This window comes from Salmo salar, chromosome 28 (genome assembly GCF_965601325.2).
Source record: "Salmo salar chromosome 28, fSalSal1, whole genome shotgun sequence".
NCBI lineage: Eukaryota > Metazoa > Chordata > Actinopteri > Salmoniformes > Salmonidae > Salmo > Salmo salar.
This window is the reverse complement of record NC_138318.1, coordinates 30,307,034-30,378,921: the sequence shown is the minus strand read 5'-3', so window position 1 is coordinate 30,378,921 and position 71,888 is coordinate 30,307,034. Positions and strand designations below refer to the sequence as shown.

At 40.9% G+C, this 71,888-nt stretch overlaps 3 protein-coding genes across 5 annotated transcripts; 2 read left to right on the top strand and 1 right to left on the bottom strand.

Annotated features, from left to right (window-relative positions):
- Positions 1-25,933: 25,933 nt before the first annotated feature.
- On the top strand, positions 25,934-32,426 carry LOC106589816 (uncharacterized). Of its 3 annotated transcripts, XM_014180190.3 has the most exons (11): positions 25,934-26,022; positions 26,661-26,718; positions 27,298-27,365; positions 27,487-27,578; positions 28,496-28,614; positions 29,100-29,184; positions 29,439-29,550; positions 29,667-29,798; positions 29,925-30,011; positions 30,107-31,195; positions 32,261-32,426. In XM_014180190.3, exons 3-11 carry the CDS (start codon positions 27,323-27,325, stop codon positions 32,272-32,274), a joined length of 1,773 nt encoding a protein of 590 aa, XP_014035665.1. In that variant the 5' UTR covers positions 25,934-26,022; positions 26,661-26,718; positions 27,298-27,322; the 3' UTR covers positions 32,275-32,426. The 3 variants fall into 3 exon arrangements, with proteins under 3 accessions (XP_014035665.1, XP_014035663.1, XP_014035661.1); XM_014180188.3 differs by lacking the exon at positions 32,261-32,426 and having other exon boundaries at positions 29,670-29,798; positions 30,107-31,550; XM_014180186.3 differs by lacking the exon at positions 32,261-32,426 and having other exon boundaries at positions 30,107-31,550.
- A 4,476-nt stretch (positions 32,427-36,902) lies between these two features.
- Positions 36,903-52,930, bottom strand: LOC106589817 (angiopoietin-2). The gene is made up of 9 exons (XM_014180191.3): positions 52,359-52,930; positions 47,804-47,959; positions 44,091-44,212; positions 43,512-43,744; positions 43,126-43,253; positions 40,966-41,067; positions 40,668-40,834; positions 39,071-39,201; positions 36,903-38,363 (listed from the first exon to the last, which is right to left on the bottom strand). The coding sequence occupies exons 1-9, from the start codon at positions 52,635-52,637 to the stop codon at positions 38,203-38,205; spliced, it is 1,479 nt and encodes a 492-aa protein (XP_014035666.1). The 5' UTR covers positions 52,638-52,930; the 3' UTR covers positions 36,903-38,202.
- Positions 52,931-60,742: 7,812 nt separating this feature from the next.
- Positions 60,743-69,981, top strand: LOC106589814 (1-acyl-sn-glycerol-3-phosphate acyltransferase epsilon). The gene is made up of 8 exons (XM_014180182.3): positions 60,743-61,449; positions 62,519-62,588; positions 62,753-62,868; positions 63,198-63,287; positions 63,978-64,068; positions 66,163-66,324; positions 68,509-68,632; positions 69,141-69,981. Exons 1-8 carry the CDS (start codon positions 61,231-61,233, stop codon positions 69,364-69,366), a joined length of 1,098 nt encoding a protein of 365 aa, XP_014035657.2. The 5' UTR covers positions 60,743-61,230; the 3' UTR covers positions 69,367-69,981.
- The last annotated feature ends 1,907 nt before the right edge of the window (positions 69,982-71,888 follow it).

Sequence of the window (71,888 nt, the reverse complement as noted above, 5' to 3'; positions counted from 1 at the left end):
TGGCATCACCCGCTGTCTTCCTCCCCCCTGAACACATTGGAACGGTCACATCTGCAGCTGATAAAATTACAGATGTTACTGCCTCAGCGCACTCATCCACAGATCCCCTCTGTTTATACCTTTTGTCCCGCCCGCTCACACAGGTACTTGAACATCTTCCAGTTAGCTTTCTCAAAGCACCACCTCATGTTATTGCCTCTATTCTGCATACACGCACTCATATTGACCTTACTATCGAACCGGAAAATGATCACTCCCTACTGTGGTTTCTCTCATCACTTCCCAGTCATACCTCCCTGCCACCACCGCAGATACCAAAGTCTAAGCATGACTCTGTACCCCTCGCCACATTGATTCTCGTCCCCCAACCCATCATTAACACACACTAATCCCGTAATCCATACATTCTTCAGCTATACTCTCATTGTTATATTTTATGTTATCTTTTGTTATATTTACGCGTACAACATAATAATTGGCTTAACATATTAATTTATGGTTAGATCACAAACGCCTTCATAATCAATGGCCTATGCAGAGAATTAAGTCAAAACCACAAATCCAAATCCCAATCTCAGTGGTGTAAAGTACTTAAGTAAAAAATACTTTTAAGTACAACTTATGTAGGTTTTTTTGGTATCTGTACATTACTTTACTATTTATATTTTTGACAACTTAAAAGTAAATAATGTACTTTTTACTCCATATATTTTCCCTGACACCCAAAAGTACTGGTTACATTTTGAATGCTTAGCAGGACAGGAAAATAGTCTAATTCACGCATGTATCAAGAGAACATCCCTGGTAATCCCTACTGCCTCTGATCTGACAGACTCACTAAACATAAATGTTTTGTTTGTAAATTATGTCTGAGTGTTGAACTGTGCCCCTGGCTATCCGTAAATTTAAAAAACAAGAAAATCGTGTCGTTTGTTTTGCTTAATATCAATAAAACGCTACGGCTGCAACATGTTATACTATTTTTGGTCCAGACAGCATCAGATACATAAACTACACATACTGAGACAGAGAGGCGCTGTTCCCTCGCTCGAATGATTTCTCCAGAGTGATTTACCTACTTGCAATTTGACAGAAAATTAAGAAAACACAGAAAGAGACGAAAGATAAATTATGTAATATTTTTTATTGGTCAAATATTTGGGGAACCTAGGCATCCATGAATACATTGCAATGATTCCAGTGTCTTGGAAACACGATGACATTTCAAAAGGAGGCACATAATTCGTAGGAAACCTTCCGTCACCATTATGCTGTTGGCAGATTGACTTCAGATGCAGTATAACCACAGATTTGTATAACTAAACCAATACATACCACATCATGTCGTAGCAAATGGGAACAAACGAGCCATAGTGGGCAGAACAAGCAAGGATGTCGGCAGAGCCAAGAACGAGCTAGCGAAATCCTATTGGTGCGTTCCAGCGACATTTGCATATTTCCGTTGGGGAACGCCTACTCCGAACTGAGCGTGTTCAATGTTTAGAAAGTTTGGCATGGGTAAAGTCTACAAAACGTTTTAGTCCACGCTGTTCGTAACAGATTGTAATTTTGGGAACAGAAAACTGTATTGAGATCAAATGTTAAATCTTTTGGTAAATTATCAGAATGTTGGCCAAAATACATCTCGTTCATCCAGTGAACTATTTGTCTTATTGTTCTATCAGTGGTATAACTTCAGCTAACTAGCTAAGATTGAATGGACAGTACAACATTTGAGCTAGCTAATGTTAGCATTGCTAGCTATTTCTGACTAACTTTGGTAGCTAATAGCAACATTGCCCTCTCTTTAAAGTACATTTGACAACATAATGATGGCAAAGTTGCTTCATACTAATCATTTGCCTACTTAAGCACTCATTGTTTTTCCGAGCAAGCTGTAGTTTAATTTAGATAAAACTCATTTTGCCTGTTCAGAATGATTGGGCATTGGTCATCAGTCGGGCACCAATATGGCTGCGGGCGGCGTCTGTAGAAAGTTCATAACAATGGCAACGATACAACCGAGTGAAAGCAGTGCAACCCATGAATAAGACGAGTCAACAACATTATTTGGGTATGAGTTAACAACATTTTGATATGCGTGACGTGAGATGCATATTTCTGACCAACCAGGGTTACCAGGTCAAGCGAAAACGACTCACGCAATGACCATTCAAAACCCGCCCAAAAGGCCTGAAAACTAGCCCTATTTTTTGTTGCCATATTTATACAATAAACCATTTGTTTCATAACGTTTTCGAGCCAATTAAGAAGGAATATCATAGTAACGACGTTAGAAGCAAAATTCGGGTTTCCTCAAAATAATAATTATTGCAAGCTATGGCATAACGGAATTTGAATATGTAGCAAGACAAGATAATTTTCCCTTACTAAACTCGCCAGATAAATTTCCATCAATAGATGTCAATTTAACTCGTTTGACTGCTATGATTAAGCAACAAGGCACAAGGGGGTATTATATATGGCCAATATACCACGGCTAAGGGCTGTTCTTAAGCATGACGTAACGCAGAGTGCCTGGATACAGCCGTTAGCCGTTGTATATTGGCCATATACCACAAACCCCCGGGGTGCCTTATTGCTATTATAAACTCCTTGCCAATGTAATTATAACAGTAAAAAGTTATGTTTTGTCATACCTGTGGTATTTTTATTTATTTATTTTTTATTTTACCTTTGTTTAATCAGGAAGGCAAGTTGAGAACAAGTTCTCATTTACAACTGCGACCTGGCCAAGATAAAGCAAAGCAGTTTGACACATACAACAACACAGTGTTACACATGGGGTAAAACAAACATACAGTCAATAATACAGCACAAAATCAAGTCTATATACAATGGGACCAAATGAGGTGAGATAAGGGAGGTAAAAGCAATAAAAAGGCCACGGTGGCGAAGTAAATACAATATAGCAATTAAAAAACACTGGAATTGTAGATTCCAGAAATACTGGGGTGCAAGGGAGCAAAATAAATAAATACAGTAGGGGATGAGGTAATTGTTTGGGCTATATAGATGGGCTATGTACAGGTGCAGTGATCTGTGAGCTGCTCTGACAGCTGGTGCTTAAAGCTGGTGAGGGAGATAAGTGTTTCCAGTTTCAGAGATTTTTGTAGTTCGTTCCAGTCATTGGCAGCAGAGAACTGGAAGGAGATGCGGCCAAAGGAGGAATTGGCCCTGGGGGTGACCAGTGAAATACACCTGCTGGAGCGCGTGCTACGGGTGGGTGCTGCTATGGTGACCAGCGAGCTGAGATAAGGCGGGACTTTACCAAGCAGGGTCTTGTAGATGACCTGGAACCAGTGGGTTTGGCGACGAGTATGAAGCGAGGGCCAGCCAACGAGAGCGTACAGGTCGCAGTGGTGAGTAGTATATGGGGCTTTGGTGACAAAACGGATGGCACTGTGATAGACTGCATCCAATTTGTTGAGTAGGGTGTTGGAGGCTATTTTGGAAATGACATCACCGAAGTCGAGGATCGGTAGGATGGTCAGTTTTACGAGGGTATGTTTGGTAGGATGAGTGAAGGATGCTTTGTTGTGAAATAGGAAGCCAATTCTAGATTTAACTTTGGATTGGAGATGTTTGATGTGAGTCTGGAAGGAGAGTTTACAGTCTAACCAGACACCTAGGTATTTGTAGTTGTCCACATATTCTAAGTCAGAACCGTCCAGAGGAGTGATGCTGGGCAGGCGGGCAGGTGTAGGCAGCGATCGGTTGAAGAGCATGCATTTAGTTTTACTTGTATTTTGGAGCAGTTGGAGGCTACGGAAGGAGAGTTGTATGGCATTGAAGCTCGTCTGAAGGGTAGTTAACACAGTGTCCAAAGAAGGGCCAGAAGTACACAGAATGGTGTCGTCTGCATAGAGGTGGATCAGAGACTCACCAGCAGCAAGAGCGACATCATTGATATATACAGAGAAAATAGTTGGCCCAAGAAAGGAACCCTGTGGCACACCCATAGAGACTGCCAGAGGCCCAGACAACAGGCCCTCCGATTTGACACACTGAACTCTATCGGAAAAGTAGTTGGTGAACCATGCGAGGCAATCATTTGAGAAACCGAGGCTGTTGAGTCTGCTGATGAGGATGTGGAGTCGAAAGCCTTGGCCAGGTCAATGAATACGGCTGCACAGTATTGTTTCTTATCGATGGCGGTTAAGATATCGTTTAGGACCTTGAGCATGGCTGAGGTGCACCCATGACCATCTCTGAAACCAGATTGCATAGTGGAGAAGGTACGGTGGGATTCGAAATGGTCGGTAATTTGTTTGTTGACTTGGCTTTCGAAGACCTTAGAAAGGCAGGGTAGGATAGATATAGGTCTGTACAAGTTTGGGTCAAGAGTGTCCCTCCCTTTGAAGAGGGGGATGACCGCAGCTGCTTTCCAATCTTTGGGAATCTCAGACGACACGAAAGAGAAGTTGAACAGGCTAGTAATAGGGGTTGCAACAATTTCGGCAGTTCATTTTAGAAAGAGAGGGTCCAGATTGTCTAGCGCGGCTGATTTGTAGGGGTCCAGATTTTTCAGCTCTTTCAGAACATCAGCTGGCTGGATTTGGGAAAAGGAGAAATGGGGAAGGCTTGGGCAAGTTGCTGTGGGGGATACAGTGCTGTTGACCGGTGTAGGGGTAGCCAGGTGGAAAGCATGGCCAGCCGTAGAAAAATGCTTATTGAAATTCTCAATTATAGTGGATTTATCGGATATATTCAGACAGCTAGCCGGGCCATGGGTAGCAAGCTAGCAGAAGACGGAGGTCTGTTTTTAGCCACCTCGTGCGTTTCAGTCGGTAGATTAGTGGGGTTCCATGTGGTAGAGGGGACCAATCCAATTGGCAAAATAGTTATAGTTATAGTGCTTTTATTCTCCATGGACTTTACAGTGTCCCAGAACTTTTTTGAGTTTGTGTTGCAGGAAGCAAATCTCTGCTTGAAAAAGCTAGCCTTGGCTTTTCTAACTGCCTGTGTATATTGGTTTCTAACTTCCCTGAAAAGTTGCATATCACGGGGGCTGTTCGATGCTAATGCAGAACGCCACAGGATGTTTTTGTACTGGTTAAGGGCAGTCAGGTCTGGAGAGAACCAAGGGCTATATCTGTTCCTGGTTCTAAATTTCTTGAATGGGGCATGCTTATTTAAGATGGTGAGGAAGGCATTTCTAAAGAATAACCAGGCATCCTCTACTGACGGGATGAGGTCAATATCCTTCCAGGATACCCGGGCAAGGTCGATTAGAAAGGCCTGCTCGCTGAAGTGTTTCAGGGAGCGTTTGACAGTGATGAGTGGAGGTCGTTTGACCGCTGACCCATTACGGATACAGGCAATGAGGCAGTGATCGCTGAGATCTTGGTTGAAAACAGCAGAGGTGTATTTAGGGGGCAAGTTGGTTAGGATGATATCTATGAGAGTGCCCGTGTTTACGGCTTTGGGGTGGTACCTGGTAGGTTCATTGATCATTTGTGTGAAATTGAGGGCATCAAGCTTAGATTGTAGGATGGCCGTGGTGTTAAGCATTCCCAGTTTAGGTCACCAAGCAGCATGATCTCTGAAAATAGATGGGGAGCAATCAGTTCACATATGGTGTCCACAGCACAGCTGGGGCAGAGGGTGGTCTATAGCAAGCGGCAACGGTGAGAGACTTGTTTTTAGAGAGGTGGATTTATAAAGGTGGAAGTTCATATTGTTTGGGTACAGACCTGGATAGTAGGACAGAACTCTGCAGGTTATCTCTGCAGTAGATTGCAACACCGCCCCCTTTGGCCATTCTATCTTGTCTGAAAATGTTGTAGTTAGGGATGGAGATTTCAGAGTTTTTGGTGGTCTTCCTAAGCCATGATTCAGATACGGCTAGGACATCCGGGTTGGCAGAGTGTGCTAAAGCAGTGAATAAAACAAACTTAGGGAGGAGGCTTCTAATGTTAACATGCATGAAACCAAGGCTTTTAGGGTTACAGAAGTCAACAAAAGAGAGCGCCTGGGGAGTAGGAGTGGAGCAAGGCACTGCAGGGCCTGGATTAACCTCTACATCGCCAGAGGAACAGAGGAGGAGGAGGATAAGGGTACAGCTAAAAGCTATGAGAATTGGTCGTCTAGGACGTCCGGAACAGAGAGTAAAAGGAGCAGGTTTCTGGAGGCGATAAAATAGATTCAAGGTATAATGTACAGACAGAGGTATGGTAGGATGTAAATACAGTGGAGGTAAACCTAGGCATTGAGTGATGATGAGAGAGTTATTGTCTCTAGAAACATCATTGAAACCAGAAGATGTCATAGCATGTGTGGGTGGTGGAACTGAAGGGTTGGATAAGGTATGTCGAGCAGGACTAGAGGCTCTACAGTGAAATAAGCCAATAAACACTAACCAGAACAGCAATGGACAAGGCATATTGACATTAATGCGAGGCATGCTTAGCCGAGTGATCATAAGGGTCCAGTGAGTAGTGAGGTTGGTTGGGGTCACGGCGATTCAGACAGCTAGCCGGCCATGGGTAGCAAGCTAGCAGAAGACGGAGGTCTGTTTTTAGCCACCTTGTGCGTTTCAGTCGGTAGATTAGTGGGGTTCCGTGTTATAGTGGCCCAGGAAAATTGTCCGATAGGCCTATTCAGCTAGCAGCCGATATGCTCAAGACAGCTAATGGGCGTTCAGGTTACGTTGCGACAGAGGGGCCAGTTAAATAACTCCCTCGGGCAGATAACGTTGGTAGTCCAGTCGTGAAGGCCCGGTGGGGCTCCGCATTGGCAGTAAAACGGGTCCGGCTAGGTGATTGTAGCCCAGGAGGGGCTGATGGAACTCTTCAGCTGGCTAGCTCCGGGGTAATTGGTGTTTGCTCCGGGACCGACGTTAGCCAATAGTCACTCGGATAGCAGCTAGCTAGCTGCAAGATCCAGGTGAAAATGTCCAGAGCTTGCGGTAGGAATCAGGGGATATAGAGAGAAAATAGGTCCGGTATGCTCTTGTCTGAGTCGTGTTGTACAAAACTGCCGATTAGCTTTCCGAGCTAAAGGATAGCTGATGACCGCTAACCGTGGTTAGCTGAATACTAACGTTAGTTAGTGAACTGGCTAACTTCTGGCTAGCTTCTGTTGTGGATTTCAGATTTGAGGTGAATAATACTTTTAAAAGAAACAGATTCGCACCACATTTGGTGAGGCGGGTAGCAGGAGAGTGTTTTGAAGTTGAGTTTTTAGAAGAAAAAAAATGTATGAAAAGATATGCGAAGAAAAATATATACACAGGACACGACGAGGACAAAGGACGTCTGACTGCTACGCCATCTTGGTATATGGTCTGATATATATGGCTTTCAGCCAATCAGAATTCAGGGCTCGAACCAGGTTTATAATTGTAAATAAATCCCCTTTGTGCATAACTATAGATAAATCTGACAGGAGAGTTTGAGTGATGAAAGTTGGACAGAGGATCTCTAAATCTCTGAGCAAGAAACACTTGGATGTACATAAAAAAAAAAAACGTTAGGCAATTGTGCTGTTTTTTTTATTTGACCAGGTAAGTCAGTTAAGAACAAATTCTTATTTTCAATGACAGCCTAGGAACAGTGGGTTAACTGCCTTGTTCAGGGGCTCTGAGATTCGATCTTGCAACCTTTCAGTTACAAGTCCAGCGCTCTAACCACTAGGCTACCTGTTGCCCCCTGTTATTATGTGCCAGATGTTAAGACTACAAACCGTTATAAATGGCCCATTTGTAAAATTGATTTTGCATTTCAATAGACATAGGCTACAGACTAAAATCTGTGTTTATGATTGTAATTACATTTTGCCATAGTTTGCGTAAATAAAAGCAGGTAGCCTATAGCCCCTGATAGGCCTACATCTCACTCTTAGTTCAAACGAATAGACTAATTTATTCAACATGAATAGCGAGGCGATTTCGTAATAAGAAAGGCTTGTGTTTCCCAGTAGCCTGCTGGAATAGGCTACTGAGGATGGGGTCATAATTTCAATCACTGAATTAAATATTAATAATATGTATATGAACTGAATATGCTTGTCAACAACAGCCAGTGTTTATTTTTTATAATTTGTTTTACCTGTAGCCTAATCTGACTACTGTTACTGTCAATCTAATGCGTTCATAATAACACAAGGCGACAACAACAATAAACTGAAGTTATAGGCTATTTATTCAATTGGTTTGCCGGCTCCTATAGGCTACACAAGTGGCACAAATTGATTTGCAATGACTCCAGTGATATCGTTATTTCAACATATGTATTGTATCAAATGGTAGCGTACAATGGCATAGACATTAATAGGCTACTTGACGGCCAACAGAGGCAAATGTATAATTCTCCACATTTAGCCTAACGTCAGCTTCATTGAGGACTTTTCCCCATAGAAAGAACCATGCTAGGTTCCATAACTTCAACTTCAATTTCAAATTTCCACTAGGGCAGCCCCTGAGACTCAAGAACTGAGCATGCATAAAGCACTTGGCTTGATAACCATTTTCTTTAAGCAGTCAACATTAGAATGCAGTTTAAACCACCTCCTAGCGGATTTGTGTAATGCGCTCTAGTGCGCCCAAAGTCTTTTTCCAGTGCTTTGTCTGCACTATTTCTTGATGTGCATCAGTTCTAGCGCATTAATGTGTTACGGAAAAAGGTTTGGAAAGCAGCAGGTCACAGTGAAATATATTGTCACAACCTGGTCTCTCTCCGCTATATATTTTGAAGAGAAATGGCATCCACCATGGCATTCTTCTTTAAAATATATTTCCCTGTGACCTGCTGCTGACTGTCAGGTAGTGAGGCACGCTGTTGCTAAGTGAGTGATTGGTGGGAGGGTGTGTGTTGAGAGCACTACAGTTATAAGCTAAGTCACAGTGAATGTACACTAGATAGCAGTAAATTGCAGTGTGCCGCTTAGACCGTCCATTGTGAGTCGCTTGTGGGCGTGCTGGCAACATATGGCAGCATGTTCGATTGTGCGTCAAGAATTCAGCATAGCAAGTTTGTATGAAGTTCTGGTTATTAAATGGGTACATAGTTCAATAGGAATATCCTCTAAAACGCTCTGGTGACAAACAAACTTTGCTGCCCTGTTTCCAATTGTCCACATGCCTGGGAGAAAGTAAAGTAAATAAACTCAGCAAAAAAAGAAACATCCTCTCAACTGTCAACTGCGTTTATTTTCAGCAAACTTAGCATGTGTAAATATTTGTATGAACATAAGATTCAACAACCGAGACATAAACTGAACAAGTTCCACAGACATGTGACTAACAGAAATTGAATAATGTGTCCCTGAACAAAGGGGTGGGGGTCAAAAGTAACAGTCAGTATCTGGTGTGGCCACCAGCTGCATTAAGTCCCAAGATGGTAGCATGTCAAGTCCCAAGATGGTAGCATGTCAAGTCGTTTGTCTGTGACTAGTACATTTTAACCTACTAATAACCTATTTATTTATGGCTGAGTAACTTCCTTGTTGTGTAGTGCAAATTATTTTATTTTTGCTGCTGTAAAGATCACGGGTCTTCCTCAACTTGGCACTTCAACTCTGCACTGACGTTTACCAAAGTAACCCGATCTCTGGCTGGCCTGAGTTCCTTCTTCATCCACGGAGTGTCTCGTCCAAGCCGCTCCTTTTTGCTCTTCGTCTGGCTGTCAGTGGCAGCTCAATAATCCCCAACCCGCTCTCTCAATCGACCTCAACACCCAATCTACTCACACGTGCAAATACTCACATTCAGATTTACATATACGCTGTCCCTCTCTCCCCTTACCTTCATTGGGCTCTATTTACATTTGTCAGAGAAAATGACAATTTTCGTGGTATTGCTTTGTGCACTGACTTTAACGAGATCTGGAGAAAACGAGCATTGTCGCTGGGTGAGTACATCTGACAATGTGCTCTCCCGTCCATTGGACATTTTGTTTGCAGGAACTCGCTCCTTTTCACTCGTTCCACTCGTCCAAGTGCCGATGTATTTGTGGCATGATGTGAACATTACGAATTTGTGTCACTACCAAAGTCTAATGGTTTTAAATGACTGTTTTGTATTGTCTGGAAACTCACTTGTAGACTTCGCTTGCTGTAGGTCTCTTAAAAAAGAGAAGCCGTGCAAAGTTATTAAACAGAGGTGCCTAGTTATTCTTCTATTGTTGATATCAGGTAACGTGCAGCCTAACCCTGGCCCTGATATGCAATGTCTCCAAACCCCCTCTGATTTTAAATCAAGATCTGGTCTTGGTATTTTTCATTTAAATGTACGCAGCCTGTTGTCAAAAATGGATGGGGTTAGGATTTGGGCTAAATCAACTGATGCTGATATAATTGTGTTTTCTGAAACCTGGCTCAGCAAGTCTGTTCTTGATACGGATATTTGTATAACTGGTTACAATGTTTATCGCACTGATCGGGTTAAGAAAGGTGGGGGTGTGGCTATATATGTAAAAACGAAATTCCCTGTAAGTGTGGCAAAGTCTGAAACTATTTGTAAACAGTTGGAATTTCTTGCTTTGAATATTGAGGTTTCTAAGGGTCTTTCTATAACTGTGATTGGCTGTTACAGACCCCCCTCTGCTCTCGGTGATGCATTTTCTTCTTTGACGCACCTCATGTCTAAACTTCTTTACAGTGAAATGATTTTGATTGGTGATCTTAACTGGTGTTGGTTAATGCCGGTGTCTGATGATTTAAAAATGTTTTGTAATTCTATGAATCTTACCCAGTTGATTAACTCACCCACTCGCCCTAATCTAAAATGCCCTGATAAATCTACCCTGATTGATTTGATATTGACAAATGTTCCACATAAATATTCTGCGGTTGGTGTTTTTTGTAATGATTTAAGTGACCATTGTGCTGTTGTTGCTATTAGAAATACTAAGATTTCTAAGTCTAACCCGCGTTTTATTCGTAAGAGAAATCTGAAGTGTTTCATTGAGCAGGCTTTCTTTCATGATTTGTTTTATTTTGACTGGAGCAAGATTGAGCTTATCCCTGATGTGGAAACTGCCTGGAAATTCTTTCATGATGGTTTTCTCCAAATAGTAAACAGACATGCTCCATTCCGCAGGTTCAGGGTTAAAGGGAGGGATAATCCATGGTTTTCGTCTGAGCTTTCTTGCATTGTTCACGACCGTAATCTAGCCTGGGCTAAAGCAAGGAAATCGTGTTCTGATGCTGATTGGCTTGTTTTTAGGCAGTTACGAAACAAGTGTTCTTCTCTTCTCAGGAAGGCCAAATCTGAATATTTTATGTCTGTTACCACTGATAACCTGAATGACCCTAGAAAGTTTTGGAAGGCTATTAAGTCTATGTCTGGTAACAGTAATGTTAATGAATTACCGTCATGTGTATTGAAGGACTCTGTTGCTATATATGACAAAACTGAAATGCTGAATTGTTTCAATGAGCACTTTGTATCATCTGGTAGGCTGTTTGATTCAGTGTCCTCTGTCTCTGTACAACCTTGTGTGGATGAACCAGTGAGAGCTGGTCAAACTTTTAGCTTTTTGCCATTCTCAGTGCAGGTGGTACATAAAGCCCTGAAATCCTTAGATCAGAGAAAGCCTGCAGGTCCTGATCTTTTGGATCCCTGCTTTTTAAATCTGGCAGCTGATTTCATAGCTGAACCACTTGCATATCTGTTTAATCTAACCCTGGAATGTAATGAAATTCCAAAGATCTGGAAATCAGCATTTGTCCTGCCACTTTTAAAAGGGGGAGATCCAACTCTTTTAAATAATTATAGGCCAATCTCAAAGCTGTCACCCCTGGTGAAAATACTTGAAACCCTTGTGAGTGACCAGCTAAAAGAGTTTTTATATACTAACTCTATTTTATCAATGTACCAATCGGGTTTCAGGAAGAAGCATAGCACAATTACAGCAGCCATGAAGGTTTTAAATGATATCACTGAAGCTCTTGACAAAAAACAGCATTGTGTCTCACTTTTTATTGATCTCGCTAAGGCTTTTGATACAGTTGATCATGCTATACTAAGGCAGAGATTGTCGAGTGTAGGTCTTTCAGAGCATGCAGTTGCATGGTTTGTTAACTATCTGTCTGATAGAACTCAGTGCACTCAATTTGATGGGCTTAGGTCTGTTAAATTGTCTGTCTTAAATGGTGTGCCCCAAGGCTCTGTACTTGGTCCTCTCTTATTCACTATTTATATAAATAATTTAGACAAAAATGTCCAAAATGCACAACTTCATTTTTATGCTGATGATACTGTTATTTACTGTTGTGCTTCATCTCTTACAAAAGCTTTCCAGAACTTGCAAACTGCTTTTAATACTGTTCAACATACCTTGTCTCAATTGAAGCTTATCCTCAATACTGACAAAACTAAACTTCTGGTGTTTTCTAAAGCAAGAAATAGACCCCTGAACCTTTCACCTATTACTACCTTTCAGGGCAAGGAGATTGAGGTTGTAACCTCATATAAATATCTTGGAATTTTGATTGATGATGGCCTCTCTTTTAAAATGCATATTCAACAACTTACAAAAAAATTGAAGCTGAAATTAGGATTTTATTTTAGGAATAAGGCTTGTTTTTCTTTTGAAGCCAGAAGGAGGCTAGTATCAGCTACATTTATGCCTTTACTAGACTATGGGGATATTTTATATATAAATGCTTCCGCTCAGTGTTTGAGATCAATTGACACCCTTTACCATGGCACTTTGAGATTTATTTTAAATTGCAAAACCCTTACGCACCACTGCACTTTGTATACCAGGGTTGGCTGGCCTTCTCTAGTCACTCGTAGGCTCAGTCACTGGTATACTTTTATTTACAAAGCCATTTTGGGTTTACTACCTTTTTATTTGGGCATTTTTATTGTTCAGAAATGTGGTGGGTACTCTCTTCGTTCGAGGGACTTTATCTTGCTAACTGTTCCAAATGTCCGAACTGAATTTGGTAAAAGGGCTTTTATGTACTCTGCGCCATCGTCTTGGAATGCCTTACAAAATACTTTTAAACTGGAAGAACTTGTCCCGATTGGTATTTTTAAATCACTGATGAATGATCTTGAGACTGATTCCCTGACCTGTCAATGTTTTTAATTTTCTGTTTTTGATTTTGTTATATTCTTTGTTAATTTTATGGTTTTTACTAGATTACTTGTAGTTTTTCATGTTGTTTGTCTAATTTTTGTAATGACTTGGCGCTGCCTATCTTGGCCAGGACGCTCTTGAAAAAGAGATTTTAAATCTCAATGAGCCTTTCCTGGTTAAATAAAGGTTTAAAAAAAAAATAAATAAATAAATAAATAAAAAAAAATAAAAATAAAAAATAAAAAATTAAGTACTGCAGTGCATCTCCTCCTCGTGGACAGCACCAGATGTGCCAGTTCTCGCTGTGAGATGTTACCCCACTCTTCCACCAAGGCACCTGCAAGTTCCCGGACATTTCTGTGGGGAATGGCCCTAGCCCTCACCCTCCGATTCAACAGGTCCCAGACGTGCTCAATGGGATTGAGATCCGGGCTCTTCGCTGGCCACGGCAGAGCACTGACATTCCTGTCCTGCAGGAAATCACGCACAGAACGAGCAGTATGGCTGGTGGCGTTGTCATGCTTGAGGGTAATGTCAGGATGAGCCTGCAGGAAGGGTACCACATGAGGGAGGAGGATGTCTTCCCTGTAACGCACAGCGTTGAGATTGCCTGCAATGACAACAAGCTCAGGCCGATGATGCTGTGACACACCACCTAAGACCATGACGGACCCTCCACCTCCAAATCGATCCCGCTCCAGAGTACAGGCCTCGGTGTAACGCTCAATGCTTCGACAATAAACGTGAATCCGACCATCACATCTGGTGAGACAAACCTCCACCTCGTCAGTGAAGAGCACTTTTTGCCAGTCCTGTCTGGTCCAGCGACGGTGGGTTTGTGCCCATAGGTGACGTTGTTGCCGGTGATGTCTGGTGAGGACCTGCCTTACAACAGGCCTACAAGGCCTCAGTCCAGCCTCTCTCAGCCTATTGCGGACAGTCTGAACACTGATGGAGGGATTGTGCATTCCTGTGTGGCTCAGTTGGTAGAGCATGGTGTTTGCAACCCCAGGGTTGTGGGTTCGATTCCCACGGGGGACCAGTACGGGGGGGAAAAAATGTACGAAATGTATGCATTCACTACTGTAAGTCGCTCTGGGTAAGCGCGTCTGCTAAATGACTAAAATGTAACTCGGGCAGTTGTTGTTGTCATCCTGTACCTGGCACATTCACGCAGGTATCCTGGGCATCTTTCTTTTGGTGTTTTTCAGAGTCTGTAGAAAGGCCTCTTTAGTGTCCTAAGTTTTCATAACTGTGACCTTAATTGCCTACCGTCTGTAAGCTATTAGTGTCTTAACGACCGTTCCATAGGTGCATGTTCATTAATTGTTTAAGGTTCATTGAACAAGCATGGGAAACAGTGTTTAAACCCTTTACAATGAAGATCTGTTAAGTTATTTGGATTTTTAAAAATTATCTTTGAAAGACAGGGTCCTGAAAAAGGCACGTTTCTTTTTTTGCTGAGTTTACATTTCGAAAATGTAAAAAACGATGTATTACGCTGCCAACTAGCTAGCTATCTAGCCAACTTCACATACTGTATAGATAGCTACAGTGGGGGGAAAAAAGTATTTGATCCCCTGCTGATTTTGTACGTTTGCCCACTGATAAAGAAAGGATCAGTCTATAATTTTAATGGTAGGTTTATTTGAACAGTGAGAGAAAGAATAACAACAAAAGAATCCAGAAAAACGCATGTCTAAAATGTTATAAATTGATTTGCATTTTAATAAGGGAAATAAGTATTTGACCCCCTCTCAATCAGAAAGATTTCTGGCTCCCAGGTGTCTTTTATACAGGTAACGAGCTGAGATTAGGAGCACACTGTTAAAGGAAGTGCTCCTAACCGCAGCTTGTTAACTGTAAAAAAGACATCTGTCCACAGAAGCAATCAATCAATCAGATTCCAAACTCTCCACCATGGCCAAGACCAAAGAGCACTCCAAGGATGTCAGGGACAAGATTGTAGACCTACACAAGGCTGGAATGGGCTACAAGACCATCACCAAGCAGCTTGGTGAGAAGGTGACAACATTTGGTGCGATTATTCGCAAATGGAAGGAACACAAAAGAACTGTCAATCTCCCTCGGCCTGGGGCTCCATGCAAGATCTCACCTCGTGGGGTTGCAATGATCATGAGAACGGTGAGGAATCAGCCCAGAACTACACGGGAGGATCTTGTCAATGATCTCAAGGCAGCTGGGACCATAGTCACCAAGAAAACAATTGGTAACACACTACGCCGTGAAGTACTGAAATTCTGCAGCGCCCGCAAGGTCCCCCTGCTCAAGAATACATATACATGCCCATCTGAAGTTTGCCAATGAACATCTGAATGATTCAGAGGACAACTGGTGAAAGTATTGTGGTCAGATGAGACCAAAATGGAGCTCTTTGGCATCAACTCAACTCGCCGTGTTTGGAGGAGGAGGAATGCTGCCTATGACCCCAAGAACACCATCTCCACCGTCAAACGTGGAGGTGGAAACATTATGCTTTGGGGGTGTTTTTTCTGCTAAGGGGACAGGACAACTTCACCGCATCATTTGACGGGGCCATGTACTGTCAAATCTTGGGTGAGAACCTCCTTCCCTCAGCCAGGGCATTGAAAATGGGTCGTGGATGGGCATTCCAGCATGACAATGACCCAAAACACACAGCCAAGGCAACAAAGGAGTGTCTCAAGAAGAAGCACATTAAGGTCCTGGAGTGGCCTAGCCAGTCTCCAGACCTTAATCCCATAGAAAATCTGTGGAGGGAGCTGAAGGTTTGAGTTGCCAAACGTCAGCCTCGAAACCTTAATGACTTGGAGAAGATCTGCAAAGAGGAGTGGGACAAAATCCCTCCTGAGATGTGTGCAAACCTGGTGGCCAACTACAAGAAACATCTGACCTCTGTGATTGCCGACAAGGGTTTTGACACCAAGTACTAAGTCATGTTTGCAGATGGGTCAAATACTTATTTCCCTCATTAAAAAGTAAATGATTTTATAACATTTTTGACATGCGTTTTTCTGGATTTTTTTGTTATTCTGTCTCTCACTGTTCAAATAAACCTACCATTAAAATTATAGACTGATCATTTCTTTGTAAGTGGGCAAAAGTACAAAATCAGCAGGGGATCAAATACATTTTTCCCCCACTGTAAGTGAATGAAAAATCACCATCTGCTTAACTTCATATTAGCTAGCTATCTTCATGTTTTTATCACTGTAAAAAACTCCAAATGCATTTGTAGGTAGCTAGCTAACAGCCATGGAGGAGGGTGAAAGGATAGCAGCCCCAACTGTCAGTAAGAGAGTAAGCTATTCTGGATAGGGCAGGTACTTTTGTGTAGTTCCAGGAAGTGAGGATGGAGATAATAGTAACATAATATTCAATGCAGTGTAATTTGACTATAATGAAGTATGTTTCTTGTGATGTTTTCTGTGCTCAGATAAAGAGCTATGAAAGCCTGTCTACATATGAAGAGGTCCCAATGAAGAACAGTGGTTCTCAGTCCTGGTCCTGGGGGCTCAAAGGGGTGCACATTTTTGTTTTTTCCTTAGCGCTGCACAGCTGATTCAAATGATCAACTCATCAAACTTCAAGTGATTTTTATGTATTCATTTGTGATGCTATCCTCGTTATAATCCTGTATTGTCACATGCTACACATGCACATATGTGTGCCCATGCATCTATCAATCCAATGCTATCATGATTTGTTATCAGGGATATTATACTTTAGTAATCCACAATGACCTGGTGATGTAAAAGTCTAATTGCATTGTCTTCCATATTCCTACAGATACCTTGTAACTGGAGATTCCTTCATAACGATTGCTTACAGTTACAGGGCGACAAGTAGAGGTCGACCGATTATGATTTTTCAACGCCGATACCGATTATTGGAGGACCAAACCCGCGCCGATACCGATTAATCGGCCGATTGTTTTTAAATGTATTTATTTGTAATAATGACAATTACAACAATATTGAATTAACACTTATTTTAACTTAATATAATACATCAATAAAATCAATTTAGCCTCAAATAAATAATGAAACTGTAACGTTGTCGTCAGGAATAGAGGACCAAAACGCCGCAGGAATGTGGATGCTCATCTTGTATTTATTTTTAAATAAAGAGAACACCAAAATACCAAAACTAAGAACTCACGAACAACAAAAGTCTTGTCAGGCTCACACAGGCAAAACAAGAAACAATCTCCTACAAACACTTAACCAAAGACATACCCATATATAGGACTCTCAATCAGAGGCAACTACAAAACACCTGCCTCCAATTGAGAGTCCAACCCCAATAAATTAGACATAGAAATACAAAAGACTAGAGACCACATAGAAATACAAACATAGAACATAACCCCAAAAACCCGGAACTAACTAAACCAACAACCTACTAAATAAATCACCACCCCGAACCACATAAACAAAATACCCTCTGCCACGTCCTGACCAAACTACAATAACAAATAACCCTTATACTGGTCAGGACGTGACAGAAACATGCTTAATTTGGTTTAAATAATGCAAAACAAGGTGGTGGAGAAGAAAGTAAAAGTGCAATATGTGCCATGTAAGAAAGCTAACGTTTAAGTGCCTTGCTCAGAACATGGGAACATATGAAAGCTGGTGGTTCCTTTTAACATGAGTATTCAATATTCCCAGGTAAGATGTTTTAGGTTGTAGTTATTATAGGAATTATAGGACTATTTCTCTCTATACGATTTGTATTTCATATACCTTTGACTATTGCCTTCCCTGTAGCTCAGTTGGTAGAGCATGGTGTTTGCAACACCAGGGTTGTGGGTTCGATTCCCACGGGGGGCCAGCACAGAAAAAAAAAAATGTATGAAATGTATGCATTCACTACTGTAAGTCGCTCTGGATAAGAGCGTCTGCTAAATGACTAAAATGTAATGTAAAATGTAACTATTGGATGTTCTTATAGGCACTTTAGTATTGCCAGTGTAACAGTATAGCTTCCGTCCCTCTCCTCGCTCCTACCTGGGCTCGAACCAGGAACACATCGACAACAGCCACCCTCGAAGCAGCGTTACCCATGCAGAGCAAGGGCAACAACTACTCCAAGTCTCAGAGCGAGTGATGTTTGAAACGCTATTAGCGCGCACCCCGCTAACTAGCTAGCCATTTCACATCGGTTACACCAGCCTAATCTTGGGAGTTGATAGGCTTGAAGGGGTGGGTATCATTTGTGGAACGTTCCAACAGGAATCTGTTCCAAAAAAACGTAAAGTAAAAGGTTGCCAACCAACAACGCATACAAAGTAGCAACGCATACAAACCTAGCTAACTAGCTGCCAAATAGGCATCAACTCACCACGTAGCTTATTCTTAATGTTTGTCCATAGGCAACCAGTGAGGACAGACATTTTTCAGAATAAACGTGATGAGTGAAAAACTCAATGAAATAGACCACTCCCTACCCGGTATCTTATTCTGCCGCTATACAACTTTGTATGCGTTGTTTTTTGGCAACCTTGTTATTTACGAAGTTTTTAGAATAGATTCCTGTTGGAACGTTCCACAAATTATACCCACCCGGCTTGAAGTCATAAACAGCGCAATGCTTGAAGCACAGCGAAGAGCTGCTGGCAAAACGCACGAAAGTGCTGTTTGAATGAATGCTTACGAGCCTGCTGGTGCCTACCATCGCTCAGTCAGACTGCTCTATCAAATCATAGACTTAATTATAATATAATAAACACACAGAAATACGAGCCTTAGGTCATTAAAATGGTCGAATCCGGAAACTATCATCTCAAAAACAAGTTTTTTTCTTTCAGTGAAATACGGAACCGTTCCGTATTTTATCTAACGGGTGGCATCCCTAAGTCTAAATATTCCTGTTACATTGCACAACCTTCAATGTTATTTCATAATTACGTAAAATTCTGGCAAATTAATTCGCAACGAGCCAGGCGGCCCAAACTGTTGCATATACCCTGACTGCGTACAATGAACGCAAGATAAGTGACACAATTTCATGTTAGCAGGCAATATTAACTAAATATGCAGGTTTAAAAATATATACTTGTGTATTGGTTTTAAAGAAAGGCATTGATGTTTATGGTTAGGTACATTGGTGCAACGGCAGTGCTTTTTTCGCAAATGCGCTTGTTAAATCAACACCCGTTTGTCGAAGTAGGCTGTGATTCAATGAGAAATTATCAGGCATCGCATCGATTATATGCAACGCAGGACACATTAGATAAACTAGTAATATCATCAACCATGTGTAGTTAACTAGTGATTATGTTAAGATTGATAGTTTTTTATAAGATAAGTTTAATGCTAGCTAGCAACTTACCTTGGCTTCTTGCTGCCCTCGCATAACAGGTAGTCAGCCTGCCATGCAGGCTCCTCGTGGAGTGCAATGTAAGGCAGGTGGTTAGAGCGTTGGACTAGTAACCGGAAGGTTGCAAAAACGAATCCCCCCTGAACAAGGCAGTTAACCCCCGTTCCTAGGCCGTCATTGAAAATAAGAATGTGTTCTTAATCTGACTTGCCTAGTTAAATAAAGGTGTAAAAAAAATATATATAAAAAAAATGTATTCTAATGATTATTCTATTTTTTTTTTATTCGTTGGCCACAAATACCGATTACCAATTGTTATGACAACTTCAAATCGGCCCTAATTAATCGGCCATTCCGATTAATCGGTCGACCTCTAGTGACAAGGGCCATCTGGGACTGGCTCCTGGAGGAATTCAGGTGTGTGAAGGCTACCTGTGTCCTGCATAACTTCATGAGGATGGACACGAGGAGCAGGAGGGGATGTGCAGCTCCCTGCCGTGTGCCAGAGGAGTAGTCTGCTGCTCTGCAGGATGTTTCAAGGATGGGGTCCAACAACGCAGCAAGACAGACAATCCGTGTGCGGGAGATCTTCACCACCTACTTCTTCGAAGAGGGTGCTGTTCCCTGGCAACACCATAGACTACACTATGCACAACCAAAGGCTCTTTTAAGAGCCATTCACATTGCAATAAGAGTATTCTTCCATTAACTTAGCTATGTCAACTGCAGTTATTCAATTCCCAGTTTCTCTCCCTTTGATTTCTACTTCTCAGATGAGGGGCTGTTTAGTTAAAAAAACTAAAAAAAACAGGCTATTTTAAATCACCCATATTGAAGATATTTAGAACAATTAGACACCCTATAACCCACACCTACACACTCATGTATCATTCTGATTGATGGATTGTGTTGTGCAGTAAGCAGGATCAGGTGTATAACTGTGGCTCCTTCCACCTTCAAAGAATAGGCAAGAGGGCCAACCATGGAGAATAGCAAGACACTTCATTATTTCTATAACTACGCTATATTGTTTGTCCTCATGTGTTCGTTCATGTTTTTCAGCATAAAGTACTCTGCGGCCACTTAGTGTGGTGTGGACACCAGGTGAGGCCACACACACAGATTCCTGTTGAACACTGTCTCTTTAACTACCTTATTTTCTCAATAAGTCTCCTTCACTTCATCCCTCTCTCCTCTTCTCCCTAAATCTTCTAGGTTATATCAGCTGTGTCGGTGAACCCCTCCCGCATCTGAACTGGCTACATAGAGGGCACAGCATGATCAGAGGTGAGAGGTCACTTGGTCAGGTCAACAGGAAGTATTATAAAGAGATGCTTTACATTGAAATACAGATAGAGATGCAGTAGTCCCAGAGTTAATGATCCAAGGTCAGTTTTGCATTTCACCTCCTGATTATTATGATGACTAACAATGTTAGCATGTTTAATCCTTTTATTTTTTATTCTATCTGTCTCTCATCTGCAGATATGTTTTGATGTGAGAGAGGATGCCAACCCCCAGTGCCATCATCGCCACCTCACCCGCTTTTAAGATAACCTTCGGGCCAACTAGACACTTATGTAATTGTGATGAACTGAGAATATTTGGGTTGCACTATGATTCATTAAATGCTGCCAACCCTGCTCCTATGTTCTTACCTCTTTCCCTTTCTGTATTTTACACCTGTCTCGCCACCTCCTCTTTCTTTCCCTATTTTTATAATGCACAACAGATGTGCATTGAAGTACAGATTGAACTTGTATTTATAATATTACAATTATAATATTTATAATGCTTGTATTTATAAAACCTGGATAATGAACTTCTTTCAATAAAGCGTTTCACATTCTCTACTGGTTGAAATTAAGTCTCTCATTTGTTGAAATACTACACCTATCCTGTTTATCAGATCAATGCAGATGAAGAGCATTAGATAATGAGATGAACCAGTTTTAGAGTATTTACAGTTGAAGTCGGAAGTTTACATACACCTTAGCCAAATACATTTAAACTCAGTTTTTCACAGTTCCTGACATTTAATCCAAGTAAGAATGCCCTGTCTTAGGTCAGTTAGGATCACCACTTTATTTTAAGAATGTGAAATGTCAGAATAATACTAGAGAGAATGATTTATTTATTTCATCACATTCCCAGTGGGTCAGAAGTTTACATACACTAAATTAGTATTTGGTAGCATTGCCTTTAAATTGTTTAACTTGGGTCAAACGTGTCGGGCAGCCTTCCACAAGCTTCCCACAATAAGTTGGGTGAATTCTGGCCCATTCCGCCTGACAGAGCTGGTGTAACTGAGTCAGGTTTGCAGGCCTCCTTGCTCGCACACACTTTTTCAGTTCTGCCCACAAATTTTCTATAGGATTGAGGTCAGGGCTTTGTGATGGCCACTCCAATACCTTGACTTTGTTGTCCTTAAGCCATTTTGCCACAACTTTGGAAGTATGCTTGGGGTCATTGTCCATTTGGAAGACCCATTTGCGACAAAGCTTTAACTTCCTGACTGATGTCTTGAGATGTTGCTTCAATATATCCACATAATTTCCCTTCCTCAATATGCCATCTATTTTGTGAAGTGCACCAGTCCCTCCTGCAGCAAAGGACCGCCACAACATGATGCTGCCACCCCTGTGCTTCACGGTTGGGATGGTGTTCTTCGGCTAGCAAGCCTCCCCCTTTTTCCTCCAAACGTAACGATGGTCATTATGGCCAAACAGTTCTATTTTTGTTTCATTAGACCAGAAGACATTTCTCCAAAAAGTACGATCTTTGTCCCCATGTGCAGTTTCAAACCGTAGTCTGGCTTTTTTATTACGGTTTTGGAGCAGTGGCTTCTTCCTTGCTGAGCGGCCTTTCAGGTTATGTCGATATAGGACTTGTTTTACTGTGGTTATCGATACTTTTGTACTCGTTTCCTCCAGCATCTTCATAAGGTCCTTTGCTGTTGTTCTGGGATTGATTTGCACTTTTCGCACCAAAGTACCTTCATCTCTAAGAGACAGAACACGTCTCCTTTCTGAGCTGTAAGACGGCTGCGTGGTCCCATGGTGTTTATACATGCGTACAATTGTTTGTACAGATGAATGTGGTACCTTCAGGCGTTTGGAAATTGCTCCCAGGGATTAACCAGATTTGTGAAGGTCTACAATTTTTTTCTGATGTCTTGGCTGATTTCTTTTGATTTTCCCATGATGTCAAGCAAAGAGGCACTGAGTTTGAAGGTAGGCCTTGAAATACATCCACAGGTACACCTCCAATTGACTCAAATTATGTCAATTAGCCTATCAGAAGCTTCTAAAGCCATGACATTTTCTGGAATTTTCCAAGCTGTTTAAAGGCACAGTCAACTTAGTGTATGTACACTTCTGACCCACTAGAATTGTGATACAGTGAATTATAAGTGAAATAATCTGTCTGTAAACAATTGTTGGAAAAATTACTTGTGTCACGCACAAAGTAGATGTCCTAACCGACTTGCCAAAACTATAGTTTGTTAACAAGAAATTTGTGGAGTGGTTGAAAAACGAGTTTCAATGACTCCAACCTAAGTGTATGTAAACTTCCGACTTCAACTGTACATGATGCATAGGAAGTGTAGTGTACTGTTTTTTACAATTCTATTTCTGTATATATGAATTACAAATCAGCCTTTAACTAGTTAAATCCTGTTTGTAGTCTATTAGTTACAATGTTTAACCATTGATGTCCCAGGATCAAGATTGGTAAACACTGTCGAAGTGTATAATTGTAATACATACATGCAGACACAGCATCATACAAAGACTGGAATGTGATACTCTTGGTATTGGATATGACAAAAATAATCTCAAAGACATTCATACCTGAACTGCACCTTTATTTGCCAAGGTAGAGTACATGATATGTACAGGCTACAATGTGGGGATCTCATGCATGGTAATAACTACATGTAAATACGACTTGCATCCTTGACACAAAGTTAAAATGCATAATCGTTTGTCTCTACATTAGCTAACATATTCCTGTCAACTGTACATTTTTTGCATGATTCGTTATGACGTTATAATGACTTACATTTGCTATTCTTGTCAGCCATCTTTGCTGAAGAAATTCTCCAGACTTGGGTCGCATAGCGTAAAATTCGTCATGGGAACCACTCGATATGATTGGTCATCACCCAGCCGTCGCCACTGGTGATTTGCATAAAGTGAGGAAAGTCTATATTTTTCACCGCGTCCAACACCACCTTCGCACCGCCCAAAGGTCCCCCGCCCTATCCGCTTCTCACTGCTGTCCTTCCATTGAAATGAATGGGAAGCGGTGTTTCACCGCGCGGCATCCTGTGTGTGTCATTTTCACCCGCGACGTCGTTTTCAATGTAGGCCAATTTCCAGGAAAGCCGCAAATATGGCAACACTTTCACCAACCAAAAAAGTTCTGGGACACTAAAGTCCATGGAGAATAAGAGCACCTCCTCCCAGCTGACCACTGCTCTGAGGCTAGGAAACACTGTTACCACTGATAAATCCACTATAATTGAGAATTTCAATGAGCATTTCTCTACGGCTGGCCATGCTTTCCACCTGGCTACACCAACCCTGGTCAACTGCCCGGCACCCTCCACAGCAACCCGCCAAAGCCCCCACCATTTCTCCTTCACCCAAATCCAGATAGCTGATGTTCTGAAAGAGCTGCAAAATCTGGACATACAAATCAGCCGGGCTAGACAATCTGGACCCTCTCTTTCTAAAATTATCTGCCGAAATTGTTGCAACCCCTATTACTAGCCTGTTCAACCTCTCTTTCGTATCGTCTGAGATTCCCAAAGATTGGAAAGCTGCTGCGGTCATCCCCCTCTTCAAAGGGGGTGACACGCTAGACCCAAACTGGTACAGACCTATATCTATCCTACCCTGTCTTTCTAAGGTCTTCGAAAGCCAAGTTAACAAACAGATTACCGACCATTTCGAATCCCACCGTACCTTCTCCGCTATGCAATCTGGTTTCAGAGCTGGTCATGGGTGCACCTCAGCCACGCTCAAGGTCCTAAACGACATCATAACCGCCATCGATAAGAGACATTACTGTGCAGCCGTATTCATCGACCTGGCCAAGGCTTTCGACTCTGTCAATCACCACATTCTTATTGGCAGACTCGACAGCTCAGTTCAGTGTGTCAAATCGGAGGGCCTGTTGTCCGGACCTCTGGTAGTCTCTATGGGTGTGCCACAGGGTTCAATTCTCGGGCCGACTCTCTTCTCTGTATACATCAATGATGTTGCCCTTGCTGCTGGTGATTCTCTGATCCACCTCTACGCAGACGACACCATTCTGTATACTTCTGGCCCCTCTTTGGACACTGTGTTAACTAACCTCCAGACGAGCTTCAATGCCATACAACTCTCCTTCCGTGGCCTCCAACTGCTCTTAAACGCAGGTAAAACTAAATGCATGCTATTCAATCGATCACTGCCCGCACCTGCTCGCCCGTCCAGCATCACTACTCTGGACGGCTCTGGCTTAGAATACGTGGACAACTACAAATACCTGGCTGTCTGGTTAGACTGTAAACTCTCCTTCCAGACTCACATTAAGCATTTCCAATCCAAAATTAAATCTATAATCGGCTTCCCATATCGCAACAAAGCATCCTTCACTCATGCTGCCAAACACACCCTCGTAAAACTGACCATCCTACCGATCCTCGACTTCGGTGATGTCATCTATAAAATAGCCTCCAATACCCTACTCAACAAACTGGATGCAGTCTATCACAGTGCCATCCGTTTTGTCACAAAAGCCCCATACACTACCCACCATTGCGACCTGTACGCTCTCGTTGGTTGGCCCTCGCTTCATACTCGTCGCCAAACCCACTGGCTACAGGTTATCTACAAGTCTCTGCTAGGTAAAGCCCCGCCTTATCTCAGCTCACTGGTCACCATAGCAGCACCCACTCGTAGCATGCGCTCCAGCTGGTATATTTCACTGGTCACCCTCAAAGCCATTTTCTCCTTTGGCCGCCTTTCCTTCCAGTTCTCTGCTGCCAATGACTGGAACGAACTGCAAAAATCTCTGAAGCTGGAGACTCATATCTCCCTCACTATCTTTAAGCACCAGCTGTCAGAGCAGCTCACAGATCACTGCACCTGTACATAGCCCATCTGTAAACAGCCCATCTATCTACCTACCTCATCCCCATACTGTATTTATTTATTTATCTCGCTCCTTCGCACCCCAGTATTTCTACTTGCACATTCATCTTCTGCACATCTACCATTCCAGTGTTTAATTGCTATATTGTAATTACTTCGTCACCATGGCCTATTTATTGCCTTAACTTACCTCATTTGCACTCACTGTATATAGACTTTTTGTTTTCTTTTGTTCTACTGTATTATTGACTGTATGTTTTGTTTATTCCATGTGTAACTCTGTGTTGTTGTATGTGTCGAATTGCTACGCTTTATCTTGGCCAGGTCGCAGTTGCAAATGAGAGCTTGTTCTCAACTAGCCTACCTGGTTAAATTAAGGTGAAAAAAAAACAGAAAAAAAAAACAATGACAGATTACACGTCATCTACTTCCCAGCAAGCCTTGTGTCCTAAAAAATACACGCGCGGAAAGTTAAGATTTTGGAAAGGATTTGTCCAACTGTAAGTAGCGAAAAGTGTGTATATATATTTAACCACACCGTTTAGTTAACAGATTACAAACTTTATACAATTAGTAGCAAAATGACAGTACCTACTCTGTTTGAAATGGTCTTAATTCAGTCGAAATGTAGCTAGCTAGCCAGCTAGCTAATGTTAGCACTCCTTACTCAATGGCAAGTAGCAAGTGGCTAGTCATGGTCACAGTTTGCAGGGAAATTAAAGCGTTTACGATTTGCATTCACAAGTTAGCTACTTTGCTAGATGTCTTCGGACCCAATGTTTTGTGAATTTGCTTGCCGTAGTATACATACACTTTGTAGTTCTAGTTAGCTACCTAGATGGTTACGAGTTTGCAAGTGGGTGTAGTTACCGTCCGGTAAACGGTACCAGAGCATCGGCTCTCGGACCAACAGGCTCCGAGACAGCTTCTACACCCCAAGCCATAAGACTGTTACGTAGCCAGACTGTTAAATAGGAAGTTAAAGATGCAGAAATCTCTCCGCCATTTCCTCGTTGCTAGAATCCTATTTGTTCGCCTAATTTTAGTTTGTGACAAAACAAGCAACTATAGTGTAGATAATGTAACATCTAAACAGCTGTGAAATATATTTTACATAACCAAAACATTTCTTTTTCAGCTGTCTGAAATTGGTCTACAAAACCGAAAGTAAAAGGCGAAAAAATAACTTATGAACGGTAAGCATATAAATAATGCACATAGAACATATCTACTGCTTCTTAGACTTTCTTTCAATGAGAATGACAGATCTATAACACTTCGATGTGAATTTGGTCAGGTCCCCCCAAAAGTTACATATTGCAGCTTATTAATGGTACCCACATTTTCTGCACATACACTGCCACACAACCCCCACACATTCACTTACGCTACATATGCACATGCAGACCGATACAACACAAACACATTCATGCACACACACTTTTACTCATCATTTTCTGCTCTGTTCTTTATTTTACTCTTATTTTTTTCTATCCTGTTGCCTAGTCACTTTACCCTGCCATCATGTACATATCTACCTCTGCACTTTGATCTGGTACTGGTGCCCCATTCTTGTATTTTATTTTATTTTAGTTTTAAACTTTGCATTGGTGAGACTTTGCATGTTTGCCGCATGTGACAAATACACTTGGATTTGTAGCTTTTTGTAACATGTAATCAAATATGGTTTATATTGCTTGCATTGCACTAGCTAACTGATTGCACTTTCCTTCCTCAAATTGAACTTGGTTATTTCTCTTTCTCTGATTTTGTAGGGAAATCCTTCAGTAAGAGACTCAAATGACCACAAAAAGTAGACCTACATCTGCTTCTATTCTGAAAGGTAAATTATGTGTAAACTAACATGGTTTGGATAGCTTGCCTAACTAGCTACACCTTTTTCTTGTATTTTCTCATTTGTCTTTGAATAAAGGATGGGGGGTGGGGTTTGATCTTTTCTCTAGATGTTGTTGCCTACGTTGACGTGTGGTCATCAAGTAAAACAGAGAATTACTCGAAACCGTTCATCCAGCAGCTGCAGGATATGGGAGGTGTGGTGAGTTACCCTTTTATACATGGATAACTAACCCTTTCATAGATGCTAACTACATTAGCGCCTATTGATGATAGTGTATTCTGGTCGTGGGAGTTCTGTTAAGATCCCAGACTCTCATTCTGAACGTTAAAACGCATCACTTGTGGTACGTTTTTGGAAACATAAGGAACGTATCTTTCATATTGGCGAAGAGAGAAGAAAATAAAAAAAGGTTAAATTACATCTTTTATAAGGTTAGTGTTCCCACATGGCCATATATTTCCATGTTACAGCTCCTGTTTAGACATAGGTGGACAGCTGTGCTAATTAGCTATCTAGCATGCTCCGAACACCTGTATGTAAGCGTAACTAGAGAGGAAGTTCGTCAACTGGAGGCACACACAGCTTGTGGATCTGTGCAAAACTGCTACAGTAGTATATCTTTTTTATTTGGAAGATTCCTTCTCGCTCTTATGAAAGATAAGGAGCATATGTTTAGGGGGAAAGAAACTGTTTGAAAGTGATTATTGATGTGTCTAAATGTTAAAACACAGCGTCGGAATTGTAGTTCACATGGAGCCAACAGTGGGCGAATGTAACTGCTGAAAACCCTTTGTATGGAGAAGGGTTTTCGAGAGCTATTGGCTAACTACACAGACGTTTGTTTTTAATGACATCATGTGGGGTTCTTAAAACTACCATTCTTAAAGGAAAAATTCCACTCAAATCCGCTATCTTTTGGTATTATGCAAAACACATACTGTGACAGTTTTTTTTTTTTTATATCTTGAAAATGTGACTGCTGACATGCAAACCATTTTGGGGACTGTATCAAAACACACCAACATTGTTTTTGAGTGGTATTTTCCTTTAAGTCATTTGAAAGGTTATTACTATGTACACGTTTCACATTGTGATATTTATGTGTATCATTCCAGGTATCTAAAACCTTCAATAAACAAGTCACACATGTAGTCTTTAAAAATGGCCATCAAGCGACCTGGAATAAAGCCAAGAAGAATGGTGTGAGACTTGTGTCTGTCCTCTGGGTGGCCAGGTAAACCTCAAGCTTCATTTCCATTTTCATCATTTAGCAGACGCTCTTATCCAGAGTGACTCGCAGTAGTGAGTCCATACATTTATATACTGGTCCCCTGTGGGAATTGAACCCACAACCCTGGTGTTGCAAGTGCCATGCTTTACCAACTGAGCTACACTGGACTACAGTGTAAACGCTTTTTGGCCTTAAAGTGCAACATCGTAGCAATGACAACAATGTGTCGTCAATATCTATTGGTCTGCATGATGACAAGTCAGTGACCATTTTGTTGTTTTTGCAATTCTTTCATCAGCCACAAGGTGTCGCTGACTGACAAATAAAATAGCTGTGAGCTCTTATTTATACTGAACAAAATATAAATGCGACCATTTCAACGATTTTACTGAATTGCAGTTCATATAATGAAATCAATCAATTGAAATAAACTAATTGGGCCCTAATCTGTTATCCTGTCACTCATATTGTTTGTTTTATTAATGCAGATGTAAAGATGATGGTGAACATATTGATGAGGAGTTGTATCCGGCATTAAATGATGAAGTCAATTCAGCACTCAAGAAAAGGGTGGTAGGCAAATTTAAAATTCTCAGTTAGGTTTAAGGATTCACAGTACATAACTTCTCTTGGGTTTCACTATCAAGAAGACATTATATACCAGTGGGCAATAGTTAATCACTGTCATTAACTACTTAGCTTTCTGCAATTTATCCATTACTGCATATTTACCTCATTTCTTTAAATTAGTAGGCTATGGGGATTATTTTTATTGAAGGGTCTATTGAAGTGTTTTTATCCAAATGAATGTTATATCTTTTATACAGCATCGTTGTATGCAGCCAAGAGACACCCCTGAGAGGACCCCTGAGAATGACAGGCGCATGAAGAAAAAACTGGACAAGATGATCGAAGACCTAGTACCAAAATCACCTTTTAGTAAGAAATCTCTCATGTCATACATTCTATTCAGAATATATTATTAATTTAATATAAATAAATGTGCTTTTTTTATGTGTGGTTGTGGTTTCATATGTAAATATATTTTTGTGTAGTAGCAGATGTGTCCCCTTACGTTATCGACGAAGAGAAAGGAATAGTTTACAGTCCTTCTATGAAACGGTGTGACTTCATGGCACAGAGGCTGAAGGAGATGAGGGAAGCTAGGGAAAATCTATCCCCCGCAGGTATGTTTTGTGACTGGCCAATGGTTTTATGTGTGTAGTATGTGTAGCATCTGCAAAACATGGGCCAGGGTGGTAAATGATTGAGTTGAGAAATATTTGCTGACTCTAGTTAATGCTTTCTCTCAGCTTCACAAATGGGGCAATCTAGGTTATCACCTGAGTTTAAGCCTTCTCTTGGGAATACACCATCCCACTCTTTCTTGCAAAACCTGGGTAAGTACATAAGATGCGTTGACGGTGTCAATTTTACCATGCTAGAAGTTTATCAGAATATTTTCTTCTCATAATGGCATCTTTTTCCCCTGCAGATGAAGAATCTGATCAGGATTTGAATGCATATTTTGGCTCAAATAAAACCGATGGAGAGGAGCAACATGAAGCCACCAGTGAACCACAGCACACGAAAGACTTTCAGAAACCTTTGAAGTCAACATGCAGTGATTTGCCCAGACAAAATACATTGGTTCAAAGTCCTTTGCCCAATTCACCGGCTAAAGAGAGTAAACAAGACAAAAATCCTAAGAGGACCTCAATCAAACGTAATGTCATCAAAAAGCACATCTCCTTAGAGAGTCCCTGTCTGGATGACTGCCCGGAGGGTAGCAAGAGTGTGCAATCAGTGTTTACATTTAACAGTTTCGTAATGGGAAAAAGTGGGCTATCATCCAGCAGAAGTAATATGGACAAAGTCACACCACCTGTCAGGAAAAGCAGAACACCACGGTCCCTTCCAGAAAGTAAGCCAACTGCTAATCTGGAGATTTCTAGTCGCCGTTCTTCAACATTTTTACCTGAAAAACCCAATGTGCTTCATACATCCCTAAAGATCACCACACCGAAATCAAAAGGGAGCGAATGTAGAAAATCCTCGCTTCCTGCTTTAGAAAGATCTTGCACTGTCTCAAATGGCTTCCGTGCCTCCTGTGTAGACGATGATGATGGGGTATTTGTAGACTTCTTCTCTCCAGCTAACAACCCTAGGAGACAACGAAGCTGCCTTTTACCCAGCTTGCCCTTAGAATCCAAGGTTCAGATCCCCTTTGAACTAGAGCCTCAGCCTAGCCCTGGGAAGAGGAAGAGGGGCAAGAGTGAAACCACAGGGTCTGAGTCGGCCAGTGCCAAAAAGAGAACACATGGGGTGCCCAGTGTAAGAGAAACCAGCAGTGTAAACAGCATGTTGGATCAACACGCGCATCCACACCAGGATACAAAGGGATGTCCATCCTCCGAGGACAATAATACAAAACAAACTCTGACTAGAAGTAGTAGGCGTAGCGCGTTGCCATTCTCTAGAGTGTCTAAAGACTTCACTGATGAACTGACTAGTGCCCCTGACCAGCAGAGTGCTTCAACAGACCTTTCAAAACCAAGTTTGGCAGCAGCAAACAAAGCACTAGGTGAGCAAAAAAGTTTGATTCTCTTAACTCGGCACAAGGACAAACAAGTAAAAAGTAGCCGACATTTCAAAAGTATGTGATTTCTAAATTGTATATACTACAATGTGTTGGGATGTTACCATGTCATCAATATAATCAATGCAATGGTATTCAAGACATTAGCATGTTTTACTAATCAATATACATGGACTATACAAAACAGTAAGAACACCTGCTCTTTGCATGACAGACTGACAAGGTGAATCCAGGTGAAAGCTATGTCACCTGTTAAATCCACTTCAATCAGTTTAGATGAAGGGGAGGAGATTGTTTTAAAGAAGGATTTAAGCCTGGAGACAATTGAGACATAGATTGTGTATGTGTGCCATTCAGCGGGTAAATGGGCAAGGCAAAAGATTTAAGTGCCTTTGAACAGGTTATGATAGTAGGTGCTGGTTTGTGCCAAAAACTGCAACACTGCTGGATTTTATATCAAGAATGGTCCACCACCCAAAGGACATACAGCCAACTTGACACAACTGTGGGAAGCATTGGAGTCAACATGGGCCAGCATCTCTGGAACACTTTCGACACCTAGTTAACTCCATGCCCCGACGAATTGAGGCTGTTCTGAGGGCAAAAGGGGGGGGGGGGGCTCAACACAATATTAGGAAGTATTCTCAATGTTTGCTATACTTAAATGTAACTGATCAACATCAAACATTTTCACCTCTCAGGTAATAATAATAATAATAATAATGTGCTGTAGAATTGGCACAGTGGTTGTTGAGTTTCATTATCAACATGAATGTTTGCAATCTTTTCTCTGCCAGTATCCCAAAATGTGATACCATTTTATTACAGCAGAAGAATGGCATTAATTAACCATATCGTACTACCTTGATCAGTATTTCAGTGATGCAAAGGCTGAAAAACATTGTATGGCCCATGTAAGTTAATCATTGTGAATTGAAGTTTTAATATAGCCTATTGAGAATTCCCCTGAAATGATAGGAAAATAATATTAAATTAATACTGATGGGGTGATACATTTTCTAATAAACAAATGTTAACCTTTCTTTCTAGAAGAACCTTACTGACAATTTGTGTTCGCCTGATACCATCATCACACAAAAACAAGCGAATAAGCATTCAGCAGTTGTGGGCAGAGGAACTGCCTACGCTGCAGCAGCTGGTGACACGGTCACCATTTTAAATTTAAGCAAAAGGAAAAGACAAGTCAATGTGTTGGGCAAGAGCATGGACAAAAATACAAAGGTAACCAAACTGATCATCTAAGTTGCTGCTGTGGTGGTGTTGGCTGTAATTGTTATAGCCCAGCATTGGTTTACTCAATAAATTACCTGAAGCATGTATATTGTGTATGACTCTTTTTTTTATTTTTATAGCCAATCATTTTAAACAGTGTCGTGGTTTTGATTTTCTTAGATATTTATTTAACCTGACAGTTTGTGACTCGAATACGACTTAGGCCCGACACCTACAGTTGGTCTACTTGTTCTCTATGATCTCTTGGTAAAGCCAACCTGTGGAGGAGCAGTGGCATATTGTTTGCCTTTTGTGTTCCATTCCTTTTGAACACAGCTGCTCAGAAACTGCAGTGGGTGAATGAGTAGTCGTGATGGTCTTTGAAGCTGCTGCCACAGGCGCTCTCTGTGTGATACCTACATGTTGGTAGGATAACATCCTCTCCTGTGAAAATGTACCTGACACTGTCTTCTGTGTTCGCTCAACCTGAACAAAACTTCAGCTCTTAACACTATGGAGAAATCTTGTTTGAATTCCCATGTGAACTGTATCGCAGAATACATCTTTTTTTTTCATCATTACATAAGCTAGTTCATCTACTTTTTAGTTTAAATGTAATAGAGTGATTTGAATAGAATGTGTCATGTAACTTCCACCCCAAAATGTGATGGAGAAAAAAAAATCTGGGTACAGAACTGGCCCCTTGATTTACAACTGGAAGAGATTTCAACCTTCACAGAAGAGCCCTTGTAATAGGAGCGAGGGTTCTCCCCAATGAATGTAAGCTTGTAAGAGGTTCTGCGCCACTTTGTGGAATGTGTTAAAAAAAAATATATATATATATATATATCTATAGTTTTTCCTTTATTTTTTTTTTAATGATATAAGGCCATATTTTGCGCTATGTTGCAGGAACTGGCAGTTACAGGTGTTTAAAAAAATTCTAAAATCTCCAAAGAGGGGCCTTGTTCAAAACTCCTGGGAGCACTCATTATAAGATTTTATGGAATGAACTGTTTGTATTTGGCTTCAATCCCCTCCGCATCTCGACAAAGGTAGTCTTACCATTCACCAAGAGTGGAATGAAGACATGTGCAAGTATAACCGTCATGACATAAACCACTTTTATCCTCTGTTCTTCTGACACTATCAGCATTATCAAACTTAGTTAATCTATGATTTTGTAGAGTAGTTTACTGAGGCAAAATATGTTTAATGAAACGTTTTGATCAAGCATGACATCTGATGTGATCTTTGTACCCTTAGCTGTAAGGGGAGTTGTCCTGTATGTGTATCATTGAGCATTTATTTGTATGACCCCCTAATGTAGAAATTAGTTGATTTTTATCTTGAGTACTTGGCTTTATAAGATGCCATTGTCCATGTGCTCTTAAAGAACTTCAGGAAACATGATGCCATAACCACTGTATTCACTTCATGCAGCCTAACCGTGTGATTGTTGTTTTCTATGCACGGCTGTTGCAAATATTCAATCGGTAATCAGATCTTTGTACCCTTGTGTGCTTTTCAGTTAAAATTGGCCATTCCAGCCCCCCTGACCCTAGATAGATTAGGACAAGGGCCAATGGAAGTTGACTGTATGGATAGAGCCTGAGTCATTTCAGTTTGCATAGACCGGCCATCAACGGGACCTCGTCATACCCAAAATAATTTCCTTCATTTGTGAGAGGCGCATTGAAATGGAGCCTGGTGCAACAGTTCACACCAACTCTTTGTCTTAGGTTTATTTAGTGCAAACTCTTTGTTCAACGCCTGCCCTCTTGCACTGCTGCCAGAACATTGCATAAGTGAAGCCAAAAATCCCCTTTGAGGAACCTCCAAAAAACGTAGTTGTTGAAATTCCTCGTTTGTTTCTTGGCAAAGGAGTGAAAAATGAATAATAGATTTTTAGGCTTTTTACCCTCTAACAGAAAATCCTCCTAGCCGGCTTGTTTGATGTCAGAAAAACATTCCCAGATCAGTGTCAGCAATGGGCAGCCAGTCTCTTGCATTGCTACTGAAAACATTGTTTCCTCCCTGATGAACACCTTTCTTTGGTATTATCAACAGCAGCATTTCTTTCCATCCTGTATAATCAGCTTCCATCCCAGTGATGATGGTTGATGTCCATCTTAAAGATCAGTGAGTAACTTATTTCAGCACTGCGCTAAGGACAATCCTTTGCGATGAAGGATGACCAAACCATGCCATGCTTTACTAAAGAAAGCTTTTTCTTTTTTTTATCAATGAATCCTTTTATGTCCATTTGTATAGGGGTTTTGGGTGTGTTTGCTTTTGAGTATGGCAGATTTAAAAGGGTTCTGTTGTCACGGAGGATCTAGGTGTTGTAAAACCTTCAAATAAAAACAAGAACATGTCTAAAGCGTGGTTGGACAGGGTGAATGATTTAATTATTGTCGATTGCTAACACACTTTGTCACAACAGCCCTCAGATGAAATGTCAAGCAATCCTCAACTCAGTCGATATACTGGGTTACCTTCTCAACAAAAGGCCTGTTAAACTTTTATCAACCCTTGTCGTATGCGGACTGTTTCCAACCCCGGCGTTACTAATACGCAACGAGCAACCTTTTTATCACACCTGGGCCACATTGATGTCACGGATGCCCTGTTATGCATGTAAAGCAGTCGTGTATGGGGCCGTGTACTGGTGGGCTTATTTGGATGCCCTCTGCTCAGGACGCCTTAACCCCAGACTTCCGGCTGGGGGACTGGAGAGCGGTTCCTGACGGGAAAGATCCTGTTCGCCCTGTCACTAACTGTCGCTCAGGTGTTCAGTGCTGATTGCCTGTGAGAGGACGGTGGTACTACTGTGTCTGTATATGAGATGGATGGTCCAGAATACTTTTAAATACCGGTGGTGCGCTCCAACCTGTTTTTCACTGTTTCATGGCCTTGGGGCGTTTATTTCCTCTTCACACATCAAATTCTGCAGATATCTGGCATGTGGTGTTCACTGTTTACCTATCCAGAGCTGTACCACTGTGTTGCCGCTCGATATCAACAAAGGAAAGCAATATGCAAACTATTGAAAGCTGAGACTTTATGGCTGCTATTATCCGTTAGTCATTATTCAGGTGTGTACTTTGTATTGAACTCACTGTGTGCTAATGTACTCTAAAGTGCATATAATTTGTTTACGATTTTTCAATCCAGACTCTAAGGACATTTAGTTATGACAAGCATGCCCACAAAGTAAGTAGATCCAACCGTATTTGTTACAGCCACGTTTTGGATCTTAGACAGATTAACATTTGATCATGTCTTGTTGAACTTCTTGGCGGTACTTTACCTTCTCAACCTTCTAACCTCGATATTTAGAAGGGTTTTCTTCTTTACACTTCTGGCTCCTCAGAAAGCAGCACATATCGACCCAGGTGGTCCAAACTCTGGGTGGGTTCCCAGTGGTGGACCAGGTGTGTGAGTGTAACTGATGTGAAATGGCTAGTTAGTTAGCGGTGGTGCGCGCCAATAGCGTTTCAATCAGTGACGTCACTCGCTCTGAGACCTGAAGTGGTTGTTCCCCTTGCGTTGCAAGGGCCGCGGCTTTTGTGGCGCGATGGGTAACGATGCTTCGTGGGTGTCAGTTGTTGATGTGTGTAAGGGTCCCTGGTTCGAGCCCAGGTTGGGGCGAAGAGAGGGACGGAACCTACTTACATGAGAACACAACCCACGTGGTGTCGGTGGGCCACCGGCGGACCCTCAACATTCTCCTGGGCATCGCCCGTGACTGCTGGTAATATTCCCCTAAACAGATTTTGTGGTGTTTGGAGCAAAGACAATTCCAGAAGAACCTTGTGAACTTTCAGATCAGTTTCCAGCAGCACCTGTAAGTAACTGAAGATTCTACTAATATTGTATACTGTTCTTATTCAAACATAGCCCTTGGGGTCAAATTGGTTAAGTCTATGCTTTTATAATGAAATGGCCTTGTCAGTTTACTATCATATGCTGCAACTGTCTCTAAGAGCTGGAATTCCAAACAGTAGGAAGTGGGTAGGACACCTAATTTTATTGCCATTAATTCATTTTCAAAGCGGTTTTTCACTCCAGCATCCTGTGTCAGATGTGGATGTTGCTTCTTCCTGTCCTCCTCCATTCATTCATCTTTGGCCTGCATCTGTGAAGGGGAAGGGGTGTTTTGCTATAGAATACTGTCTCATCACATTTCCTTTTGAAATCGCGCACACAGTTCTGTTGTGGCGGCCAAAACAATCTCCACACTCCCTGAAGGCTCTTGATGAGCCAGGTCATTTGATTTGAATGGGGCCATTCAGCATTTTTACCTGACACACGCTCAATCTGTGCTGATTTCTGTCTTGTGCAGTAGTGGGTAGTGCTGAGGTAAATGGCTTCCTGCAAAAGCCTGACGTTGTCCGAGAATCTAACTGAATTGAAAGTTGAAGGCATTTTTTAAACATAGGCATGACACATCAGATATTAAAACACATTTTTAATGTTTTGTGTTAAAGCAGAATGAAGACATAAGAACTGTAGTTTGAATTTAAGAGAATTTAATTTGAATGATGTTCTAAAGTCTATTTCTTTGCCTTTCTGACAACCATTATCCATACTCCACATCAGATTGAGCGACGGCCGTCAGTTGAGGGACGAGCGTCACGTCGGAGTGACAGGATCTGACAGGACATTGTACTCCACACAGAAACATTCCTAAATACACTAATCCTACTCATAACGCCAGTCGCTTAGAAGAATGAAGTGAAAAAGTTTTGGTCCCAAATGTTCACAGAAGCATGGGTAAAATGTATTACATAAATTATTATAACCATAAATCACATTTCTACAGTACAACAATTAAATTAGATTGATAAATATAAGCAGATATGCTCCACTTTCTCTGGATACCTTGTACAGATTAGAATCACGACAGAGTACATAGCCTAAGTCAGGCAAAGGATGTGGAAGTCGAACTACTCAGTCGATTGTGTAATCATGGAAAAAGTTGAACACACTTGCAATAGATTCACACAAGTGCATAATTAGGTTAATTGACATTGATTACATGTTTTGAGTAACATCCCAATCAAAGTTGATTTTAATACATTTTGTGAACCATCTATACATTTAAATTAAATCATGTAAGTATGTACAAGCTCTAAGAAAGAAAAGCAGTAGATTCATTACTAAAGACCTAAGCGCGTTATATTATATTCATATTTGATCAAGTATTTGTACCCTAGTTTTCTTTGCTTTTAGTATTAGGCCTATTTTAACATTTTAATATTAAATAAAATGTAACCATTTTCAAATTCATTGTATCAAATGTAATGGGGTGAAATATCGTTATTACAGAATGTACTTGGTCATCCTTGCATTGTGTTACACACTGACATTTCCCCTGGTTTTGCTTGTTATAGAAAACAATACTGTTATCTCTACCACAGTTCCAGTTAGCTATAAATACCTGTTTCATCCTTTGACTGCCTTGTCCCGGTTGGTTATGCAGTCCAAAGCCCATATGTTTCTGAAAATACACAGTTCATAGACTTCTGCTCGTTTTCACTTGTTAATTTTGTACAAAACGGTAAACTCTTTCCTGACATGTTGGAGCGAATTAATTTGTTCCCTTCCTTGTGGAATGCTTAGAAGTGGTGAGGTTGCTGTTATGATGGAGCAGTTCAGTCTTTTTTTGTCTGTCTTGTCTGTAGTTTCCCAGAGTGACAATGCTCTCCTTTCTTTCTATGTCCGTCTGTGAGAGGCATGTCTCTGGGACAGCCTCAGAAGTCTACTGGTCTGATCATCATTGTGGTAGACTTCAGTGAGTAGCCTGAGCCCTTCCAGTAGTACCATTTGATTCCATTGAATCGATTAGAGTTCTGGCCGTGCTGGAAAAATATTCCGTTCAAGTTAGAGGGGCCGCAGGCGTCAAACCACCAGCCTTGAAAAGCAGGAAACAAGAGATTGTCAGTCTGAGGTTTTTCATGATGTGCATGGTCTATAAGACAACGAGCCCAATGAGGAGCTGTGCTTCTCCTTCTAACACTGACGTTTTGTATTATCACATTACGATTAACTCTCTGTTTCGTTGAGTTCAATGGGAAAGTCTGGATTGTTATATCACAAGGACTGCAAGTTGTGCAGCTCATTCCCCCCTGTGTCTGTCATCTTAGTCCTATTTTTGTTCATATGCAGCTGGTTATCCCCAACAATTCCCTGAGGTATAGGGATTCCTCTATGCGAGACCTCGGGAGGGGACCTCATTTGGAGAGCAGCTTACATGTAGAGTAGGCAGACCCCGATACACGGAACAAGTCCAAGTCTAGCGCCCAAAGCAGTCTACAAATCAGAGGCATGGAGGAGGACCTCTATTCTGAGCTCAGAGAGAGGGGGAGGGGGAAATCCTTAGTTCCCAGACTATTAATGTCAGCTGTTGCAGGGGCTGAATTCCCAACTGAGTTAATCACTGATCAGCTCATATCTAATTTTGCTTGAGAGCCTTGACCCCACGACAGAAAGCAAAGGCAAGACGTCTTTTAACTTTTTTTTTTTCTGGGGGTAGTGCCAAACACTTGTTGGGGGGGGTTAATGTGAAAGTGGAGGAAATAATGGATCTTAATGAAGGCCGGTGGAAAACCTGTTCCTTACCTCCTGTTGTCAGTTGTGAGCATTTGCAAACACATCTGTCATTGTCGGCATCTTTTGTGCTGAAGTCACTTCCTGGTTGACCAAGGCTACTAATTTTGCCTGCTGTTCCACTGTAGCCTTTAAGGTGTATCCTGTGTAAAGAAAACAGAGAAATACAATGTGAGGAGGAAGTACATGATTGCCATACGTCGGAAGACCCAAGTTTAGTCCGCCAAGGATTCCTTACTCTGCTAGCACTAACCTACAAGATGCTGTGTTTGTAGATCCCTTGGTTTTCCGTGACTACTTTTGAACCTTTCTTGTGCTCCATGACAAGCCATCGGCACCTCAAACTCAACTCTGGACCACGAAACCAGTGCCACTGCATTTTTTCCATTGGTCCCCTCTAATGAGGGACTGATTTAGACCTGGGACACCAGGTGTGTGCAATGAACCATAAGGTAGAACAGAAAACCAGCAGGCTCTGTACCTCATAGGGTAAGAGTTGAGTAACCCTACTATTGGCTATGTCTACACACTAGTCATTTGCAAGTTAAGTGAAGCATGACAGCTACAGTAGGGTTTGCTGACAGAAGGGCCCTGTTATGGTTTGGTTGTTCATTACATTTTAGTCATTTAGCAGATGCTCTTTTCCAGAGCGACTTACAGGAGCAATTAGGGTTAAGTGCCTTGCTCAAGGGCACATCGACAGATTTTACACCTAACTAGGTGATTTAGATCTAGCTCGGGGATTTGAACCAGCGATATTTCGGTTACTGGTTCAATGCTCTAACCGCTAGGCCTACCTTCCGCCCATTCATTCTGTAGAAAATATCAATGCAGGCAAACTGAATGCGCACAACAGTAAACCGATAATCTCATAGATAACCTCACCTGAATACCATATTCATAATGTATCAAATATTTTTGTCATTGATGATGGTATTGATGTCATTGCTGACCTCCGTTGTTTTGTGGCCTTTGAATTTCAGTATGAAGATAAGTTATATGGAATCATTTATTTTTCTGGTTCTAGAATTGTCAAGGGTCATACTTCGAGACTAAGGGAATGAATAGGAATGTGCTTGAGTAGAGGCCTACTTCTCAAACAGAGAGGAAGTATCAGTTCTCTCCTTAAAATCAGCTAATGTTCAGCAAAGAAAATGGTAGGTATTGGTGATGTCTAGGGGTGCAGATTGAATGTTTAGGAGACCGAAGCATTTTAGTCTTCTGTTTCACAGATCCTGACCATTTTCCAGATGACAAAATATTTAATTTGGACTGGTGACAAATGTTTGACCCTCCCACCGCCCACCCTACATATTTATATTTTCAGGCAAGGTAAATGTTTTGTTTGTCATTTGTTGATTTTCAACAACATTTTGTATGCACCATTTTGTTAGAACTTACTTTAACATTACTACATCAAAACATCTTGAGTAACAGACTAAATCTGTCTCTGTCATGTAGCTATGATAATGTGTTTCAGTCCACATCGCAAAGTACTAAAAGCGATCACCTATATTTAAAGGTCCTCCACACACAGACCCGCCCAACATAGTTTCCGTCACATAAGTAGCCTACATTTGAACACCACACCTGGGAAATCTAGGCATACCTGTAGTTTTCTGCTTCACTGCCGAGAGAGAACTGGTCATATAGTGAGAATCCTGAGTTTTCCTCCCAATCCATCATCTGTATTCTCAAGACGTATGGTTGTTGATTGGTCAGTATCGAAACAAACTCATTTCCCAACCAGTATTCACCTGAAGGGTTTCCAAAGCCCTTTGATGGAATATAAAAACATAATTATTCAACTTTTAATATGATCAAAATGTTTGTTCTGTTTGTTGCCACTGGCCAGTGTTATCTAAGCTTTGTGCTGTGGGACTGGGATCATTTCCTCTAGCGCTCACCATTTTGTACTCTTTCCACGTACGGTGAAAGTCAACACGGCCATCAAATCGTTTTTGTAGTACTGTCCATCCACCCCCCACCATCTCCATGTCACAGTAAGCCTTCAAACAAAACAACGATTTTCTCCAGGAATCAATGATATTAAGTTCAGATTTTTCAGTACAGTGAGGGAGTTTAGACTGCAGCAACAAACTTAACAATAAAAACATCTCCATATCAGTCTAGTTTAAAAGCAACGGTAGTTTTGTGAGAACAAGCGACGTGTAATTGCCAGATTGTAACTCACCAATGAAAAGTATCTAAGGAGAACCCCTACTAAAGTTTAGGCATGCACAAAACAAACCAAAAGCCGAGAACATTTTAATTGACTCTGAATGAAAGGAAAGCTATGCTGTCATTGGCTACATTTTATTCCCGTCGTATTATTATAAACATTTGCAAGACAATTGGCTGTGGTGGTGTTATTGCCTCAATGTACAGTTGAAGTCGAAAGTTTACATACACTTAGGTTGGAGTCATTAAAACTCGTTTTTCAACCACTCCACAAATTTCTTGTTAACAAACTATAGTTTTGGCAAGTCGGTTAGGACACATGACACAAGTAATTTTTCCAACAATTGTTTACAGACAGATTATTTCACTTATAATTCACTGTATCACAATTCCAGTGGGTCAGAAGTTTACATACACTAAGTTGACTGTGCCTTTAAACAGCTTGGAAAATTCCAGACAATTATGTCATGGCTTTAGAAGCTTCTGATAGGCTAATTGACATAATTTGAGTCAATTGGAGGTGTACCTGTGGATGTATTTCAAGGCCTACCTTCAAACTCAGTGCCTCCTTGCTTGGCATCATGAGGAAAATCAAAAGAAGAAAAAAAAATTGTAGACCTCCACAAGTCTGGTTCATCCTTGGGAGCAATTTCCAAACGCCTGAAGGTACCACATTCATCTGTACAAACAATAGTACGCAAGTATAAACACCATGGGACCACGCAGCCGTCATACCGCTCAGGAAGGAGACATGTTCTGCGTCCTAGAGATGAACGTACTTTGGTGCGAAAAGTGCAAATCAATCCCAGAACAACAGCAAAGGACCTTGTGAAGATGCTGGAGGAAACCGGTACAAAAGTATCTATATCCACAGTAAAACGAGTCCTATATCGACATAACCTGATAGGCCGCTCGGCAAGGAAGAAGCCACTGTTCCAAAACCGCCATAAAAAAGCCAGACTGCGGTTTGCAGCTGCACATGGGGACAAAGATTGTACTTTTTGGAGAAATGTCCTCTGGTCTGATGAAACAAAAATAGAACTGTTTGGCCATAATGACCATCATTATGTATTGAGGAAAAAGGGGACGCTTGCTAGCCGAAGAACACCATCCCAACCGTGAAGCACAGGGGTGGCAGCATCATGTTGTGGGGGTGCTTTGCTGCAGGAGGGACTGGTGCACTTCACAAAATAGATGGCATCATGAGGTAGGAAAATTGTGGATATATTGAAGCAACATCTCAAGACATCAGTCAGGAAGTTAAAGCTTTGTCGCAAATGGGTCTTCCAAATGGACAATGACCCCAAGCATACTTCCAAAGTTGTGGCAAAATGGCTTAAGGACAACAAAGTCAAGGTATTGGAGTGGCCATCACAAAGCCCTGACCTCAATCCTAGAAAATTTGTGGGCAGAACTGAAAAAGCCTGTGTCAGCAAGGAGGCCTACAAACCTGACTCAGTTACACCAGCTCTGTCAGGAGGAAGGGGCCAAAATTCACCCAACTTGGGAAGCTTGTGGAAGGCTGCCTGAAACGTTTGACCCAAGTTAAACAATTTAAAGGCAATGCTACCAAATACTATTTCAGTGTATGTAAACTTCTGACCCATGCGAATGTGATTAAATAAATAAAAGCTAAAATAAATCATTATCTCTATTATTATTCTGACATTTTACATTCTTAAAATAAAGTGGTGATCCTAACTGACATAAGACAAGGAATTTTTACTAGGATTAAATGTCAGGAATTGTGAAACTGAGTTTTAATGTATTTGGCTAAGGTGTATGTAAACTTCTGACTTCAGCTGTAATTGTAAATTTATTCTGAATGTAGGCAGCTTATAACTTGAATAGGACAAATGGATATTAACATAAGAGTTTAAGTGTACCTTAATCTCCTGTGTAGTGTTGGGAAGGGCCAGTGAGTAGACTCCACTGTCTGTGTTCCCCGACTTGTAGAGCGCAGCACAGTCTGGGTATGTGGTCGGTGTATCCTGCATCATGGTAGGCTTGTTCACTGCAAAAAGTGCCGAGCACATGAAATTTATACTGCAGCAAGTTTACTTTTCCATAAATATATACTAGGATACTGTTACTTTTCAACAGTGGTTTTGATCTACTACATTTGAAACATTCATTTTTTTTTTTACTAAACTATGTCTAATTAGTTAAGCTAATTGAATTGACCATAGCATTCTGGCCTTAATCAATGATGCTGCTGAGATGCCAATGTACCCCCCTCCTGAGTCTATCAGACTCCGTCACCCTCCTCCACCTGCAGGGATGGAGATGGTGTAGATTAGGTTGTTGACGGTCTCCAGTAGCTCCTGTTGCTGCCGCTGCAGGGCAGAGCTGTTGGTGGTGGCCCGGAGCAGCTGTTTCTCCAGCTCCTCGATGATGGCAGTCTGTCTCAGTACCAGTGTAGAGAGCTGCTCCTTCTTCTCCTTCAGCTGCTCCAGCTCCACCTGCATCTGCACCTCCATCTCCCCCACCCTCTTCTCCAGGTAGCTGGGGAGGAGGAAGAGCAGGGTACACGCTCAGCAACTCGCAACAGAGCTGGCAGGGCATTACTGGTCTTATAGCACTACTTTAGTATGATGGTGTTGTACCAGCAATTATTACTGTTGTGGACTGTTGTACAATACATATGGCAACTCAACTTCCCTTCTTTCCAATCCAAGCAACTAGCTATCTTCTCAAGAAATGTATTTACAAAAATGTGTTTCACACAGAATATAGGAAACATTAACTAAATATTTACTATCTGGTGTTTGTAGCCTTTTTAGTTAAAGCATGATTTTGAGATTGGGCACCTGAATGACAGTGCAGTTTACTACAAACAAAATATCCTTACCTGTTTTTGTCATTCAGCTTGCTTATTTCATTTATTTGGAAAATGAGCTGTTTTTCCAACTTATTCGTTGACAGAAAGTTCTCAAGAAGCTGACGTTCGAGCCGAGTTGTATTATTTATTACCTAAAGATGAGAGACAATTACTTCCCACAGAAAATATGTTAGATGAGATTGCGCTATTAATTGCTGCAAACCCTTTACAGATTCAATTAAGTAAACATCATTTTGTTGTCATTATGTCAAGTATTTGGCAAGAATCAAATTAAGAACACAGGATCTTGAGGGATTTGCTTTTGTTTTCCCGCAAGTAATTTAACTTTTGTAATTTCAGAATCTGCCCTTAAAGGGGCAATCAGCCATGAAAAAGTATTTGCCCCCTTTCTGATTTTCTCTATTTTTTCTCTATTTCTGGCACTGAATGTTATCAGATCTTCAACCTTGACCTAATATTATATAAAAGAAACCTGAGTGAACAAATCACAATGTTGATACTTATCTAATTAACCAAAGTTATGCCACACCCAATGTCCCTGTGTGAAAAAGTAATTGCCCCCTTACACTCAATAACTGGTTGTGCCACCTTTAGCTGCAATGACTGAAACCAAATGCTTCTTGTAGTCTTTCCCATCACTGTGGATACATTTTGGCCCACTCTTCCATCCAGAACTGCTGTAACTTGGCAACATGAGTGGGGTTTTGAGCATGAACTGCTAGTTTCAGGTCCTGCCACAACCTCTCGATCGGGTGGTGGTAGTAGTGTAATAGTTTGGGGATGCTTTGCTGCCTCAGGACCTGGATGACTTGCCTTCCTTGAAGGAACCATGAATTATCCTCTGTATCAGAGAGTTATAAAGGAGAATGTTATGCCATACGTCCATGAGCTGAAGCTGGAGCACAGCTGAGTCATGGAGCAAGACAATGATCCAAAACACACAAGTCAGTCTGCATCAGAATGGATGAAAAGCAACAAATTTAAAGTTCTGGAATGGCCTAGTCAAAGACGAGACCTAAACCCAATTTGAGATGTTGTGGCAGGATCTGAAACAAGCATGTCATGCTCGAAAGTATGTTATTTGATCACCTTTATCTAATATTAGGTTTTGGTTGAAGATCTGATAACATTCAGTGTCAGTTATGTGCAAAATAGAGAATCAGAAAGGGGGCAAATACTTTTCACGGCACTGTATATACATTTTTGGACTTATACATTAATGAAATGTACCCATTGATTCTTGAAGAATAGAACTTATAAATTCCTCATCAGAGCCCGAAATATAAGCTTGTTTTACTACAATGGTGTAAACAAAGTCAATGTAAACAAACGCTGTATATTCAAAAAACCTCGATATAACTAATTTTGATATCATGGATGGTCAATCCTTGCATTAATAGCTCCATCTATGAATTTGAGTGGTTGCAATTCTCCACCCCCATCCCTCAGCTTTTTACTGAAACAGTGGCGGGGACTCATTACTGTTTCAACTACTGATTACTTTAAAGTGGCAATCTCTCAATTGGGGATGTGGTATGACTAAATTAAACATTGGTCTTTTCCTGGCTAGAAAAATATCTCAAATTAGTAATATGTAATGGATTCTGATATCTCCCTGTATTCTCTAGAGTAGTCTGTTTCATAACAGTGCCATAGTTCACTGCAATTATTTTGGATCAGCTACAGTTGAAAATAAATTGTGCACAGCCTGCCATGAGTTTCGTTTTTATCCACACTCACACTAGACTGAAAACATTTACAATACAGCACCCACAAGACATTTGTATTTTGTAAATGTAGCCCTTTTACTTGATAAAAATTCTAGGAGTGCAAACTCAATTTGTAACAGTCCTATCTCACTTCATGTGCAAACACTTTGTGGTTCGCTTCACGTTCTTAGAGCACAATTAGCATGGGTGTAGATGGTCGAGGAAATCTGTTTCGTAACAGGAAAAACTGAACAATTGAATTCCAATAAAGGACAGATATGTTGGAAAGGGGGCAGGGGATGTAGAGGCTACTGTGAAAGAGTGGCTCTATAATGTAATGAATTTCTTTAGACGTTTTGAAATCCTAGGTCCAGAAAACCCCTTCTGATTTTCCAGTTTGAGGAACTGAACTCAGCAAAAACCTGGGCCAATTTGTTGTTTACATGAATGTTGGGTATGTGTCTGTCTACCATTGGAGCTGGTGTTGGTGACTTTGAACACACGGGATGTCTGATTGTGACAAATTGATAGACCCTTTCTTGTGGGAATACAATGACTTTAGTAACAGGAAATGCTGTGTAGTTAGTTCACAAAAGGTCAATGGCCTTCCAAAGAAAATCATAATCCTGGCCCTGTTGGACAGCATTCGATAAAAATAAAAAAAATCTTTAGCCAATTTGATTACTTTTGTCATTAATTGCAGTGTTTCCCCTAGGATTTTTTTCAGCGGTGGTGGCAAAGTTAGCATGGGGGGAGGGCAGTGTCTCTGACCAAACATTTTAGAGGCCCTCCTCTTGGCCACAGAGCTAATTTCCTGCAATTCTACACATTTTAACCATGGGGCAAAGAGAAAAAAATTGCAGTTTTAAAGCTAATTTCCTGCAGTTCTACACTTTTCCATGGTTTATGCAGTTTTCTTATGCTATCGGAGTATCTCAAACATAAGAAAATCAATGGGATCCCCATGCCATGACATTTTTGGAATTGTACATTCTCCCCAACTCTCCAGTTTTTATTTTGGTGATTGATAGTTCTCAAAGATGATCTTATAAAAAAAAATATATAGAGCTTCATGATCTTTTCTACATACTTTTATGTCTGGTTTTAGTCGTTTACGTTTACACTGAAAACATTTTACTATCCCCGTTGCTGCTAAATGAATATAGGGGAAACACTGAATTGTTTGATGTAGGCTACTGGGTTTTGAATGTTTAGTCATTTAGCATACAGTGCTGTGAAAAAGTATTTGCACCATTTCTGATTTTCTCTATTTTTGCATATTTTTTTATACTGAATGTTATCAGATCCTCAACCAAAAGCTAATATTAGATAAAGGGAACCTGACTTTACAAATAACAAAAATGTATACTTTGGGGATGCTTTGCTGCCTCGGGACTTGGACGACTTGCCTTAATAGAAGGAATCATGAATTCTGCTCTGTATCAGAGAATTCTAGCGATGTGAGACTGATCAACAACTACAGGAAGCGTTTGGTTGGAGTCATTGCAGCTAAAGGTGGCACAACCAGTTATTGAGTGTAAGGGGACATTCACACAGGGGCATTGGGTGGCATTGGGGCGGCAGGTAGCCTAGTGGTTAGAGCATTGGACTAGTAACCAAAAGGTTGTAAGATTGAATCCCCGAGCTGACAAGGTAAAAATCTGTCGTTCTGCCCCTGAACAAGGCAGTTAACCCACTGTTCCTAGGCCATCATTGAAAATAATAATTTGTTCTTAACTGACTTGCCAAGTAAAATAAAAATTGGGTGTGACAACTTTTTTTAATGAAATAAATGAGATAAGTATGCAATTGTTGTATTATTTGTTCATTCAGGATCCGGTTATCTAATATTAGGTTTCGGTTGAAGATCTGATAACATTCAGTATAAAAAAACATGCAAAAGTAGAGAATTAGAAAGGCGGCAAATACTTTTTCACAGCAATGTATACAGTATGTCACACACACACACACACACACACACACAACCAATATTGTTACGTAAAAGGTCCTCACCTGTGCCTCTACGTTGGTCAGTTTCCGTGTTTGCTCAGTGGTCTGACTCAGCAAGTTAGCCCCAATCTCTATCATGGCTGCCGTGTGGTTGTGGACAGCATTCTGCTGGATCTGGGCCATCTCCTGCTTCATGCTTTCCTGGATATAGTTCTCCAGCTGCAGTAAGGATCAATAAGAGTTGACGAAGGCAGGTTAGTGAGATGGTTTAAGTGATAAATCAGTATTATTGGTTCACTGTGATGGCGTCAAATGAATTGCGTATGATACTGTGGTTTACCATATGGATGTCACAGTGAAAGTGTAGCCTATTTCTCTTTTAGAATTACTCCTTTTAAGCAGTACAGCCTTGTCATGGAGTTAATGGCTTTTCCCCTTGTCTGACAGAGAAGTCTTGAGAGATAGATGTAGACAATTATCCAGTGACAGGCCAGGCATTTTGACTAGTGTTCAGATTTACATTATATTGACGCCTCAAATTGTTGGGGTCAAAAATGGAAGACTGAGAATATTTTCCCAGCATCCCTGCTGATTCATATTAATGCCATCACTTGAACTATACTAGAGATTAATATCTAACTGAAAATCTACACATTTCTTATATGGTTGTTTTTGGTAACATCAAATTTTGTCACAATCAATGGGGACTGCACTGTAAATACCTGTCAACATGCTATATTCAACCGCTAAAGTTCTTTTTGTAAAATTGTACTTCTGAATGAGCCTTTACATGACTTAGGTTCAGTCATCGTGTCGATAACTAATACATTGTAAAATGTCTACTAGTGGAAAAGTTCTAAATAAGCTGTCTTCTCTAGTGTCTATCCCACATGGTATCATTGTCTTCAGAAAAAAATAAAAGCTTTAGATAGGAGTTATGTCCCCTATTCAGTATCCACCTGTCAGATTTAGAACAAACCCAATCATAAAGCTCTTTTCTGCATCAAGTTCCTGAGTGGCAATTAGGCCTGAAAGTCTTGTAAACAGGATGGAAATGATGAGTGATGAGTTGTATCCTCTACGACACAGCGTCTTCCACTGCAAGATGATATCATGGTACTTGTAGACCTAGTTTTTCTGGTATTTGTTTGCGTAAACAATTAGGTTGTATACAGATCCGCCAAGAAGCTAAACTATTGTGACTAAGTTTAAACTGGGAAGCATATTTAGCCTTTTCCCATGTCAATGAATGACAGTGCTGCAGTCAGTGCTAATTTTTGAATTTGTCTTCTTTTCTCCACTTCCATATTGGCTGTGTTCTTGGACACGGACACGTGGAGGCTGGACGAGTGTGCCATCGGAACTGCGAGCGGGAAGTTCCCAATGACGGCTATCTAATCAGCCGTTTACTCCACTCCTGCCTCTAAGGATTCCACGAGCAATGCTTGTTTTTCCTCCCCATTAACATGAAAAGCGTGACCGCAAACTGACACATATCTTTTAAGTCCATCCGCTGGGCTCCCTATTTTTTTTCAGAGTGGGACAGTGCAATAATTTGAGGTATTACCTCTGTTCTCACAATAAATGTTCATTTCATCAGTTGATGTACAGTGATTTCCTTTGTCCTTGACTCAGGGTCTTACATGGTGCAGTACAGAGGAAGAGCCTTTCCTCTGTTATTACAGATCATGCCAATATTCCCACAAGCTGTAGTGTGTGAAATGATGACGTGTCAGGAAAAATTATATTTTATTTTATTAGCAATGTATTTGGGAAATGGATACTTACATTTTGCATAAGGCTTTGTTACTTGTTAGTATTAGTAATTATCTTCAAATGACCCTATTGCATAGTCTACGTTTTCCTTTAAAATACCTCCAGAATTCTGGACGCATTGAGCCGACCTCACTTTTACCAGGAGTCTCTTAACCTTTGCAGATCTCCTATAGATTAGTTCTGCTCACTTGTTTGTTTTACATCCAATGTATTGCATTTCAGTTAAAGACTGGACTTCCTTTCCATGACAGACATTAATGACAATGTTCTTAATCCTTTCCATCCAGAGTAGTCACTTTAGGCCAAATCCTAACCTTGAACACACATAACTCTAACTATTGTGTAGCATAAATCATGCATGTCAATTGGATTTGAGATTTTAGCAGAGTTACACGCATGTTTGCACATAACAAATCTGTCCTTCGAGGATATAATTCTGTGAGGCAGTGAACGCTTAATGAACTGAATTATGGATTATCACGGAGTCTAAAGACTACAGATTCACTATTTTAATGGCTTCATTTCGAGGCTTTTAAACTCTGGAGTGAGAGCTGACTTTTCAGATCAATCACTGTCCTTAGCTTAAAAGTTGCTGTCCTTAATGTATTTTAAGCTATGTTGAGTGCCATATTCAAAACATCATCCTTTAAAGACTACATTTTTCTAATTGAGGTGTTCTTAAGCAGTGGCTCTGATGTAACAGCAATGACAAAAGGTCTAAGGACCCTAACGCTTAGCAGCAGCTGACTAGCTGGCGGAGTGATTCAGGTCAGGGTCTGTTTCCTTGGAGAGGTGTGAGCTGTGTGATAAGACTGAAGTTGTGCTTGTCTTGTCAGAGCTCTATAGACCTCATCATTAATCAAACTCCATAGAGAAGAAAGAATGGAGGCAGCCCAAGCAGAGGCACTCTGTTTCTTTCACAAGCGATGGCTCAGCAGTGCTGAAAGGGATGCGCACGCCCTTCATCTGGGCACCTGTGTCGAGGCTTTGTCACTTCTCGGGCCCTTCTCACCCACTCACAGAGCCACCACAGCCCTGCTTCTGTTCTGGGACGCTTCTTTGTTTTATGGTCTTTCAGGATACTTTCTTCCTACTTCGGCTCACATTCGCTTTCTTATTGCTCAAGACTGAATCCATGTCAAGATGCCCCCTTCGAATAGTTGGACAATGTCACAATTCACTTGCCTACACCCTTACAATGTCAAGTTCAGTCCTCTCAATCAGAATCTGAGGATTCTTTGAATCTGAATGGAAGTCTTTCAAAGCCATCTTGGCAGTAAGGAAAGTGACTGGAGTATAACGTGCCTGCACATCACTGAAAAGTTGGTGTGTATACTAGGGCTGTGAAGTTACTGGTATCACTATTTTTGGGGGGGCAGAAATGATTTGTTCCTTTTAAAAACCTTCTGTATGTAAAATATTGTGTGCTATAGTTTGGAAAATAAATATGACTCTGGATGACAACATAATGATGTTTGTTTCCAACATTAGGGCTGTTTTCCTAAAGAAGTAAAATCCGCTTTGTGTTTTGTTTCCTGCCACGGTACTAACGAGAATCATGATACTTGTATAGTCCTGGTCCTAGTGTATACTCTTGTATTCTCTCATGGGGGGAAATAAAACCGTCCTATAGAAAGCAACTTGTTCCTGGAGAGCAACGGTCCTGTAGGTTTTCGCTCCAACCCTAATCTAGGGCGCCGGATTCTATTAATTAGTTGGTTCATAAACTGAATCAGGTTAGTTGCAACTAGGGTTGAATTGAAAACCTACACAAGGGTAGCTCTCTAGGAACCGGTTTGGAGAGCCCTGTTGTTGTAAGCCATATTGAGCGGAGTGGGAAACCAGAACCTGTAACTGGCCTATATGAATATTTCCCTGAGTTGAAATGAGTCCATGATACTACATAACATCACCTCTGCACAGTAAGATACATAATGAGGTCAGTTTAACACAGATTATACATCTATGCCGAAGGCTGCAAAAGCTTACTGTCTCTTAACTTTATCATCTTAAATTTATGTAACATAATTAGGGCTGTGACGATCAAGGAATTTTGGATGATTGTAATTGGCCAGCCAAATGACCGCAGTCACCGTAATAGCCATTTGAATAGCAATATTTTTTTTATTTCTATGCATTTGCTGCCATAGAAATAGAATGAATATAACGGGCGTCCCTTTTCAAGTCAACGATGGCATAATGGGTGGACTGGCGGCCATTGCGAGTGTACCCATAGGCGCAAACAGGAAGTAAAATGATATGCTGTGATTTGTTGATTCAACTCAATATCATAACAAATACATTCCATTGCATGACCCACATCAGTTAACAGAATTTGAATGACATTTTTTTACATTACAATAAAGTTTCATGTTAAGAGGCCATGTTACAGCTGAAATGGACTCAACCGCAGGAATGCTCAGCAGTCCCATCTTCAATCAGCTGATTTAAAAATGTTATGGTTATGACGGTTATTTTCATGACTCTTCATCCATAACCGTCAGTTATACGGTAATTGTGCCAGCCCTAAACATAGTGGCAGAGCAGCAGAACCATTAATTTACTGCTTAATCACTGAACGGCTCATAACACCCAACGGGGTATCCGGAACCAAGTCCCTTATGTTTTAAATATGGGCACTCATCCAAAGTGTGCAAATAACACACCTTTTTGTGGAACAATTTGTAACATAAATGAATTGGAGAGACGAAACAGATCATAAGATATAGAGGGACGGAATAAAAAACGTATAATATCATGCAAATGGGTGTGAGAGCGTGTTGAACACACACACCTGCACTCCCAGTAGAGAAGCTGTGTGACGTCAAGCAGAACACTGTACCTTGAGGAGCCACTGCGTGTTGTTCTCCATGATGTTCTCCAGCTGCTCCAGCCTCTGGGCAGACTCATCATACTCTGCCGGATCGTCCTTCTGGACCAGGTTGGTGTAGGTGCTGCTCGGGGTCCTGCAGTTGCCCTGCTCAGGCAGCAGAAAGGTGTAGCTGCACGGGCCGTTCTGGATCTGGTACTGTCTCTTAACAGCTGTCGTGTCTGTAGTTTTCCTGTAGCCGGCCCCCAGGGCCAAGCAGCCACTCAAGACCAGTAAGCCCACATAAAACATTTTAAGAATTAAAACAGAAAGTTGTATTGTAAAATTGTTACCCAAAATTCTCCTTGTGGGTCACTCACTGCCTTTCAATGGATTTGTTTTTAGAAGGGAAATATTGTTGTAATTCTTTCCTCTGGAATATCCAAATGCACACAGTCCTCTTTCAATTCTTCAGGTTCTTTTATAGGCGGGAGGAGGGGATACGGTCAGCGGGTATACCGGGTAGATGGTGTCATTCCTGCAGGTTCCCAGTCCTAGACTGCACGCTTCCCCTTTTTCATTAAGCCCCCAGCCTCTTGGTTTCAGCTGCAGTTGGCCCTCTGATTAGCTAGATATGGGAGTGAAGGCAAGGCCCCTCCCACTACATCCCTGTGGCCAGTCACTGTGAAGAGCCGCTGGGCTGGAAGCAGCAATGTGGAGACTAGTTCTTACACACACACACAGGAGCAGATGCACTAATTAAACACTTTCCGCCATATCCTCTTGTTTGCATGAGAGCGAGAGCTTTATGAACAGGTCAGGGAGACAGATGGGCAGATAGTATAAAGTAATTACCATATTTGTGTGTTCTCACAAGCCGATGGCCGATCATCTATTCTGGATGCAGCTGCCTTCTTGCAGCAAAGTCTGCAATTGCAATATCCATCCCTACCCACTGTAAATATTTTTCCCCGTCGATGACAAAAGCACAGGCATTTGTCTAAGTATGAGAATGTTGAGGGAAAGAGAGCTATTTCTCTGTCGTCACTCATCCCATTCCGAGCTCTTTGCTCAGTCTTAAGAAACATTAGCTCTTATTTCCTGTCATTCTCCAACTCTGGGCTGTATCAGGGTCTTGGTACATATGAAGGGGTGAGATCCAGTATGTTTACAGAGGGAGAAGAGTATCTGGCTGAGGTTCTGGGGACATTAATAAAGCTCATCCGTCCACTTCATGTCATCTTAATAAGATGCTAAGTCTCCATTAATGTGACTTAAAATAATCTGATCTTGGCTTCACAGAGCCCTGTTGTTTTCTTTCCTGTGTGGGAATGAAGTAGTCAAGGTTCTTCATCTAGTCCTTTTTCAAGGCGCTTCTTTTTTCTTTATCACCTCTGATCTTGGCAGCTGTAGACAGGCAGCTGGGAAACTACCATAATCACAGTACTACACAGTAGCCATGTCTGAAGCCAATGTAATTTACCTGACTATTAGCTTACTGTACTGTAGTTAACTTAGAATTTTCAGAGGTGCCTGGCTGTCGCCAGACCACGTTCTCCTCTTGATTTTCCCACCTTTGATTTGAGAGGATGTGTTTCAGATCAGGGCGGCTGTGTTCCCTGCATCCTGTCTCAAGCCTTTCTTAGACTAGCATGGAGTATCATGAGGAGAAAATGGTCCCAAGTAGCCTAGTCAGTTGAAACCAGACAGGTTCAAATAGTATTTAAAAAAGTTGTCCATACTGCTAAAATATTGTGATTTATTCAGGAGCTCAAGCATGGTTTGATACGTATTTATCCATGGGGAGGGGACATAGACGACAAATGTTGTTGGGAAAACTGTCTTCCAAGGAGGGGCAAGGATATTTTTTATTATGCTGCCTCATTTTCAAAGGTGCCAATGAGCTCTGGAATGTGTGCTTTGTTTTAACTTAGTGGTTGATTTTTGGGTGTGTGTGTGTACAGTCACCCTCGGGAGATCTTACATGGTCGGCTATTCAAGGCTTTCAGGTAAAGTAGAGCGCGACATGCTGCTTGATGAAGGGAGGTGCATAAGCGCTATAAAAACCATGACCATTTTGACATCTCTACAGCTACATCTACTTGCATGCTTGATACATTTTAGGAGTTCTAGATGTATAAATAAGTCCTGTGGTTTGACATGTAGGACATTAACATAATGCTGTTCATGCATATACTGAAACACATGGTAAACATAGCCGGTTTACATTAACCTTTGGCTTGAATGGATGAGAGATCAAGTTGGGTCGGTGCAAAGTGAGGGTCACACATTAACAAACCTGACAAGAGCCCCTCTCAGTTCTATGCAGTTCAGTTCAGTAGTTGAGCTCTTCTAGTGACGACAGACATAAAACATAAAATACTAATAATGAGGCTGATTTGCTTTATACACAAGGCTGATTATTACTTTAAAATAATTTAGCAATATTTAAACATGACTTATGGTGTATTGCATTTATTATTTTCAAGATGAGCCAGCCTGTTAAGTATAGTAAAAATGTTTTACAAGTCATTGTCTATTCTAATGATGTGAGCTATATTAAACCGCTGATATCACACACGGGGCGATGCAGGTGGTCTACAAAGGAAGTGAATCCGCTTGGAGGATGTTTTGTCTTAAACCCCAGGGATGTTTCTCCATCATGGTCATCTTCCTATTGCTCCACTAGCTTCATTCTTCATTTCCCTTAACACTGAAGCTCTACATATTTCACCACTGGGTGAAACAGCTAGTCTATCTCTTTGACTGACAGTTTTTTTTTACTTTGAGACAACGGTCTTACAAATATTCCAAAGGTCATATAACCTTTTTAGGTATATTCTGTGTGTATTTTTAAGCATCAGTTTCTGTTACAATGCATTGCATTGGTCTTCTACTCATACTCAAGTCCCAGCACACACAAGAAGCGGAATTACAGGAAGTGAAGTGATGTAACAGAATGTGAAGGAAATGCAGCACGTTTTAGGCAGATGACCACAGAGGAAGGCCGCTTTCAGAAAAACTGGTTCATGGGTTCCAGTTGAATCGCTAAGCCATTAGATGTGTGGCCGTCTGATTGTCTGTCAGTCGTTTCATGTCTGGAGGAAGCTCATCAGGGGGAAGGAGGTGACTCACACAATGACCTAGCCTATTTTATGCTGGAACTGTGATCCAAAGCCCAATCTGCTCATGCTCCTTTGTGGATGCTAAAAGGCTATATAAACACACTAGGCTACTAGTAGTAGTTGTGTATAATGTAGAGGTATTTATTGTTTATGAAATAGTAGTTTGTTCTTAGGACACATTTTAAGATAATTAAACACAACTTATTTTCAAAGACGCACATAACTGCTCCACGGGCGCTCAGTGTGGCAGCCCCCTGCACATCTCCAACCTGTATACGTATGCGTGTCTTTCGGAAGGGTTGGGACAAAGCGGAAGTCGAATTTCTGTTGGGCCCAGCTGACGAAAGAAGAAACCTTAAATGTGTTAAGATTATGCTTGGTCTCTCAATAATCATTCATTTATTTGACTCATGAGATTTAAAAAAAAAATGTAATTTAATGTCTAGTTACTGCAAACCTGTGATTTTGATGAGCTGTTGTAGCTTAACCTTCTCATAAAGTAAACCCAATTGTCACCTTTTTTGAGGACTGCTTGTGTGACCTGTTTGACTGCACAGAATCTGCCAAGCAGCTGTTTTAGATTGGAACCCAATTTTAGAAAAACCACAAACTCAATGTGTTTCATTTTCTGAATTTTTGTTAATAACAACCAAAATGTTGACAGCCACGGAATAACTTAGAATGTCATAAAAGGAGAGTGTAAAGACGAATTCAATTTCCAAAGGAACATAATTTGAACGAAATCCAACCCCCCCCCAACACACACAATATTTTCCAATATAGATTGATACATGTATATATAGGATCTTAATTTGACAAGTTTCTCACAGCAAAAAAATTATCCTACAGCAATAGGAAATGTTAATTATTGTGTGGATTATAATTAATGGACATTTTTGTAGGGGTTGATACATTTTTAGTTGGGTCAAGCCTGAAATATATAAGTGGAAATTACAAACTTAGAAGCCCTTTTGAACTTTGAATACACTACAAGTTAGCATTTTCTGCTTTTCAGGAGATTTCCTGCAACAACAGGGTGATACAATTAAGATCCTACATCTGTAAAGACAATACATTAGTTCAGAGTAATAACTTTACACAGACAGACTTTGTTTAGGGTTGAGGTTTATGCTAAATATTGTGGCGTGACTAATGACTTTAACATTATATTGAGTGTCAATTTTTGCCAGCTGTATATGCCATTGTTAGCCTACTTCAAATAATATGAGATGTTGTCTCCTGATTGATATTCAACCAATTGCAATGCTCCGTTTGAGCTGTAGCCCAAGTCTCTGTCACAAATCTCTTGAGAATCAATGCTTCACTTGATTCAAATCAGTGTTCCCTGATGAAAGACCCCGTTTTCACTGATAATCCTCATGTCTTTATTATGAATCCACTCCAAGTATCACGCCCCATGAAGTGAACAATGTACTTTAATGCTCCGTTCACTCTCCCTTTGAACCATTTGACCAACATGTTATTATATAGTATTAGTGATAAAAAGGCTCCTGCTATGTACAGAGGAGGACCAACATGCTTTAAAGTCTGAGAATGGCCTACCAAAAAAAACTTCCAAAAGGTCTAATTTGAAGTAAAGCCTGTTTTCTGGCACTCATTCATAAAGCAGCAGATTGGAGCAGCACTCCAAACATCCCCTGTAGCTTAGAACCCCACTCTGTAGTCTTAAAATGGAGCACAATGTCAGCGAAGACTGCCTGTATGTTCTCATTCAGTGCTCTCGGGCAATGAGGATGGACAGCCTGGACAGCAGCCCAAGGAAGTCAAACCAGGCGCGGAGAATGGCATTTTATTGAATCTTTGATGTATTACTCGGCACAACTGCAAGCTATGAGCTGTGTCAGCCAATGTCATCCACTCCTAGAGGCTGTGGAGAAGGGGTATTCATCCACCCCAAGAGGCTGCGGAGAAGGGTTGTTGCTTACACAGAAATGTGGACTGGGGTCCAGGGTGACCAACGTGTCCTCATAGTGAAATATAAATGTCTACCTGGTCTGAGTAGGGCATCACCTTTAGATTAAGCTTAATATGGGTACCCTGTTCTACCCCTTGTCGGACCCCCAAAATGTGCATCGTTATAAACCTAAGACATTAAATCCATTCCTCAAATGACACAATGGAAAGCAGTAAACAAAATGAGTGGATTTATTTTTTTCCATGTGGTTAGCTTGTTCATATTTTCAATCATTACAAGTCAATAAGCATGGCCCCAGATTACAAAAACCACATGTAATCATCATTCATCATGACTCCTGTTATAACATTATTTTACTGCTAAGAGGTTTTATGGTTCACTCTGGCAGGCAGATGTTCATTTTCAATTCAAACCTCAAATCCCTTTCACATATCGTGTTGTATTTCACATATGTTTTATTTAAATTCAACATTTGTCACGATACCAAGTTAGTAGATTGTTCATGTGGAGAAATACTAGACTGGGTGAGATTTGGGGTCAGATGGGGGTCAAGCCTTTTGGAGAGTATTTGATTATACAGGTGATGACAGCAGCTCTGTTTGTATGAAATGTGGTTATCCCTATACAGGCTAAAGGAAGACTTGTTTACAAATTTAAGGTGTTTTTCTGCCCTCTCCTTGTGAAAAGAGAACACTGCAACACACTGGTTGTGACAACTAATGGTCAGCCAAACACACAATACATATACAAAATGTACATTGCTGAATAACTACTCTTTTAGCTATATTAAGATGGGCTCTTTTAAAAGAAACACTGCAAACAACTCCCCCTTCCGGGAAAATACATACCACCTTAGACCCTGTCATGTCTCTCCTCCCAGATCTGTAATCTGAAGCCGCTCCTGTCTGCAGGGGAGTGCCAGCAGGACCTTTTCCTGGGTCAGCCTGCAATGTTTGTCTCCCGGGATGCCCAGCCCCCAACCCACAGCCTGGTGGAGCTTATCAAGCTGTGTGGGGGCACAGTCTGCAAAACGGTCCGGCTGGCAGGCCTCTGCATGGAGAAGTACAAAGGCAAGAGACCAGATGGGAGCAGGATTCTCTCCGAGCAGTGGGTGCTGGGTAAGATGTCAGCCCAGTGTTAATTAATATGTAGCCCTTTACACTGCATCACATATACAGGTTGAAAATTGCATATTTGGTCACTGATAAGTGCTTAAATGGGAACACAGTGGCTGAACACTAACATACTATACATTATGTGAGAGCGGGCTCTGGGTCTCTGCTTTACGGCGGGATTCAACTGACAGACATTCTAAGCAGGTGTAGCACCCGCAACAAGTTGCCCCCCTCTTTCCCGCAAATTGGGTTACCTTTGCATATTGTGGTGTTGTCAAGGTGAGGGCTGTAAATCAAAAGCAGGATGTGATGTCATACAAGCAAACCACACACCTGTGAGTAAAAAAATTGAATTTCACATTTCTGTTCGAGAACTCATGTCACTTACATTTACATTTACATTTAAGTCATTTAGCAGACGCTCTTATCCAGAGCGACTTACAAATTGGTGCATTCACCTTATAATATCCAGTGGAACAACCACTTTACAATAGTGCATCTAAATCTTTTAAGGGGGGGTTAGAAGGATTACTTTATCCTATCCCAGGTATTCCTTAAAGAGGTGGGGTTTCAGGTGTCTCCGGAAGGTGGTGATTGACTCCGCTGTCCTGGCGTCGTGAGGGAGCTTGTTCCACCATTGGGGTGCCAGAGCAGCGAACAGTTTTGACTGGGCTGAGCGGGAACTGTGCTTCCTCAGAGGTAGGGAGGCGAGCAGGCCAGTGGTGGATGAACGCAGTGCCCTTGTTTGGGTGTAGGGCCTGATCAGAGCCTGAAGGTACGGAGGTGCCGTTCCCCTCACAGCTCCATAGGCAAGCACCATGGTCTTGTAGCAGATGCGAGCTTCGACTGGAAGCCAGTGGAGAGAGCGGAGGAGCGGGGTGACGTGAGAGAACTTGGGAAGGTTGAACACCAGACGGGCTGCGGCGTTCTGGATGAGTTGTAGGGGTTTAATGGCACAAGCAGGGAGCCCAGCCAACAACGAGTTGCAGTAATCCAGACGGGAGATGACAAGTGCCTGGATTAGGACCTGCGCCGCTTCCTGTAAAGGTAGACTACAAGTAGAATGCACATAAAATAAAGAGTGTAGTGTTTGGATTCAGCCTTGTCAGGTGAACTGTTGTGTCCTCACACTTGTTCTGATAATTTCCCCATTATCTCAAAATTGTCCCCTTTTCAATTGCTACCATGGTTATGCATACTGTATGCATCTCATATTTCTTCTGTTATAAACATTTAAATGTACCCCTCCCTGTCCATATAGGGCAATTCCCCCGAGTATAAAGAGTTAAGAAAAAGTTACATTCATAGTTTATCCTTGTGATTCATGCTGCTGTAATAGATAGATCTATACAGTGGTGTAAAGTACTTAGGTAAAAATACTTTAAAGTACTACTTATGAAGTATTTTGGGGTATCTGTACGTTACTATTTTTTATTTTTGACAACTTTTACTTTACTACATTCCTAAAGAAAATAATGTACTTTTTACTCCATACATTTTCCCTAGCACCCAAAAGTACTCGTTACATTTGATACTTAAGTATATTTAAAACCAAATAGTTTTAGACTTTTATTCAAATAGTATTTTACTTTTACTCAAGTATGACAATTTGGTACTTTTTCCACCACTGACAGTATATTTGATACGATTTGTATTTGACAGTGTGTTATTAACATTTAGCTTTGGTTGAGAATATTTATGGGAAATGTGACGTTTGTACTCTCCGTCTCTCCGTCTCTGCTTTTTAAACAACCGCATTACTTTACTTCCTTTTTCCTTTAGATTGTATCACACATCTAAAGCAACTTCCATATTTCTTGGTATGGAAATCCCAGTAATATGAAGTTGGACTAGGAGTTTGCTATGCATCAAAGATGGTTACTTATACAACAAACTGATACAGGGACCAGACTAGTGATTTCATCCATTTGACATTCACTCAGTCATTTACCTTCAAGATATACTGCAGATCACATATCAGACAGACACTACTACTAAAATAGCTTGCAAACTCAGAGCATTTTAAGCAGATCTTGCTTTACTGCAGCGACCACCTGGCACTGTTGTTTTATACCTCAGACTGACACCAGCAAGTTAGCAACTGTCCACTCTTAGCAACCACCACTTCAGAACTCTTCTTTAAACCAATCAGCTTGTAAGATGTTGGTAAGTGGCTGACGAGTTACGCCCCATTACACCATGGAGTCCATGGTAGAGGCAGTTTTTGAATCGAAGTTAAAACGTAACTGTGGGCCAAGGAGAACTTAGATTCTAAGCATGTAAGTTGTGATATACCAATGTAGTTTAAACCGTTATTTTGTAAGACAGCATTTAATCGTTTGGGTCATGGGCCCGTTGAGCAGTGTTTAGCGACAGCTTGTAGTTAGCCGCGGCGTTAGCTAACGTTAGCCGTTTAGCTAGGTAAAGTTAGGTGGCTATCGGAGATTCGAGGTCGTTTGCTAGTTCTTACGTTGAACTTTTGCGTTATGCATAACATTGACATGTGGTATTACTATAACGTTATGCTTTTTTCTACATTTGCAACTTCTCACTGCGATAATTTGGGGTGGCTGTCAAGCTTCCGCTAACGCGTTAGCTATCTCTTGCTTTGACAGTTTACAAAGATAACGGTCAACAGAGAAGAAGTGAAAGTGCTGTCTGGTATTAAGATACCAGATATCTTGTAACGTTAGTTATCGCTACTTGAACAAGCTATTACGCAGTACAGAATGCTGCTCTCCCTTGTTGTGCACACGTACTCGTTGCGGTACTGGTTTCCTGCAGCGGTTATGATAGGCACAGCTCCGGCATATATACTGTCATGGGGTGCTTGTCGCTTGATTTCGGCTTTCCTACCATCAAGAATATACCGCAGGATGGACGACCACCTCTATAACATCTACCAGAGCCTCGTCCTCTTTTTCTTTGAAAACTATACCGGGGTGGAGGTGAGTAGGCCTACATTTCACTTAGTTTAAGGATACACTGACTTACTCACAGCTTGTGAAGTATCTTGTATGTTATTACATGTTATTACATGATGTCACCAGAGAAAGATAGTATTAGGTCTAATGGTATGTAGTAAGAGTGTGGTTGTCATTAGTGCCAGGCTACTTGGCCAGTACTAGAGATCAAAATAATGGCTAATTTAAAGCTGAGAAATGAATGTGGTCTCTATACATATATTAAGGCATCCAGTTTTACCTGTGGTATGCTGTTTTTTTTTCGTCAGTTTTTTTATTTGTAATATTATTTAACCTTTATTTAACTAGGCGAGTCAGTTAAGAACAAATTCTTATTTACAATGACGGCCTACTCCGGCCAAACCCGGACGACGCTGGGCCAATTGTTCCCCACCCTATGGGACTCCCAATCACAGCCGGTTGTGATACAGCCTGGAATCGGACCAGGGTCTGTAGTGATGCCTCAAGCACTGAGAAGCAGTGCCTTAGACCACTGTGCCACTCGGTTTATCAGTGTTTGTCTGATCAGTTAAATGGTTAACTTCACAGTCACCCTTTTGTCGTTCATCTTGGTGTTTTCTATTTAAGCCTAGTCTGGTGGTGATTTATTGTGGGTGTTCTTGAATATGGCTCTCAAAATGATATAATTGCATATATTCCTACAGTAGGAATACCAGTAGACACATTGAAGACCTGGAGTCCCGTACTGTTTCAAACATGTTATCTCATGAAGCACAACAATGCCTCAGGTGTTTGAACAGGTGACAAAGTTCAGACGCTCTTGATTCATTATTAATAGCTTATGTAAGGTTATTAAGATGATGAGAACAGTTTATGGATGAAAAAACTGAGACATGGCTGGTGTGCCATTGGATTTCTCAGCGCCAAGTGGATTTTCCACGACAAAATCCTGGGTGAAAGTCTAATTACAAAGGTTGGCAGAAATTATATCAGTTAGGCCACCAAATTTCTTCCATTTTGTTTCTGATGTCCCTGCATTATGCCATTAAGGTGTCTTTTAGGCCTAAAATAGTGCTCATTCTTCCTTCTTTAGATTGTTATTTATGGAGACATACCAAAGAATAAAGAGAATGTGGTCTACCTTTCCAACCATCAATGCACAGGTGAGCTTTTCCTATTCAACAAGATGTTTTACTAATTCATTTCTCTTCATTCTGAGATATAAGTGTGGCATATGATATGGTGAAATTGGAGGATTTCGTTAGAATGCTGCAGTTTGCACTGCAGTTGGACTAAAACCCTTATTTTCCTTTGTCTTGTCATACAGCGGACTGGATCATTGCTGACATGTTAGCCATTAGGCAGAAAGCACTTGGCCATGTGAGATATGTCCTGAAAGATGGTCTGAAGTGGCTCCCATTGTATGGATGGTATTTCTCTCAGGTAGTGGCAGCCCCCAGTTACAACAAGTGTGTGTGTGTGTGTGTGTGTGTGTGTGTGTGTGTGTGTGTGTGTGTGTGTGTGTGTGTGTGTGGAAATAATGAATGAAAAATAAATGAACTGAATATGAAATTAGATTCATTTAAATATTATACCTGTAACAACCCTCCCCCCCAACAACAGCAAATTATTACACTTTGGTCACTAAAAAATGTGAAAGATTTTTGCACTGTCAAAGATATGTTATGCGTGTTGTGCTTATTGGTATGATTAATTTAAGCCTGTTTTGTGTACATTTTTTACCAAATGTTTTTTTTTATTTATTTTTTTAGCATGGAGGTGTCTACGTGAAGCGAAGTGCAAAGTTTGACGAGAAGGCAATGAAAAAGAAGCTCTCTTCACAGACAGTGTTGGGAACACCAGTAAGTATTTATGGAGCACACTGACAGAAACTGTCTATGTGAATGTTATTTCCTTCCAAAAACCATTTAAAAAATAAATATTATATTTGCATGTTTTTTGCATTGCAGGCTATAACTTTTTACATGGCTGCCAACAAAACGAATGTTTAATACTGTCACTTCATTCATATGGATTGTATTGATGGGTTGTCAGTGAATACCATGAAAGTGCTCTTACATTATCCAAATTGTCATTTTTTAAAGAGCATTGCTATTCTAAAAGATACAAAATACATGAAACCAACTGAAATATTTAGATTGGCCTTTTTGGTCACTGGCACGTCCCTTCTAAATGTTTCTCTGTGTCTAGTCTATATCAGGAAGGACAGTTGTTGCCAAATAACTTTTTCCCAGGACACTAAGATCCACAGCTTGTTGTTTGGTCTGCTGGTCTAGCGTTTTTGGAATGATTTTATGACTTGTCTAGTCTACATGACACCCAAGTTGCAGAGTTTTCAGATGTGCAGCCATGGGTATGTAGAGTATAGACAGGGATGTATGAAATGGGTACCAGTCAGTACCTTGATGTCAAGTAACCTTGCTGTAAAACTGTACTTGTATACTACTTATCTTAAGAGCAATGATGTGCTGATCTCCCCTGTAAGACTTCCTGTCCTAACTCCATCCCTGTTTGTTTTGTTTTCTGTGCAGATGTATCTTGTCATCTTCCCAGAAGGAACCCGATACAACCCTGAACTCAAGAAGATGATCAGCGACAGCCAGGCTTTTTCTGCTAAAGAAGGTGCTCTTTCATACTTTCAAATGTAGTATTACTGATTTAGAAGGAGTGTATTCTTGCATGCCTAGTAGCAAAGCTTTGGGGATGATGAATGAATGAGGGGTCATGTATGTTAATGCATTGCAACAGGTACTTCAGCTTCTACAAAGGTTTTTGATCCAACTCGCAACATGAAAGCAAAATCCATTTACTATAACAGCAGATACATTCTACCCACAACTAACTTTTTGCCATCTATGTAAAAATATTTGTTGACAGCATTAGAGGGGAAGCTTAGACAAAATGAAAAGCCGCCTGGCTGTTTTGTATTTTTTCTCATCGTCAGTGGATTGCTGGTACAACGCCAAGAGCTTGGCAGCTCCAACCAGTGATCTGCTTTAATGAAATATCCCAGAGGCTGTAGCTTAAAAATTGGGCAAAAGATTAACTTGTGATTACAAAAGTATTTTACTGCTGGCTGATAAGTGATTTATAATGTTGCTAGACCTAATTCGCAAGGGCAAATTTTAGTGGTTTAAAAGCTGATGCATATGACATTTTGTTTAATAATTAGAATATATTAGTTTGGTAGCAGACATTTTGTTTAATAAAGTAGCATGTATTAGTTTGGTGGCAGACATTTTGTTTAATAAAGTAGGATTTATTAGTTTGGCAGCAGACTATATTACTTATAGTTTACTATAAGGTACTTATTTTTTATATTTAAAGTGGAATATTAATAAAAATGAATAATTCCTTGTCTGAACTTGAAACATTTGTCCATCAGATTTCCCAATGAATTGCTTTGGCCCTCACAGCTTTTTCACCATGTTATGGAGCGTAACATATACACAGTGTGGTACTTGATAAACTGCAGTCCTTTGCGTGCGTAGCTACAGATTTAACTTGAAAATCTGTCACTGAAATCAAAATGTGAAATATCACCTGCCCCTCTAAGTCCAAGTAAACCGCTCTAGGGATTTGGGCTTGGCACATGACTATATGATCTGCTCGCCGTAAGGTGGGGGGTATAGTAGAGAAAGGAGAATCAAATCACATTTTATTGGTCATATACACGTTTAGCAGATGTTATTGCGGGTGTAGTGAAATGCTTGTGTTTCTAGCACCCACAGTGCAGTAATATCTACCAATTCACAACAACGCACACAACCTAAAAGTAAAAGAATGGAATTAAGGAATATATAAATATTAGGATGAGCAATGTCAGAGTGGCATAGACTAAATACAGTAGAATAGAATACAGTATATATAGATGAGATGAGTAAAGCAAAAATATGTAAACATTATTAAAGTGGCCAGTGATTCCAAGTCTATGTATATAGGGCAGCAGCCTCTAAGGTGCAGGGTTACGTAACCGGGTGGAAGCCGCCTAGTGATGGTGCCATGTATATTCTACCAACAACAGGATGGGACAACACTTTTGTTATGCAGTAGTAGTTTGTCCCAAAGAAAAACCTGTGGACTTTGGACAGAGTACAATCAAGATTAAATCAGGGGAGAATAACAGGCCTGTTAAATGACCTATTAATTGTGTGTATATATGGTTTTAGATAATTGCTGGTCTCAAATGCAGCCAACAATCTTTCTGATCAGTGATTACAACAACCGGGTGACATTTGGAAGACGTCATTATGGGATAGTTTGACCGTTGCTAATTCAATTCGTCCACTGTTGTCTACCATTCAGTCATGTGAACAAGTCAAGGTTATTTGACCTGATTATTTGAATGGAGGTCTTTATTCCCCAGACACTACACTTTTTCTTGGCATTCATTGAAAGGTCCAAATGAAATGCTGGTACTAGAAACAGTGTCTTGTTTAGCACCGCTATTGGAAACTTGCTATAATTAACATTGCATGTCACCTGGCACAACCAAGAGATTTAACAGCGGCAAGGTAGCCTAGTGGTTAAGAGCGTTGCAACCAAACTCCAGTAACTGAAAGGTCCCTGGTTTGAATCCCGAGCTGACTAGGTGAAAAGTCTGTCTGTGCCCTTGAGCAAGGCACTGAACCCTAATTGCTCCTGTAAGTGCCTCTGGATAAGATAAAATGTAAATGTAAAAAAATTACCAAATGCTCACCTGTTCATTTCCTTCAGGACTGGCTGTCTTGGACCACGTTCTGACCCCAAGAATGAAAGCCTCGCACATTGCCATAGAAACCATGAGGGACCACCTGGATGCTGTGTATGATGTCACCGTGGTGTATGAGGGAACACTGGGCACAAGCAGTGAAAGACATCCTGCCCCATCAATGCCAGGTATGAGGTTGTTCCAGATAATTCAGTTCTTTCAGGTATTAAGGGGGGATTTTGATGCATGCAATAATCTTCTAAATTCCCACACGCAACTGGAGTTACTCAGTTCATTATCAGTATAACATTGTTCTCCTAATTAAAACAGAAAATAAGTTGGCTTCCTGTAAACAGTGCGTGTTATGTTGTGGTGTTTTTGATTCCTCTGTGTTCCCAAAGTGTTTTTGAAAAGCCTTGGTGTGAAAACATCCTGTTGCTTTCAGGAATAAACAGTGATGTACTGGTAGTAAACAGCATGGGAAGAATAGAAAAGCATGTTTGTCTAAGTACACCTCCTGTTAATTTCCCAGTATTTCACATGTTATTGAGATGACTGTATTGAGGGAGGAAATATTGGACCGTGTTTGAACTGAAACCAGGAATGTTTTCCGCACTGAAACGGTTAACCTTCTTGCAACCAAACTCAATGGGCATCAAATCATTTGGAAATCAAATATTGTCACCTCTAATCTTTCACCCTTATTGATAAAACACACAAGCATTTGCTCTGATTGGCTGGTGTCCAGGCTATTCCTGGTTTCAAGCTAGGTTGAAATAACAACGGTTAAGAGAATGTAATAATTCCATGCATAAGCGTTTGAAAATAAACAAATTCATTGGACCAGTCTTAGAGCAAAAATGACTGGAGGTGAATGTTTGCACTACAGAAAGTTTGCCATCGAAGTGGAAAGTGAAAATTCACAGTCTTAGTGAATTTCAGCTAACTACTCAGCAAACAGATAGCATACCTGTTTTACGATAGCATACCTGTTTTACTGTCTATTCATTTAACCGTTTTTCAAATGATCTACAGCCAATGCTGGCCACGTTTTCAATAAATCCGCAACAGCGCTGGTCCAATGAATGTGTTTCTTTTTTCGAATGCTCCGCATTGATCAGTCCCTTGTCTTAACCTGCATATTTTCAACCTAGGTATCATGTGAACCCATGTTGATATTTACTGAAATAAAATGTAATATCCATTGAATGACTGATGCAGTGATTATGGGGGTTTGGTTGAAATTATTCCAAGGGAATGTTTCGGTGCACGTCCCCAGATTCAGCTGTTTGCTTACTTTTAACGTCAACGTTTCCATGGGAGCTTTCAGCCAAGCTGTCTGACCAGAGTTATTGTTTTGTTATGTAAAACATGCGCAGGGATTTAACTTTTCTCTTATCTTGGCTTTTAACCTTCATGTGGCAGGATTCAAAATGCTGCCAGTCCTCAAGACTAATGCCCCTCTTGCATTGATGGAATTATCATGACATCAGAACATGTCAGTGATGTTTGATATAGTGGTTTTAAAATGTCACCTGCGATTAGGACCTCTAATATTTATCAGATGACGCCATGTCTTTCGAACAAAATGGCTCAAGGAATTGAAGACCATCCGAGCATTCATTCTTGTCAAATCAATTCTCGAGAAATTTGACATACGAATCAGAGCTGGTGTGTAATGCGTTTTGTCTATCATGAGATAATAGCTCTACGCTTTAGAATCACTCTGCCATCTTGGCCTTCTTTAAAAGGCAGGAGTTAGTGTAAGTCTGTTTTCCAATGGGTCACAGGAAAGGCTGACTTCTGTCATAAGTGCTCCCCCTCTGGGGAGGCTTGAGTGACGTGACATGTGGTCTTTGGGCTTTCTTATATCTCAGGAGGCTTTTGTCAAACTATCCAGCTGTTTCTCCATTTCTACAAATTGCCCTCACGAGTGTAGTGTGAGGGATAATGATTTTAATGACTGCTTTACCCTTGTGGATCTGGCTGATTGGATGAGTCATATGAAAATGCCAAATGGGTACTATGATTAAGAATAGGCCTATAGGCTAATCTGAGGGCCTGTAAGAAAAACAGAGCAGGCAGGGCTTTTGAGGAAACTATCGTTTCTAAAGCTGGTCATTCAAATCCTGCTCAGATTGTACAGTGTTTTGTAAACACACCTCTGTGGAAGCTGTAGTCACTTAATTCCTGTTTTTGGAGTTAGAGGACGGAAGTTCAGATCCATAAGATACTGTATCTGAACCTACGTAGTGCCTCATTCGCAAACACAATTTGATGGCTACGTGGTCGTTGGCTGCTATGGTCTTCCTGATGTTGTTTTGTCTCTCATTCATGTTTTCTCTCTCATTCATGTTTTCTCTGTTTGACAGAATTCCTGTGTAAGGAATGTCCCAAAGTTCACATCCACTTTGAACGTGTGGACGTGAAGGAAATTCCCCCGGAGTCTGTGTTTTTCCGCAGGTGGCTGCACGAGCGATTTGAGATCAAGGACCAGTGAGTATCCTCTTACCACCCTCTCTCTAACCCTGTCTGACATTACGACACTGACCGATGCACCAATTCCACATTTAGGCCAAGGTTGAGTTCATGTTAAGAAAATGTATCTGAAATTAATCTGAAATGCCGACAGCACTTCAACTACTCAAATGGTGGACTGCAATATTAGGTTTAAGGATGCTGGAGCTAGTCTGCTTTGATAACTCATTTAATGCGTTGATGCCCCCGCCACACATGAAGTGTGCACTGACTATTGCGATAAATTGCCGGGTTTTACAGAAATCCTGGTTGGAGGATTCCGGATTTCGTGGTTATTCTCACTTAATTACGGGAATCTTTCCACCAGAATTACTGGAAAACCTAGGAATTTTGTGTAAGGTTACTGGAATTCTGCAACCCTACCACTTACTAACAATCACAGTTATAAATTGTCATGATTGGCTGATTAGACATGAGCTGGGGATATGCTTTAACTCTAAAGGGAACCTTCTCTCTTTTGCCACAGGATGTTGACTACTTTCTATGAGTCTGAGGATCCAGACAAAAAAGGCAGATTCCCTGGAGAAGGTCAAAGGTCCCATCTGAGCATTAGGAAGACGTTGCCATCGCTGCTATTTTTGGGCGGGCTAACACTGCCAATGCTGTTGACGGAGTCTGGCAGGAAACTCTATGTCCGAACCTGGGTGTATGGGACTCTGTTGGGATGGCTCTGGGTGAATGTTAGTCCATAGGAAGCTCATGGTGGTCATCAATGCCATCTGCTATGGCTATGGAAAGACCTTGCCCTTTCACTCACCCATCAGGCAGGGGGCTTATGTTTTTCGAAACAAAGCACTTGTTGCTGTTAAGGTTTGGTTCTTCTAGAATTCTGTCCAAATGGATGGCTCATTGCCTCCCTAACAGCAGTAAGAAGAGAGATAGGGAGATGGATAGAAAAGCGGTTTTGTTTCTTGTGCTGCTTCTTCATTGCTCTATGGTTGTGTGCATCAATTTGCAACCAGATAAGGTGAGAAAAATGGGGATGTTGTATGTATTTCTTTCCTTGAATTCCCCCTTTTATCTCAGCCATAAAGTATGAATAGACAGATTTTCTTCCCTATACCGTTTAGCCTATTACATAATTAAATTCTGTGCTTTTGCATATCCAGTGTTCAGCATCCCTTTTCAACATGAGTTTACCAGAGTTAGGGTTCAGCTCTCTGTTTGAGATTATATGCTGTGTTCATGTGCTCTTGGAATTATTAACAACTCGGGACTGAGAAACTCTCAGAATGTTCATAACTCTTGAGTTATTTATGAGTATCCAAGCAGGAAATAGGAGAGGGGAGATAACATGTATCGTCCTCTGGTCTTTCCAGTAAGATAGTTTAGAGTGTCTTATTCCGAGGAGCATGTGAACCCAGCATTAGAGAGCAGATTTAATTTTCAGTACTAATTACAAAGTACTCATTGCAAAAGAGAGTGATTAGTGTTTATTCAATTGTCCAATTAATACATTATTGAGGGTGATGGAGTGTTTAGGTCTAAGTGATGGTTACTTAGCCATGTGTTTAAAGTTCTCCTTTTTATTGCCCGGTTACAACGTGTCTGCTGTATATGTGCTTTGTTTGAGTTTTTGCAAAAGTTCCACAAATTGTTGCCAAACTCTATACAAGTGCAGGGGTATCAAACAAGTGTTTTAGTTGGAGGAATGTATCTGTAATCAGGTCAGCTGTACCTGAGGAACCAATATTGTATTTTTTAATTGACCTAAAGAGCTTGTTATAGAGTCATTTTTGTAAATGCTGCCTTTGCCATGTTACAGATTACACAAAAGGTAGAGATAGCTATATATTGAGAAGGCCAATTGTAGTGTATCACAATATAGAATTCATATTCCTTTGTTTACAAAGTCAACTGTATAATATGCGTCACTATTCTAAAAACAGTTATATACTGTATGTCCATAATTTTTCATAATGAAAACAACTTTTTCAACTGTTGTCACTTTAAATGTTGGTATTCTTATTTTATTGAAAAATTAAAGTGGTCTTCCAATATGGATTAAATTAGCCCATGGTAATTACACCTGCCATACCAAGGTCTCATTTACATATCCTTCCTTTAATAACAATGTGGAATGGCAATAGTTTAAAAACTTTAATTCATTCAATTTATTTTGATTAATTCTGTCAACTTGATAAAAAAAAACTGATTGTAAATAATCAAACAATTCTGGTAGACACTATTGTGCCAATTGAACCCAGAAATGTGTGCCTTCTACCAGAGGAGCTTGTCCTCAGCTTCCACCCAGAGGACTGCACTGGGACTCCATCTACTGGACAGCACTGGAACTGTTTTGCACAGCATAGTTTATTGGTGTTATTGTCTTCAGTTATGAGCTTTTGGTGTCAGTAGTATGTGGTTGAATATTGTTTTTAAAGCACTTGATTTTGAGAAACAAAAGTAATATGTTTTAGTTTTTATTTCCTTTTGTAAATAAAGTACCTCTTGGTGTTTCATCAAGTAAGAGTTTGTCCATGTTGTCTTTTTCATACTCTGGCGCAATGCTACAAGTCTTTTTATTCCGTTATTACAGTAATGTGTCATGCTTTTGTATGTCACTGGTCAGAAAATACATTGTGGCTACCGAACACACCCACATACAGTGCAAAATGTTTACCCAATGCCATGGTATAACATGTTCATAATCACAAATGTTGCTATTCCACTCTGTTCCAATGGTATTTTATTATTCACTTTGGAGTTTGTTTCAAGTATACATTTAAATGCAGTTTTCTTTGAAGTTGTTTTATCATACACAACATCTACAAAAGTATGTGGACACCCCTTCAAATGAGTGGATTTGGCTATTTCAGCCACACCTGTTGCTGACAGGTGTATAAAATCAAGCACACAGCCATGCAATCTCCATAGACATACATTGGAAGTAGAATCGGCCAGTACTGAAGAGCTCAGTGACTTTCAACGTGGCACCGTCATAGTACGCCACCTTTCCACCAAGTCAGTTTGTCAAATGTTTGCCCTGCTTGAGCTGCCCTGGTCAAGTGCTGTTATTGTGAAGTGGAAATGTCTACGAGCAACAACGGCTCAGCCGCGAGGTGGTAGGCAACACAAGCTCACAGTACGGGACCGCCGAGTGCTGTAGCACGTAAAAAAATATTCTGTCCTCGGGTTCCAACACTCACTACTGAGTTCCAAACTACCTCTGGAAGCAACGTCAGCACAAGAACTGTTCGTCGGGAGCTTCCAT

What these genes read in the sequence shown, in the direction of transcription:
- LOC106589817 (XM_014180191.3), bottom strand. Translation starts at nt 52,637, where the DNA reads ATGTTTTATGTGGGCTTACTGGTCTTGAGTGGCTGCTTGGCCCTGGGG. An exon ending in TGACCAACGTAGAGGCACAG is followed by an intron (nt 44,213 to 47,803) that starts GTGAGGACCTTT and finishes TCTCATCTTTAG; the next exon opens with GTAATAAATAATACAACTCG. An exon ending in AGTGAAGCAGAAAACTACAG is followed by an intron (nt 39,202 to 40,667) that starts GTATGCCTAGAT and finishes TTCTTTACACAG; the next exon opens with GATACACCTTAAAGGCTACA.
- LOC106589816 (XM_014180186.3), top strand. Translation starts at nt 27,323, where the DNA reads ATGACCACAAAAAGTAGACCTACATCTGCTTCTATTCTGAAAG. An exon ending in AGTACCAAAATCACCTTTTA is followed by an intron (nt 29,551 to 29,666) that starts GTAAGAAATCTC and finishes ATTTTTGTGTAG; the next exon opens with TAGCAGATGTGTCCCCTTAC. An exon ending in GGAAAATCTATCCCCCGCAG is followed by an intron (nt 29,799 to 29,924) that starts GTATGTTTTGTG and finishes GCTTTCTCTCAG; the next exon opens with CTTCACAAATGGGGCAATCT.
- LOC106589814 (XM_014180182.3), top strand. Translation starts at nt 61,231, where the DNA reads ATGCTGCTCTCCCTTGTTGTGCACACGTACTCGTTGCGGTACTGGTTT. An exon ending in ATGGATGGTATTTCTCTCAG is followed by an intron (nt 62,869 to 63,197) that starts GTAGTGGCAGCC and finishes TTATTTTTTTAG; the next exon opens with CATGGAGGTGTCTACGTGAA. An exon ending in CGATTTGAGATCAAGGACCA is followed by an intron (nt 68,633 to 69,140) that starts GTGAGTATCCTC and finishes CTTTTGCCACAG; the next exon opens with GATGTTGACTACTTTCTATG.